Source organism: Cherax quadricarinatus, chromosome 22 (genome assembly GCF_038502225.1).
Source record: "Cherax quadricarinatus isolate ZL_2023a chromosome 22, ASM3850222v1, whole genome shotgun sequence".
NCBI classification, from domain to species: Eukaryota; Metazoa; Arthropoda; class Malacostraca; order Decapoda; family Parastacidae; genus Cherax; species Cherax quadricarinatus.
In genome coordinates, this window is record NC_091313.1 from 12,108,611 (window position 1) to 12,180,699 (window position 72,089).

Genomic DNA, 72,089 nt, shown 5'->3' on the forward strand with positions numbered 1-72,089 from the left:
GGCTTTGTACTCAGGAAGTTTAAGGAAAGGCAGGTGAAAACCACCTTGGCGTATCTAGTAGCAAGAACAGAGGAAGGTGGATTTGAGGAGGGTCAGGGCCTATCCACCATGGAAAATATTAGTTTGTATGCTGATTTTTGGTTTAGGGAGAAATGGAGAAGGCATGGGAGGGGGTGTTGGTGAGGGGAGTTTTGGGGATGAAAGGATCAATAAAGTATTAAGTGAGCAGGACAGTGAAATGCTGGAGAGTAGTATTAGTGAGGCAGAGGTGGAGGAGGCGGTTTTTGGGCGGTGCCAGGGTAAAACACCTGGGATAGACGGCATACCAAATGATTTTTATAGGTGTCATTGGGGGTGTGTAAGGCATTGCCTGATGGGGGTTCTGAATTGTATGTTAAGTAGTGGGAGGATGGGGAACTCGCAAAAAAATGGGTGTCACAGTTTTAGTGCCAAAAAAGAAGGAATGCTGAGGTTTGAATGATTATTGAGCGATTTCGTTATTGTGCTCGGATTACAAAATTTTTGCTAAGATTTTGGGCAACAGAATGAGGAAAGTGTTGGGTTGCCTGATACAAAGGGGACAGTCTGGCATTCTGGGGAGAAGGATGGTCATGGTTTCATTAGGGATTTTATTGAGAGTTGCCCAGGAGGGGGAATACTTGGTTTAGATTGGGAGAATGCATATGATTGTGTAGATAGAGATTTCTTAAGGGTTTGCTTAGAATGGTTAGGGTTTGGGGAGGGGGTGGTGAGATGGGTGAACATCCTGTATGCTGAGGCAGAGGTGAGGGTACAGGTCAATGGGAGGTTGGGTGAAAGTGTGCCGATGGAGAGAGGTTTGAGGCAGGGTTGTCCACTATTGCAGTTGCCTTTTGCTTGTGTGCAGAATCCCTTCTATGAGTCTGTTGAGGGGGTGATGGACAAACGGGAGATGGAGGGGGGTGCAGGGGGGCATTGTTGGGTATGTGGATGATACTACTGTTTTGACCTGGGGTAGTGAGGCGTTAAGGAGGGTAGGTAGAGTGATTCAGTTAATTTGTACTAATATGGGGATGCAAGTTAATATGGTGAAATCAAGGTTACTAGAGGTGGGTAATTGGATAGGTGGGGGCTTGAGGGTGGGGTCAGGATGGACAGTGGTGGATAGGATCAGGGTATGTGGGATATGGTATATGGTGGAGGTGCAGGCCTGCAGGAGGGTGAATTCGGAGACTGTCACAGGTAAGGTTTTGGGTAGACTTAGAGGCTTAAGTGCGAGGGACCTAGCTTTGCATCAGAGGGCAGTGGTGGTACATTCACTTGTCTATAGCAAGGTATGGGGGGGTGGCGGAAGTTTTTCCCTTAGAGGTACAGAACATTTTGGAAATTCAGCGGAGGGCACTAAAGTTTGTGTGGGGGTTTGGGAGGGCATGGTTAAGTAAGGAGGTAGTTATGACGGATGTTCAACGAGGGGTTTTAGGTTTGTTGCCAGTAGGAATGAGAGGTATGGCTATATATGTCAAGCAGATGTATATTAGGGAAGGGGGTGTGAGGGGCGCTAGAGTGGGAAGGGTTATGGAGGAGGCTCGTAGATGGTGGAGTGGAAAGGACTTGAGGATTTGTGAGGATATGCTTAGGTTTTTATTGACAGTGCAACAGGTGGACAGTCTAAAAGTAAAAAGGTTGGTGCGGGTAGTGGGTGGACAGGGAATCTTGCAAGGCATAGCCTTATACCCAACGTATGATTGGCGGGTCATTTGGAGGGATTTTAGTAAACTTAGGATACCGGCTAAAGTAAGGGAATTAGTGTATCGTTTCATCGTGGGGATTCTGGCCTCCAAGGAAGTGTTAAGGACAAGGATTTTTGTCAGCATTGTGGTGATGTTGAAACGGCGTTTCATGTTGTCTTTTTTTGTCCCTCCTTGAAGGGGGTGAGATCATGGATGAGTGGGGTTATCAGATTTTTTTTTTTTGGGGGGGGGGGGACGTTTGCCGCTTTTAAAGGCTTTATTGTTAGATGTACAGGGAGTGCCTAAGGATGTGGGAAGGGCTATAATGTACGTCATAGTAGACTACCTGGATATCTCATGGGGAATGAGGGATTTAAGGGAGGATTTGAGGATAAAAGCATTGGTGGCAAGGTTCTATAGGACGAAGTGTAGGAACATCCTTGTTTATGGGGCGTTCTGGGAAAAAAGTTTCCCGGAAGGTTATCAGAGCCTCACTGTGGGTACCCTTTGTCGAGGTCCCTGAGGGTGGGCAAAGGGTTAGTCTCCTTTGCTGGTGTATTTGCGGTGTGCAAGATGGGGTGTAGTAGCAGTTTTTGTCTGGGTTGTAAGCTATGTATTATGGGAATGTTTTGCCTTAGAGCGAAATGAGGGAAGCTTCCAAGGATAATATTTTTAACCTGATGGTTATGTTCACTGTGTAAGGAATTTCTCCTTATAGCCAGGATAACAAGCTCTAAGCATCTCAGTTTTAGGATACCAGTTGTGATAATTTGGTTTCAAAACATCGGTTTCTGAGGTACATGTTTTTTCTTTTGGGCTCAGCAGGATAAAGCGGCCCTTTTACTTTATACTTGGGGTGGGTTATGTAGGGTTGATGCTTTGTGCAGTGGGAAGGACTGCCCAGATGACAGGACAAATGTCTTGCATTATGTACTGGGGATTTGTGATTTTTTTTGTTTAACTTTTATTTTGACTCATTAGCGGCTACTGTTGTATCTTTGGTTGTAATTTTTTAAGTGTATGTATAGGTCTCGGGTTTATACCATGTTTTGTATTGCGGTTTTTAGTAATGGTGAGAATTTAGGGTATTGGTCTCAAACCCCTTTGATGTGTAAGAAATATCAGTAATTGCTGTGTTACGTTTTTGTTATAAGGGCATTTTTTTTTTGTATTTGTATGCTACATGTATGTACCCTTTTGTTCTGTTACATAAAACTTTTATAAAAAAATATGAGCAATGTTTCAGTTTAATGTTAGAGTTTAAGAGTTTATATATAGGTGGTGAGCGGTCAAGACTCACCAGAGTTTTGGTTTTAAATCAATGTTGAGGTAGTTATGATTATGTGTATCCTTAATAAATCTGTTTGTTATACGATGCTGTATGTAGCAATTGTATGTAAATCACAGGTGTATTGTTCTGGTTTAGGGCGTCCATAACTTTGTTATCACTAATGTTATAATTTTGTTGACTTTCCAGTAATTACACTGGATAAATAGGTTAAGATATTACAGTGTTTCGTTAGGTTTTATTTTTGGGGGTTTTTGTTTTTGGTTATATAGGTGATGAGTGCTTATGTTTCTTCCAGGGTTTTTTGGCCTTATTAAACCTTTGAATTTGTGCTCATCCTTAAAAAAATTTTGTTGTTTGTCAACCAAGTCCAGGTCCAGGTCCAGGTCCAGGTCCATGTATATTTCTAGTTGTATGAGAATCATATGCATACTGTTCATTTAAATAAAATATAAAAAAAAAATTGTGTGGTCGTGGTCATTGATAAGGTTAATGCTGAAGTTATATCTTGACATGTCACATAGGTTATTACACTGTTTGTCTCTGTATTCCTCAATAAGTGGACAATTAAGTACATAGTGTTCAAGACAGTGACCATATGCCTGATCACATAATTTGCATTTAGTTTAATCATCATCTGTGTATCTCCCAAACTGCTCGTAGTGTTTGTAAATTCAGTTAATTGTGGGGTCGTGGTCATTGATGAGGTTAATGCTGAAGTCACCTGTAAGTATCAGGTGGTGTTTATGCTTGAACTAATATACTTGCCACTCGATAAAAATTAAATTCCCCTGGGACTGAAATTTTCATAGACCTACGAAAAGCATTTGATACAGTTGACCATGACCTATTGCACCTAAAACTTAAACACTATGGGGTCAGAGGACACTCTCTTGATTACTTAAAATCTTATCTTAGCAATAGGAACCAGTATGTATACACAAATGGCACCAACTCCACTACACAACCTGTTCTTCCTGGAGTCCCACAGGGTAGTGTCCTTGGCCCACTTCTCTTTCTCATTTACATCAACGACCTCTCAAATGCATCTACACTCCTTAAACTAGTTTTATTTGCAGATGACACAACATATGTCTTCTCTTACCCAAACCTAACTAATCTAACAGACACTGTAAATAACGAACTACTAAAAATATATACTTGGATGACTACCAACAAACTAACTCTCAATATAGACAAATCCTACTTCATGCTATATGGAAGCAGAGCTTCAAATGTGCAGCTAAACATATTGATAAATGGTTCACCCATTTCAAGGCACACACACGGTAAATTTCTAGGTTTCCACCTTGACTGTAGTCTCAAATTCCAGACCCACATACAGTTAATATCCAAGAAAGTCTCCAAAACAGTTGGCATCCTTTCAAAAATACGGTACAATATACCCCAAACAACTCTTCTTGCTCTTTACCACTCTGACTCTCTCATTTACCCTTACTTCACCTATGGTATTTGTACATGGAACTCAACCACAGCAAATCACCTTGAACCTTTAATAACCCAACACAAAGCTGCTGCGTGATTGATTACCAACTACTGCACTAGACACCACACTCCACCGCTTTTTAAGAGCCTTAACTTGTTTAATATGCAAAACATCCACACTTATTGTGCTTACTACATACACAGAACATTATACTCCAACATTAACCCTCCTCTCAAGCTGCTACTTGATAATTACAACAGAACACACAGGCATAACGCAAGGCACAAATCTCTCTTCGATATCTCTCGTGTCCATCTCTCCCTCTGTAAAAATGTTATGCACATAAAGGGCTCGAAGATCTGAAATTTATTGCCAGAACACAGTAAAGGACCCCTGTCTGCAGAACAATTTAAGGCTCTACTTAGATATCACCTCATCACCCAAAATTAACCAGACAAACACTATATTTAACATCTAACAGTTATTCAAAAAACTCCTAAATAATTTATTCTTGCTCAAGTATTTGATCATTTACTTCAAACTTAAAATTGTTACAACTTCATTGTTTAAAATCGTGCTTAACTGTAATGTTGTATTATTATATACTATATCAAAACTGTAATTCTTCTCTACCTAACTTATTAAAGCCATATAGCTCAAACTAATCGAATATTCAATTTACTTGTATTCACTGTAACTCACCTAGTGACCGTATTTACAAATTATAGCAATGTATTGCCCTATTAATCTTAAGTTTGCCCGAAATACTCTGCATATAAATGGGCTTTTGGCATGTTCACCCACATGTTACACTCCTCTGTACAAACATGTATCATGATAAAATAAAATTATTATTATTATTATTATTATTATTATTATTATTATTATTATTATTATTATTATGGGTTGAGCAGCGTGGCAGGATCCTGGTGACTGTTGGCAGCCGTTTGCAATATGATTTATCTATCTATTAGGTCTATCACTTCCGTCATAATTTTCACCATAACATTTATTATGGTATCTTATCTATACACTACGGTACCATTGTGATATACACTGTACCACTATGTACCGTAGTGTATAGATAAGATACCATAATAAATGTTATGGTGAAAATTATGACGGAAGTGATAGACCTAATAGATAGATAATTCATGTTGTAAACAGCAGTCACCAGGATCCTGCCACGCTGCTCAACCCATAATAATAATAATAATAATAATAATAATAATAATAATAATAATAATAATAATAATAATAATAATTTTATTTTAACATGATACAGAGGAGTGTAACAATTATCCTCTCACAAATTTATTATATATACATATAAACATTATGCTTGTTTCCCCCACAGTATACAAAATTAACACGGTCATTAACTGCTTAATAAGTTTGCAAATACCTGTAACTGACATATTACTGTGTTTTATATTCCTGAAAGCACTATTAAACTGTTCACTCTGCTGTTACGTATTCCCGGCATGAACAAATAAATAATTTTTAATTAACTTGTTTGTATTTGATATTTCAGCTTCCTGGACATCCTTTATATATACCTTCAGTGTTATTAAGAAAGCTTCAGGGTCATATGTTTAATGATAAAATTTATAGTGAGAGGCTAGTATTAGTAGTCTCATTACAACCTGAATACAGGTCAGTTATTATGGTATCCCTTGCAAAGGCATATATATAAATTTCATAATAAGTAAACTGGAATAAATAATTGGGTTATATATAACTTATTGAAAATGCCCAACTAAGACAGGACTCGCAGCAATGGATTCAAGTAATACAAATTTATATTTAGAAAGAATATATAAGGCAATGGTTTAGCAGTAGTTGTAGATGAGGGGAACTAACCTCCAAGTAGTCATTGATGGAGAACCTTGGATAGCAGTAAGACTAGGTTGGGCAGGTGCATGAGTGGGTATACCTGTTGAGGGTTTACCTGGAGTTTACCTGGAGAGAGTTCCGGGGGTCAACGCCCCCGCGGCCCGGTCTGTGACCAGGCCTCCACCTATGGTGGGACTAGATGTGAATTGGATCGGCCTACAATGGGCCAGGAGGCCTACCGCAGCACTTACCTAATTATACTCACCTAAATGTGTTTGTAGGGATAGAGTCTCAGCCTCTCTCTTGGCCGCTACTGGTGTCACTGTTTCCTAGTGTGCCAACCTTATCATACCTATTTTTAAAGTTATTTATAGATTCCACCTCTATCACTTCGCTGTCTAGGTCGTTCTACTTCCTGATCATTCTAATGCTAATGAAGTTTTTCCTAACATCCCTGTAACTCATCTGTGCTTTCAGCTTCCAGCTGTGCCCAAGTGTACCTCAGACTCGCCTCTCAAGTATTTCGTACGTCATAATCATGTCAATTATAGTTCTTCTGTCCTCTATTGTCGCCCTCCATTCTTGTGTTCTTGTATTCAAAACAAAATAGATAAGGAACAACATAAGGAATACAAATTAGCTGAGTGTAGTTGGCTCGGCGCACCTAAACAGAGAAGTTGGCACACTGAGTGAGACGCATTTAGACATACTGGCCCGGTTCAACATTTGTGAAGCTGGGACAGTGATCACTGTCCAGGGTCAGCGTTTGTGAAGCTGGGACAGTGATCACTGTCCAGGGTCAGCGTTTGTGAAGCTGGGACAGTGATCACTGTCCAGGGTCAGCATTTGTGAGGCTGGGACAGTGATCACTGTCCAGGGTCAGCATTTGTGAAGCTAGGACAGTGATCAGTGTCCCGGTTCAGCATTTGTAAAGTTGGGACGGTGATCACTGCCTCGGTTCAGCAATTGTGAAGCTGGGACAGTAATCCTTGTCCATGTTTAGAATTTGTAAAGCTGGGGCAGTAATCCCATTCCCGGTTCAGCACCTATGAAGCTAAGACAATGATTAGTGGACAGGTCCAGCCCTTTTGGAGCTCTGACAGCCATTTCTGGTAAGATCCAGCGCTTGTGAGATTAGATCAGTGATCACTAGTCAGGTCCAGCATGTGTATCTGGCACAATGATCTTTGGTGAGGTCCAGCCCTGGTGTAACTGGTACAAGTGAACACTAGTCAGATCTAGCCCTGGTGTACCCGGTATAAATATCATTAGTCAGGTCTAACAGGTGCAGAGTGTTTACTTGATCCGTCCATGATCATGAAGTGTGTACAGTGATCACTGGTGAAGGCCCAAATATTCATGCCACTGAGTGTACATATGTAGCTGAGGCTGTACACATCGATAAGTCAGGTTTAGCACGGTTATGTCTGATCAGCAACTGGATGAGCGACCACACAAACACAGTATCGAAAAGTGATTATTATTCTGTTTTTCCTGGCTGAGAACAGAGTACAAAGGGATGCGTGGAGGGGGAAGGACTTGGAGACTTATGGGAAAGCCTAATCCTTACACCTGTTGCCGCTTTCACCTAGCAGTAAATATGTACCTCTGTGTTAGCCCGCTGTTGTGGGTGGCATGTTTGGTAAGGGTGTGGTAATATACATTCCACGGGTCTGGGTTTTGAAATAAGCTGGGGTTGAATAACAACACTTAACCTGTGTAATAAATACTATATTTTCCTAACATGGTAGCGTAGGACAAGTGGGTGTGTTGCCTCCAGGCTTGGCGGGTTAGGCTTACCTGACCCTGTATTAAGACTGCCAGGGTTACTATCGCAGAAATGCACCCGTACATTAAGATCCAGAATAATTTAATCTCTAAAATATGGATTAAAGTAAACTCTCAGGGTATACACTGAATGAGGTGGAACCAAGATCATTAATCACCCCACAATCCACACCTTCCCTCCCAGTGTCAACAATGAAAGCATGTCTACGAGATGATAATTCTCAAGCAATAATAATACCAGCTTTACTGGAAGTAGACCTTTGTGGAAAATAAACGATATCTCTTTGCCCTGTGAAGTCACTCAGCTCACGTTGACAGATTCCATTACCTGACATAAAAAAACAAACCTGTGTGATGGGATATAACAGGGAAACACAACTAGTTCTCGTTCCCACTAACTATGAATACGCTATACGACTTCAGTTGTACTTATGAATATACAGGGCCTTAGCCATCCACAAACAAAAAAATACCTTTTATCAGTGGACTTCAAGTGGAGTCAAATGCGATGTCTGCAGCCTTCACAGAGACCCACATAAAATACCACTTCGACAGCTAAATATAGATAACAGGATACAACTTACCTGGAGTTTACCTGAAGAGGGTTTAGGGGGTCAACGCCCCCTCGGCTCGGTCTGAGACCAGGCCTCATGGTGGATCAGGGTCTGATCAACCAGGCTGTTGCTGCTGGCCACACGTGAGCTGACGTACGAACCACAACCCGGTTGGTCAGATACTGACTTTACGTGCCTATCCAGTGCCTTCTTAAAGACAGCCAGGGGTCTATTGGTAATCCCCCTTATGTATGCTGGGGGGCAGTTGAACAGTCTTGGGCCCCGGACATTTATTGTGTTGTCTCTCAATGTAATCGTGGTGTCCCTGCTTTTCATTGGGGAAACGTTGCATATCCATAGGGAGTGATTTTCGTGAGCAGGTCTGGTACCAATCCTTCCAGGACCTTCCAAGTGTATATTACCATGTATATCTCTCGCCTGCGTTCCGGGGAATACAGATCAAGAACCTTCAACCGTTCCCTGTAATTTAGGTGTCTTATGGTGCTTATGTGTGCCGTGAAAATTCTTTGTACACTCTCCAGGTCTGCAATGTCGCCAGCCTTGAAGGGGGCCGTTAGTGTACAGCAGTATTACAGCCTAGAGAGCACGAACGATTTGAAGAGAATTATCATGGGCTTTGCGTCCCGAGTTTTGAAGGTTCTCATTATCCATCCTATCATTTTCGTAACAGACGAGGTAGGTACATTGCTGTGGTCTTTGAAGGCGAGATCTTCTGACATTATCACTCCCAGGTCCTTCACATTACTTTTCCGCTCTATTATATGGTTTGAATTTATCGTATACCCTGATACATTTTTAGTTTCCTCAAGTTTCCCATATCTGAGTAGTTGAGATTTCTCCTCGTTGAACTTCATATTGTTTTGAGTGGCCCATTCGAGGATTTGGTTGATGTCCGCTTGCAGTCTCGCGGTGGAGGTCACTGCCATGGTAATCCAGATGTCATCCGCAAAGGAAGACACGGAGCTATGGCTTACATCTCTGTCTATGTCAGAAATGAGGATGAGGAATAGAATGGGAGCGAGTACTGTGCCCTGTGGAAGAGCTTTTTACCGTGGCTGCCTGGGACTTGACATAGAACAGGCAACAAGAGTCGCTCATTTACACAGAGTAACTGAACACAATAAATGGCGTAGTGGTTGCATATAGACCACCACATGCAGCTTCCCAACAGTTCAAGGAACAATTACTGAAAATTAATTCTTGTCTAGAAAATCTTCAACCCCAGCCCCAAACATCTTGCTGCTTGGTGATTTCAATTTAAGACATAAAATGGAAGTTCAGTATATAGCAAATAATGTTATAGGAGGACACCCGAATTTTCATGACAGCGTCATCTATCAAAGACAATGGAAACCTCCAAGAGGACATCAACCAAATCTTTAAATGGGCTTCAGAAAATAATATGAAATTTAATGAAGAAAAATTGCAATTACTCCGCTAAGGAAAACTCGAGCAAATTAAAACTTTATCGGAGTATAAATCAAATTCCAACCACACAATAGAAAGAAAAACTAATGTGATGGACCTGGTATTGATATTTCAGAGAATCTTAGTTTCAAAGACCACAACAATATATCTACCGCATCTGCATCTGCTAGGAAAATGATAGGATGGATAATAAGAACCTTCAAAATAAGGGATGCCAAGCCCATGATGATCCTCTTCAAATCGCTTGTTCTCTCTAGGCTGGAATACTGCTGTACACTAACGGCCCCCTTCAAGGCAGGCGAAATTGCTGACCTGGAGACTATACAGAGAAGTTTCACGGCACACATAAGTATGATAGCACCTAAATTACTGGAATTAGTTGAAGTTCCTTGATTTGTACTCCTTGGAACTCAGCAAGAAAGATACATGATAATATACACTTGGAAAATCCTAGAAGGACTAGTCCCAAATCTGCACACGAATATCATTCCCTACGAAAGCAAAATAATTGGCAGGAAATTCAACATTTCCCCAATGAAAGGCAGAGCGCCACGAGTACGTTAAGAAACAACACAATAAGTCTCAGGGGGCCCAAGACTGTTCAACTGCCTCCCAGTATACACAAGGTGGATTGCCAATAGACCCTTGGCTGTCCTCAAGAAGGCTCTAAACAGGTACCTAAAGTCAGTACCTGACCAGCTGGGCCAACAGTAACAGCATGGCTGATCAGGCCCAGATCCACCGTGAGGCCTGGTCACGGACCTGGCCTTGGGCTCGTTGGCCCCCGTACCCCCTCTAGGAATACATCAAGTATCCCTAGATGCAGCTCAGATGAAAAGTCACACACACACACGAGTTGTTGAATTTCTGCAATAAAAACAACTTTAAGCCAACAGACAGTTTGAAAATAAAGTTAAGTGTGTTTTCCAAACACACTTAACTTTATTTTCACCAATAATGATAGCTTGGTGAGACACAAAACAGTATCAAAGGCAACTAATTCAGATCATAATCCAATCGAAGTCCAGACTTATATGCACAGGAGTCTTGACCAGCAAAATACATACAGTTCTGAGGGTGCTTTCACTAAATTCAATTTCAACAACAAAAACATCAGCTGAGGTCAGATAAATCCTGTCCTAAATGAAATGCGCGTGAAGATATTTTAAATAACATGGATCCAAATCAGTGCCTTGCAAGGATCAGTTTTCCGACAGCTGAAGTATGCTCAAGGTATATTTACCTTGTGAAGGTCTAAGGACTCCTTCAGACTCTCAGAGCATTTAAAGGAAACCTCTCCTTATGAAACGAAAACAGAAAAATAAATTATAAAACAAGATGCAAATCTCTCAAAATATAAAACAATTAAACATGAACTCGTTTTAACTGAAGCAAATGATGGAAAAATTTAATACATAAATCAAATGAAGCAACCCTAATACGTACAGAATGATGTTCTTCTGAGTCTGCCGCTGGTATGGCAAGACGTACAGGAATAACTGGAGTGGAACGGGAAGCTAGAGATAGTATAGTGAGGTCACAGGTGGTCGTGACTATTGTGAAGTCCAGCTCCAGAAGGTAACAATACCTATGAAGGTGCGCAGTTAGCAGCTCATCAAACTGAGTTGGCTGCTGGCAGTGGTAGACAACTGGAGATCGGCAACAGAGGTACATAAGGAAGAGGCCAACTTCCTCAGTCGTAGAATGTTGCAGAAATAGTAGCTCTGTCCTGGTGGTATAGGAAAAGCCGAGTTCTCAAGATGAGGTTTTTGATGATATCGTTGACCTGCATAGAAGTAGTATAACAGCAGAATTCTCGTAATGATGTATGAGTGTAGATCCGAAGCAAAGGTGAAGGAACAGCAGAGTTCCCAAAATGAGGCTTTTGACGAGCTAGTGGACCTGCACAGAGGTAATATAACAGCAGACTTCTCGTAATGATGTAGTATAAATATAGACAAACCAAAGAGGAAGGAACAGCAAAGTTCCCAAGGTGATGAAATATCAGGTTTCTGATATTATATCACCTTGTGAACTCTTCTCATCTCGCTTCTGTCGGGTGACCCGAAGCATCCAGCAAGGCTGAGAAGAAAATAAGAGGAAATTACGAACCGGACAAGTCATTCACATGACTCACGAAATCGTAATGACACGATTGCAAACAAACCATACCCCGACCGGGATTGAACCCGCAGTCAGAGTCTCAAAACTCCAGACCGTCGCGTTAGCCACTAGACCAGCTAGCTGGTCTAGTGGCTAACGCGACGGTCTGGAGTTTTGAGACTCTCTGACCGCGGGTTCAATCCCGGCTGGGGTATGGTAAGTCATTCACATGATAGGCTGAAGGCCTTCAAAAGAAATGGTGATGACTAAACATTACGTTATTAATGTAAACTGTGTCAGATCCGGACAAACAAACTAAAAATCTTAATAAGAGTAGAACTCTTGTCTATTTTAAATTAAGGAGAAAATCTAAACATGAAATAACTAACCAAGAGTGGAACTCCATACCTACAGACTTGATGAGAACAGGAAGCCAAGTGACGCTCCTCAGCCAGCAAGGGTCGCTTGTTGCCTCTCACCCGGTGGAGAAGGGGGGGGGGAAGGGTTGAAGGTAACTACTCACATACACCTTTCTGAACAGTCATACTACCAGTCATACTACCAGTCATACTACCTCCACCACTTATTCAGTCTTCCGCTCTTATTTTAATGTACTTTTCCCTCACACACCTGAGAAAAAGAAGAGAAGTAAACTGGAAAGAGAGAGAGATGCTCCCTCTACAAGAGAAGATGAAGAATAACTGAGCTTTTCAAAGGGGTTAGATTATCTGATATAAGGAAAGAAGCACTGACTAAGTGGAAAATATTGAACTTAAGTTAAATTATTCATACATGATCCAGGAGAGACAGGAGGTAAAAGTAATTAATGATATTGAAAGAGATACAAAATATTTCTTTTCATATACCATAAACAAAGCAACAACCGCATTTGTTCTCTCTAGGCTGGAATATTGCTGTACACTAACAGCTCCATTCCAGGCAGATATAGGAAATGTACAGATCTTCACTCTCACTTCACATCTGATTGGTCAAAAGAGAGACACATATAGGCAAATCAAAAGAGGAGAGGGGCAATTAAGAAATTAACATATTCAGTTAAAGAGAGAAATAAAAAAGGGAATAAGAAAAGTAAAAAGAGATTATGAGGTTAAAGTTGCAAGAGAATCGACGGCTAACTCAAAAGGATTCTCTCAGGTACACAGAAGTAAGATCAGGGACAAGATAGGCCCACTCAAAAGTTACTCAGGTCAGCTCACGGACAGTGATAAGGAAATGTATAGAATTTTTAACACATACTTCCTCTCAGTTTTTACACAGGAAGATACTAGCAATATGTACTGTTTAAATAAATAAACAGTTTATTTATTCAAACAGTACATGGACACAGAGAGTATATATAGGCACAGAGTGAGGTGCAATACTAGAGGTAGTAGTAGTAGTAGTAGTAGTGACATAAGTTGTAGTAGTAGTAGTAATACAATATGGTAGAGCAATTAACTCGTACATGAGTAAAAGGATATAAAAGCTATCACTTGGGTAACATAAAAACAGGTTAGACAAATATAGACTGGATAGAGAAGGCCTGTTTCAGTGTTCACTCTCTATAATGTGCTTTGTGTAGTATTAACAGGAGAGACTATGTGATGGCAGGGTTTACTGTTTTCAGGAGGATTCTTGCTAAGACTTCAGAGATGGTGAAGCTGCCTTTGTTTTGTTTAACTGTATTCGAAACAGCGATTAGTGCTGACTCAAGGCACTTGCGCCTGAGGAAGTTAGTTTCTTTGATCACTAATTGGGCATCCCTGAATTTCATGAGATGATTGGTGGAATTTCGGTGTTGTACAAAGGCGTTGTTCAAGTTATCGTTCCTACATGTGTAAATGTGTTCATTGAGGCGGGTGTCGAGGTTTCTTGCTGTTTCACCAACATAAATCTTGTTAAATTAGACACATGTGCAACTCTTCGGTATCTTTATTGAGGAAACGTTTCGCCACACAGTGGCTTCATCAGTCCTTACAAAGGATAAACTTGAAGAACAGGAGGAGAATGTGGTAATCAGTCCCTCAACCTTGAGTCGATGTGGTCAGTCCATCAATCTTGAATAGAATACGGCATATGATGTATGTATGTACAATGTTCGCCAAGACCGTAGTCCGGGCACGGGTCTCAATCTTGCGATGACCCGTGAGCCCTACGGCATATGAGCGGAGAAGCAGCATATAAACCGTATGGCAGGAGAGGTGCAGCAGTCGTAGGTGGTGTCACATTTGTCAAATGTGGAAGTAGGTCGTGGCCAAGGGTTAGGCAAGCGAAGAATTCCCAAGTATTAAGATCCCAAGAAGTTGCAGTGTCTGACAGGATTGTAGATGAATGGTTCAAAGACACATGTGCAACTCTTGGGTATCTATATTGAGGAAACGTTTCTCCACACAGTGGCTTCATCAGTCCATACAAAGGGTATAGTGTAAACCCCTGCATTGACTGGTTCGTGGTGCTTTGATTTTGTTCTGGTCAGATCCTTTATTGAAGTGCTGGAAGCGATGGCGACTCTGGTGTTAGCTTGTGAAAGTACTTTAGAAACGTTTAGTGCAACCTGGCTGTTGGGAAGAATTATAACTTTGTTAGGAGTGGTGTTGGCGCGTGGAGAATTAATGATCTGAAGAGCTCTTTTCTTGCAGTCTTTGATGAAAAAGGAAGGAAAATGTAACTCAGTGAAGGTTTGATGAATGTATGTGCATTCCTCGTCAAGAAACTCAGGACTACAAATTCGGTATGCTCTTAGGAAAAACCCGATGATGATGCCTCTTTTGGTCTTAGTATCTTGACTGGAATAGAAGTGTCCATGTACTGTTTGTAATGGCTTGACAAAGCTCCTGGAGAGCGAAACGTCAGTGGTGACGTGTACTTAGCTCTGTGAAGACCTGTTTGCGCGCTCTCTACGAATTGAAGCAAGATGCCCTCCATCGAGCAACTTTATCAACAGCTTAAGGAAGAATTAAGGATGGCGAAGATGGAGATTCGGCGACTGACCGAGGAAAACAAGAAGATTCGTAGTAGTCCTCCTGTTTTGAGTCCTCAGGTCAAGAAGGGAAACTGGTCAGTGGCTGGACAGCAGGGAACGAAGTTGACGATCAAGAAGACGAATGGAAAGGTAGAAACGATGAAGAAGAAAGAGACTGCCGTGGAAACTGTTGTGGAAACATCTAATACATTCTCAGTGCTACCCGACGAATGTGAGTCGACTACTGGGAACATCACGATGAACGACACCAAGGAAGGTAAGAATATTGTTGTTGTTGGGGATAGGCAAGTTAGGTATATGGATAGGGCGTTCTGCTTGAAGGACAGGAGTAGGAGACAGAGAGTTTGCTTTCCTGGGGCTGGGATGGAGGATATTGTTAGCCGTCTGGATGACATCATGAGAGGTAATGGGAGCAATCCTATTATCTGTCTCAGTGCTGGAGGCACCGATGTTGGCAGACGTAGGAATGAAGACCTGATTAACAGGTATAGGTCAGCAATAGAAATAATTAGAAGTAAGGGTGGGAACCCTGTCATATGTGGTGTTTTGCCAAGGAGAAGAGCTGGAAATGAATGGTTGTCCAGGGCAATTGGTGTCAATTGCTGGCTGGACAAATACTGTAAGGAAAATGCGGTAACATTCATTGACAACTGGGACCTCTTCTATGGCAGAAATGACATGTATGCCAGGGATGGAGTTCACTTATCTAGGTCTGGGGTGGTAGCACTGGCAACTGCAGTGGAGGGAGCAGTTAGGACTTTAAACTAGGAATAGTTAGTGGTATGGGTTTTGGCAGGAAAACAGTGAAGTCCCAGTGTAGTAATATTACGAGTTCTAGGGGAACTAGTAATAAGCAGAACGAGGTAGATATTGAAAAGCTAGGGACTTTGGGTGATAAGGACAGTAATAGGTTTAGTAGAAAAACAGAAATGAGCAGGAAGGGTAAAGAGAAAGGAGAGTCTTTCAATGTTTATTATGCTAATTGCCGTAGTGCTAGGAATAAGATGGACGAGTTGAGATTAGTTGCTAGTGCAGGTAACATTGATGTATTTGCCTTAACTGAGACGTGGTTTAATTAAAAAAGTCGGGACATGCCTGCGGAATGTCATATTCAGGGTTTTAAATTGTTCCAAGTAGATAGAAGTATCGGGAAGGGGGGTGGGGTGGCATTGTATGTCTGAAGTAAGTCTGAAGTAACACATACAGAGTCTGTTTGGATAGAATTTTCAGAGGGGCATGAAAAACTGATTTTAGGAGTGATATACCGTCCCCCAAACTTAGATTAAATTCAGTTGTACCATAGCTCATTCTAACTCAATACGTAGTCAATACCAAATTCACTATATTAGACCATAGTGCAATTACTAGTGAGAGACTAGTGCTATTTTTAATTTGTATTTTTATATTATTAGATTAAACCTATTGTACTATAGCTCATTCTAGCTCAAAACATAGACTCCACAAAAGTCATTATTAGACCTTAGTGCAATTACAAGTGAGAGTCTTGTTCTATTTTTAATTTGTATTTTTATATTACTAGTGTAGTAGTGACTATACCCTACATGACCAAAATACTCTAGCTATATACTTGTCCAAACTTCCTACCACTACAGATATCAGTACTAGAACTCAACACACAACTCAGGATATAAATAACCATAATTTAAACCTAGAAGATGATTGATCACGTTGACCCTGATCTAAACCTCCATAATCTGACACCCAATCAAAACCTATTGGAAAGTAACTGCCTTTATTACACAGCATCACAAGCCACCACTATCCTAAACAATGCTAAAAGTCTATCAGTACTTAACTACAACATCAGGTCCTTAAGCAAACACTATGATGACCTCCTAGCACTCCTTGAATCACTAAAGACACCCTTCTCCTGCATTATTCTTACTGAGACCTGGCTTAAGCAGGGCACAATAGATATCTACCCTCTACCAGGATACACAGCAATTCACAACTGCAGACCAAACCAAGTTGGGGGTGGTATTGCAATCTATTACTCTAACCAATTATCTTGTCTTAGCACCACTTGCTTTAGTGATGAATATGGGGAATACATTTTTGCTAATTTTACTGTAAAAAACCTTAAGACGCCTATAACAATCGGTGCCATTTACCGGATACCTCACACAAACATCCCAAATTTCAGTGAGAAATTAAAGTCACTAATAACAAACAGACAAATGAATAAGCACCACCTTCTCTTAGCTGGAGACTTCAACATCAACCTTGGCTTACTAGATGATCAGCCTGTAACTGATTTCATCAACAATATAAACAACACACTTCTCATACCAACAATAACTAAACCAACCAGGCTCACTGAGACAAGTGCAACCATAATAGACCACATATGGACCAATATACTAGCCCCCCTTAAATCAGGGATAATCACAGATAGCACTACAGACCACTACCCTACCTTCCTCCTGACAAACATTAATAAACCACCACTTGAATACAACAAAGTCTCATTTAGACTCCATGATGAGGCCTCAGTAAGGAAGTTCACAGCTGACCTAGAGACTGTTGATTGGCCTACAGAATTCTCCAAGGCCAATGGTATTGATGACTGGACAGACATTTTTCTTAACAAATTACTTAGACTATACAACAAACATTGTCCTATAAAAACAAAACAGATCACAAACAAACGGCTTGGTTGCCCATGGCTAACCAGCACCATTCTGAAATCCATTGAGAAGAAACACCAATATGAAAAGCAATATAGACAGCGCTTAATACACAAAGATATTCTTAAACACTATTCATCAGCTCTCACCAAAGTAATAAAGAAAGCCAAACAACTATACTACTCCAGCAGATTCACAGACACTAGAGGAGATATAAAAAAGACCTGGAAAACACTCTCTCAGATTCTAGGGACCCACAAACTGAGAAAAACTAAGAATATTGTCCTAACTAAACCTAATGAAACACCACTACATCCCACTGACACAGCTAACAAGATAAACGACTTCTTCTCAACCATAGGATCTAATCTCGCCAGTAAAATCCCACATACCAATGCCCATGCTGGGGACTACCTAGATGGGAATTTCCCTAATTCCTTCTATCTTGCACCAACAGAGCCCACGGAAGTCACTGAGATTATAAAGTCACTTAAAAATAACTCAGGGAATCTGTCTCATGTCCCACTATTACTGTACAAGCGAGCGGCCCATGTCCTTTCGCATGCTATTTCATTACTTTTTAACAAGTCACTAGAGACTAGCACCTTCCCGAAACTACTCAAGATGGCAAGGGTTACACCAATACATAAAGGTGGTGACCCTACAGACTTAAACAACTATAGGCCAATATCTAACTTACCATTGCTATCCAAAATCTTTGAGAAACTCGTGCACAGGAGACTGTATTCATTTATAACGGCTCAAAACATACTCAACCCCTGCCAATTTGGATTCAGGAAAAATAAAAGCACTAATGATGCAATCATAAAACTGCTAGATCTGCTTTACACAGCATTGGAAAATAAGGAATATCCACTAGGAATTTTTATTGACCTAAGAAAAGCTTTTGACATAGTAGACCACGACATCCTACTCCACAAACTTGATCATTACGGTATAAGAGGCCATGCGCTTGCTTATTTCAAATCTTACATTACTAATAGGTATCAGTACGTCAACCTTGACCTAAAACGCTTTCTTGATAGTTGTGACAGAACCCACAGGCATAACACCAGACACAAACATCTCTACGACATTCCCCGTGTCCGACTAAACCTTTACAAAAATTCAATGTATGTCAAAGGCCCTAAAATCTCGAATACCCTACCTGAGAACTCTAGAACTGCAGACACATTCATCACCTTCAAAACTACCATTAGAAAACATCTTATCTCCCTGATACACCCCGTCAACTAACTACACGAATACCACCTGGTGGTTCACACTTACACTCACTCACTCATTTGACCATAAACAGAAATATTAATCTCAATCTTAAAATAATGAATCCTGTGATACTCCAATACTGAAACTATGTACTGTGCCAAAACAAAAGCATTCACATTGCTAAACTCACAAACTAGTATTTAGTCACTTAGCCATAATATCAACTTACCTCATAATTTGTAATATTTTACAATTAAGAATAAAACTAAGTCTGCCTGAAATGCCTAGCCATGCTAAGCGTTCTAGTGGTACACTCTGTAATCACAATTTTACTACATGTAAACCACACAATAACCAAATTTCTGTAAAGTCAGCATTGTAATCCTAATAGAGAATAAACTTTGAATTTGAATTTGAATTTGAATTTGAAAAGGGAGACTACTATGGGAGGAAATTGTTAAGGCCACAAGGCACGATAACGTAGTAATTCTAGGAGACTTTAACTTTAGTCATATTGATTGGAATTTCTTGACTGGGAATTTAGAATCATACGACTTCTTAGAAGTAGTTCAGGATTGTTTTTTGAAGCAGTTTGTGACAGAACCTACAAGGGGAAATAACCTGCTTGACTTAGTTATGGCAAACAATGAATCCCTTGTTAATAATTCAGAAATTTCAGAGGAACTGGGTGCTAGCGGCCACAAATCAATTACATTTAGCATTGAATGGAAGTATGATTGTAGCGATAACTCAGTAACAGTCCCAGATTTTCGCTTAGCAGATTACGATGGGCTTAGAGAACACTTATCATCTGTTGACTGGGGTAACGAAGTGAGCTATCAATATGACAGTTTTCTGAACACTATACATGCTGCTCAAAGAACGTTTATCCCATATAAAGAAATTAGATCAAATAGAAATGACCCAAAATGGATGAATAATAGGCTGAGGTATCTACTAGGGCATAAGAAAGGAATTTATAGGCGTATCAAAAGAGGCGAGGGTCATCTTATGAATCAGTTTACCTGGAGTTTACCTGGAGAGAGTTCCGGGGGTCAACGCCCCCGCGGCCCGGTCTGAGACCAGGCCTCCTGGTGGATCAGAGCCTGATCAACCAGGCTGTTGCTGCTGGCTGCACGCAAACCAACGTACGAGCCACAGCCCGGCTGATCAGGAACTGACTTTAGGTGCTTGTCCAGTGCCAGCTTGAAGACTGCCAGGGGTCTGTTGGTAATGCCCCTTATGTGTGCTGGGAGGCAGTTGAACAGTCTCGGGCCCCTGACACTTATTGTATGGTCTCTTAACGTGCTAGTGACACCCCTGCTTTTCATTGGGGGGATGGTGCATCGTCTGCCAAGTCTTTTGCTTTCGTAGTGAGTGATTTTCGTGTGCAAGTTCGGTACTAGTCCCTCTAGGATTTTCCAGGTGTATATAATCATGTATCTCTCCCTCCTGCGTTCCAGGGAATACAGGTTTAGAAACCTCAAGCGCTCCCAGTAATTGAGGTGTTTTATCTCCGTTATGCGCGCCGTGAAAGTTCTCTGTACATTTTCTAGGTCGGCAATTTCACCTGCCTTGAAAGGTGCTGTTAGAGTGCAGCAATATTCCAGCCTAGATAGAACAAGTGACCTGAAGAGTGTCATCATGGGCTTGGCCTCCCTAGTTTTGAAGGTTCTCATTATCCATCCTGTCATTTTTCTAGCAGATGCGATTGATACAATGTTATGGTCCTTGAAGGTGAGATCCTCCGACATAATCACTCCCAGGTCTTTGACGTTGGTGTTTCGCTCTATTTCGTGGCCAGAATTTGTTTTGTACTCTGATGAAGATTTAATTTCCTCATGTTTACCATATCTGAGTAATTGAAATTTCTCATCGTTGAACTTCATATTGTTTTCTGCAGCCCACTGAAAGATTTGGTTGATGTCCGCCTGGAGCCTTGCAGTGTCTGCAATGGAAGACACTGTCATGCAGATTCGGGTGTCATCTGCAAAGGAAGACACGGTGCTGTGGTTGACATCCTTGTCTATGTCGGATATGAGGATGAGGAACAAGATGGGAGCTAGTACTGTGCCTTGTGGAACAGAGCTTTTCACCGTAGCTGCCTCGGACTTTACTCTGTTGACGACTACTCTCTGTGTTCTGTTAGTGAGGAAATTATAGATCCATCGACCGACTTTTCCTGTTATTCCTTTAGCGCGCATTTTGTGCGCTATTACGCCATGGTCACACTTGTCGAAGGCTTTTGCAAAGTCTGTATATATTACATCTGCATTCTTTTTGTCTTCTAGTGCATTTAGGACCTTGTCGTAGTGATCCAGTAGTTGAGACAGACAGGAGCGACCTGTTCTAAACCCATGTTGCCCTGGGTTGTGTAACTGATGGGTTTCTAGATGGGTGGTGATCTTGCTTCTTAGGACCCTTTCAAAGATTTTTATGATATGGGATGTTAGTGCTATTGGTCTGTAGTTCTTTGCTGTTGCTTTACTGCCCGCTTTGTGGAGTGGGGCTATGTCTGTTGTTTTTAGTAACTGAGGGACGACCCCCGTGTCCATGCTCCCTCTCCATAGGATGGAAAAGGCTCGTGATAGGGGCTTCTTGCAGTTCTTGATGAACACAGAGTTCCATGAGTCTGGCCCTGGGGCAGAGTGCATGGGCATGTCATTTATCGCCTGTTCGAAGTCATTTGGCGTCAGGATAACATCGGATAGGCTTGTGTTAATCAAATTTTGTGGCTCTCTCATAAAAAATTCATTTTGATCTTCGACTCTCAGTCTGGTTAGCGGCTTGCTAAAAACTGAGTCATATTGGGACTTGAGTAGCTCACTCATTTCCTTGCTGTCATCTGTGTAGGACCCATCTTGTTTAAGTAGGGGCCCAATACTGGGCGTTGTTCTCGATTTTGATTTGGCATAGGAGAAGAAATACTTTGGGTTTCTTTCGATTTCATTTATAGCTTTTAGTTCTTCCCGCGATTCCTGACTCCTAAAGGATTCTTTTAGCTTAAGTTCGATGCTTCCTATTTCTCTGACCAGTGTCTCCCTGCGCATTTCAGATATATTGACCTCTTTTAGCCGCTCTGTTATTCTTTTCCGTCGCCTGTAAAGGGAGCGCCTGTCTCTTTCTATTTTACATCTACTCCTCCTTTTTCTTAGAGGAATAAGCCTTGTGCATACATCGAGTGCCACCGAGTTAATCTGTTCTAGGCATAAGTTTGGGTCTGTGTTGCTTAGTATATCTTCCCAGCTTATATCGGTTAGGACTTGGTTTACTTGGTCCCACTTTATGTTTTTGTTATTGAAGTTGAATTTGGTGAATGCTCCCTCGTGACTAGTCTCATTTTGTCGGTCTGGGGCTCCTCGCATACATGTCTGAACCTCAATTATGTTGTGATCTGAGTATATTGTTTTTGATATGGTGACATTTCTTATCAGATCATCATTGTTAGTGAATATGAGGTCTAGTGTATTCTCCAGTCTAGTAGGCTCTATTATTTGCTGGTTTAAATTGAATTTTGTGCAGAGATTTAAAAGCTCGTGTGAGCGTGAGTTTTCATCAGAGCTGCCTCCTGGTGTTATTACTGCAACAATATTATTTGCTATATTTGCTATATTCAGTGTATTGACATTAAGAGGGACATTAAAAAGTGGATAAGAAAAGCTAAAAGGGACTATGAAATTAAAGTTGCTAGGGATTCTAAAACTAACCCAAAAAGTTTTTTCCAGGTCTATAGAACAAAAGTTAGAGATAAGATAGGTCCCCTTAAAAATAACTATGGGCACCTTACTGACAAAGAGAATGAAATGTGCTCGATTTTTAATAATTATTTTCTCTCAGTTTTTACACAGGAAGACACTAACAATATTCCAGTAATTAATTTTTATAGTGGGCTACAAGAAGATAAATGATGTAACATCACAGTCACTAGTGAAATGGTTGTGAAGCAGATAGTCAGACTGAAGCAAAATAAGTCGCCGGGTCCTGATGAGGTTTTTTCAAGGGTTCTTAAGGAATGCAAAATGGAACTCTGTGAACCATTAACTAATATTTTTAATTATCTCTTCAAACAGGTGTAGTGTCTGATATGTGGAAGATTGCTAATGTAATTACTATTTTTAAAACAGGGGACAAGTCGTTACCGTCAAATTACCGCCCAATAAGCCTGACCTCAATTGTAGGCAAATTACTAGAGTCAATTATAGCTGAGATTATAAGAAGCCATCTCGATAAGCATAGCTTGATTAATGATACTCAGCATGGATTCACAAGAGGCCGGTCTTGTCTAACTAATTTATTAACTTTCTTCAGTAAAGCTTTTGAGGCTGTTGACCACGATAAAGAATTTGATATTATTTACTTAGATTTTAGTAAGGCTTTTGATAGAGTTCCGCACCATAGACTGTTAAAGAAAGTGGCAGCTCATGGCATTGGGGGAAAAGTGCTCTCGTGGATCAAGTCATGGCTCACTGACAGGAAGCAGAGAGTGTCCATAAATGGGGTTAAATCCGAGTGGGGATCTGTAACAAGTGGCGTTCCACAGGGATCAGTCTTGGGCCCGTTGTTCTTTATAATATATATCAATGATCTTCATGAGGGAATTACTAGTGATATGAGCAAATTCGCCGATGACACAAAGATAGGTAGGATAATTGATTCAAACGTAGATGTTATGGAACTTCAGGAGGATTTAAACAAACTCGAACTCAAGCTAAAGGAATCTTATAGGAGTCAGGAATCGCGGGAAGAACTAAAAGCCATAAATGAAATCGAAAGAAACCCAAAGTATTTCTTCTCCTATGCCAAATCAAAGTCGAGAACAGCATCCAGAATGGGCCCCTACTTAAACAAGATGGGTCCTACACAGATGACAGCAAGGAAATGAGTGAGCTACTCAAGTCCCAATATGACTCAGTTTTTAGCAAGCCGCTAACCAGACTGAGAGTCGAAGATCAAAATGAATTTTTTATGAGAGAGCCACAAAATTTGGTTAACACAAGCCTATCCGATGTTATCCTGACGCCAAATGACTTCGAACAGGCGATAAATGACATGCCCATGCACTCTGCCCCAGGGCCAGACTCATGGAACTCCGTGTTCATCAAGAACTGCAAGAAGCCCCTATCACGAGCCTTTTCCATCCTATGGAGAGGGAGCATGGACACGGGGGTCGTCCCACAGTTACTAAAAACAACAGACATAGCCCCACTCCACAAAGGGGGCAGTAAAGCAACAGCAAAGAACTACAGACCGATAGCACTAACATCCCATATCATAAAAATCTTTGAAAGGGTCCTAAGAAGCAAGATCACCACCCATCTAGAAACCCATCAGTTACACAACCCAGGGCAACATGGGTTTAGAACAGGTCGCTCCTGTCTGTCTCAACTATTGGATCACTACGACAAGGTTCTAAATGCACTAGAAGATAAAAAGAATGCAGATGTAATATATACAGACTTTGCAAAAGCCTTCGACAAGTGTGACCATGGCGTAATAGCGCACAAAATGCGTGCTAAAGGAATAACAGGAAAAGTCGGTCGATGGATCTATAATTTCCTCACTAACAGAACACAGAGAGTAGTCGTCAACAGAGTAAAGTCCGAGGCAGCTACGGTGAAAAGCTCTGTTCCACAAGGCACAATACTCGCTCCCATCTTGTTCCTCATCCTCATATCCGACATAGACAAGGATGTCAGCCACAGCACCGTGTCTTCCTTAGCAGATGACACCCGAATCTGCATGACAGTGTCTTCCATTGCAGACACTGCAAGACTCCAGGCGGACATCAACCGAATCTTTCAGTGGGGTGCAGAAAGCAATATGAAGTTCAACGATGAGAAATTTCAATTACTCAGATATGGTAAACACGAGGAAATTAAATCTTCATCAGAGTACAAAACAAATTCTGGCCACAAAATAGAGCGAAACACCAACGTCAAGGACCTGGGAGTGATCATGTCGGAGGATCACACCTTCAAGGACCATAACATTTTATCAATCGCATCTGCTAGAAAAATGACAGGATGGATAATGAGAACCTTCAAAACTAGGGAGGCCAAGCCCATGATGACACTCTTCAGGTCACTTGTTCTATCTAGGCTGGAATATTGCTGCACACTAACAGCACCTTTCAAGGCAGGTGAAATTGCTGACCTAGAAAATGTACAGAGAACCTTCATGGCACGCATAACGGAGATAAAACACCTCAATTACTGGGAGCGCTTGAGGTTCCTGAACCTGTATTCCCTGGAACGCAGGCGGGAGAGATACATGATTATGTACACCTGGAATATCCTAGAGGGACTAGTACCGAACTTGCACACGAAAATCACTCACTACGAAAGCAAAAGACTTGGCAGACGATGCAACATCCCCCCAATGAAAAGCAGGGGTGTCACTAGCACGTTAAGAGACCATACAATAAGTGTCAGGGGCCCTAGACTGTTCAACTGCCTCCCAGCATACATAAGGGGGATTACCAACAGACCCCTGGCAGTCTTCAAGCTGGCACTGGACAAGCACCTATGGTCGGTTCCTGACCAGCCGGGCTGTGGCTCGTACGTTGGTTTGCGTGCAGCCAGCAGCAACAGCCTGGTTGATCAGGCTCTGATCCACCAGGAGGCCTGGTCACAGACCGGGCCGCGGGGGCGTTGACCCCCGGGACTCTCTCCAGGTAAACTCCAGGTATTCTTGGTCAGAAAAGTGGCAGATGCAGTTCAATGTAGATAAATGCAAGGTTCTGAAGCTTGGGTGTGCCCATAACCCTAGTACTTATAAGTTAAATGATGTAGAACTTAGCCATACAGATTGCGAAAAGGACTTGGGGGTTATGGTGAGCAGCAACCTTAAACCAAGACAGCAATGCCTAAGCGTATGTAATAAGGCAAATAGATTACTGGGATTTATATCAAGAAGTGTAAGCAACAGAAGTCCAGAGGTCATACTGCAGGTTTATACATCATTAGTAAGGCCTCACCTAGATTATGCAGCTCAATTCTGGTCTCCATATTACAGAATGGACATAAATTCGTTAGAAAACATTCAGCGTAGGATGACTAAATTAATACATAGCATTAGAAATCTTCCTTATGAAGAAAGATTGAAGACTCTTAAGTTACATTCACTTGTTAGACGAAGAATGAGGGGAGACCTGATCGAAGTGTATAAGTGGAAGATAGGTATTAATAAAGGGGATATTAACAAGGTCTTGAGGATATCTCTCCATGAGAGAACCCGCAGTAATGGATTTAAATTGGATACGTTTAGATTTAGAAAGGACATAGGAAAGTATTGGTTTGAAAATAGGGTAGTTGATGAGTGGAACAGTCTACCTAGTTGGGTTATTGAGGCTGGGACTTTGGGTAGTTTCAAATTTAGGTTGGATAAGTACATGAGTGGGAGGGGTTGGATTTGAGTGGGACTTGCACATCAGAGCTTATTTCTTGGGTGGCATTGAAAATTGAATTGGGCAAATGTTTTGTTAGTGGGATGAATTGTAAAGGACCTGCCTAGTATGGGCCAGCAGGCCTCCTGCAGTGTTCCTCCTTTCTTATGTTCTTATATAATAAAATGTCACATTAGTTGCAATTTTGTCCTTTAATAAAGGAGTCCTCAGGTTGTTCTTCAACTCTATATATCCTTGGTTAGGCCTCATTTAGACTATGCTGCTCAGTTCTGGTCACCGTATTTCAGAATGGATATAAATGCTCTGGAAAACGTACAGAGGAGGATGACAAAGATGATCCCATGTATCAGAAACCTTTCCTATGAGGATAGACTGAGGGTCCTGAATCTGCACTCTCTAGAAAGGCGTAGAATTAGGGGGGATATGGTCGAGGTGTATAAATGGAAGACAGGAATAAATAAAGGGGATGTAAATAGCGTGCTGAAAATTTCCAGCCAAGACAGGACTCGCAGCAATGGTTTTAAGTTGGAAAAAATCAGATTCAGGAAGGATATAGGAAAGCACTGGTTTGGTAATAGAGTTGTGGATGAGTGGAACAAACTCCCGAGAACAGTTATAGAGGCTAAAACGTTGTGTAGTTTTAAAAATAGGTTAGATAAATACATGGGTGAGAGCGGCTGGGTGTGAGTTGGACCTGATTAGCTTGTGCTACTAGGTCAGTTGCCGTGTTCCTTCCTTAAGTGAATGCGACCTGATCTAACTAGGTTGGGGCATTGGCTTAAGCCGGTAGGAGATTTGGACCTGCCTCGCATGGGCCAGTAGGCCTGCTGCAGTGTTCCTTCTTTCTTATGTTCTTATGTTCATATATAAGTTCAGTCGAGCACCATAATTACTGGAAATGTTTGGAGTCACTTGACCTATATTCACTGGAGTGCAGGCGAATGAGCTTCATCATAATCTACACCTGGAAAAATCCTAGAGGAACTGGTCCCAAATCTACACTCAGAAATCACTCCCTGCAACAGCAAAAGACTGGGCACAATAAGTGTCCGGGACTTAAAAGCTCGTGTGTGAGTGTGAGTGTTCATCAGAGCTGCCTCCTGGTGTTATTACTGCAACAATATTATTTGCTATATTCCTCCATTTTAGGTGCCTTAAGTTGAAATCCCCCAGGAGCAAGATGTTGGGTGCAGGAGCTGGAAGATTTTCCAGACAGTGGTCAATTTTTAACAGCTGTTCCTGGAATTGCTGGGATGTTGCATCCGGAGGCTTGTAGACTACCACAATGACTAGGTTTTGGTTCTCGACCTTTACTGCTAAAACTTCCACTACATCATTTGAGGCATTAAGCAGTTCTGTGCAAACAAGTGACTCTACAATGTACAGGCCAATCCCCCCCCCTTTTGCCTGTTCACTCTGTCACATCTGTATAGGTTGTAACCTGGGATCCATATTTCGTTGTCCAAGTGATCCTTTATGTGGGTCTCAGTGAAAGCCGCGAACATTGCCTTTGCCTCTGCAAGCAGTCCACGGATGAAAGGTATTTTGTTGCTTGTTGCTGGCTTTAGACCCTGTATATTTGCAAAGAAGAATGTTATCGGACTGGTGGTATTGTTGATACTGGGGGGGATTTTTTTTCCGGCATTAGTATCTGTATCTGTTGGTTTGGAGTGGAGGCCATCGACTGTGGTTCCACTCCAGGAATGACTGGATTTGGTGTACGATTTCTGCCATTTCCTGCCAGTTTTTTTTCCTTCCTGGCACTAAAAAACCTCTCCCTCTTGAGTGGCTGTGGCTACCCAGGTTTTTCCATGGCCTGGATGTTTTGTATCTTTTTGCCCCCTTTAGATGGTATGCCTGGCAATTTAAGTTATAGCACAGTCTTTCCTGTACTGAAGAGGTACAGAGTTCAGGGTGAAAAAGCTTACAGGAAGGGAGTTTGCATTTTCCTGTTGTCATATGGGCATGGCATTTTCTAGGGTGGTCATAGTTGCACGTCCCATCTGTTTTTCCAGATTTCCCATGCCAGCAGATACCAAGTGCATAGTATGTGCACAGGCTTGGTTTCCATTTGCCTTGGGTTTCTGTGACTGTATTCCCTGTTGGTGCATGTTTCCCTGTCTTACTTCTATCCTCCCTAGCACCAACAATGGAGCTCCCACCAGTTGTTTTTGGTAATATATCCTCACTATTGCTAGTGGAGTCCTCTTGTTTGCTATTTCCTGCGGTATTTCTAGTTTGCAATATTGGTTTTATCTTATCTTTGACTACACTTGTTTCCCTACTATGGCTCCTGTCCCCTATGAGGTCATTTATATGTATTCCTTCCTGCGTATAATTCCCGACTACCTGGACAAAATCTCCAGCTTCACCATTACTGTCTCCCAGGACAGCATCTCCAGCTTCACCATTACTGTCTCCCAGGACAGCACCTCCAGCTTCACCATTACTGTCTCCCAGGACAGCACCTCCAGCTTCACCATTACTGTCTCCCAGGACAGCACTATCAGCCCCACATTTACTGACTACCAGGACTTCATCTCCAGCCTTACAGTTTCTGACTACATGGCCAGTATCAAGGGCAGTACCATTCAGCCCAGACTTTTTATGTTCCCATCTGTTGTAGAAAGCTTCCAGGTTTTCTATGAAAGCAGCTTTGATGTTGTCCTCTTTTAATACCCTTGTGATTTTAGTCCACAGATTTATCTCATTTGGGCATACCCAAAAACATTTCCCTGTTTTAACACTGCTTGTAGCTAGATCTTGGATATCTGCACAAGGGGCGTGACACCAATTTCCACAAAAATGACAATTTACCCATGTGGAAGCCCTTTTGTTTGACTGACCACAGACTACACACAGCTTCATAATGATTTGAATGGTTGATTTACTGCAATTCTACTAGCAACCTCTTGAATATTCTATTAATAACCTCCTTAAATGAAGCTCTAGCTATTTGTATTTCTGTTTCTAACTGTTTTTGTATATTGGACAGCTTACCGTGCACGTTCCTGATATATATTTAATGTTTGTGTTTATAAGGGCGCCTACAACCCCATCCGTTTACAGTCTGCTTTATTGTCCAACGAAACCGTTTGAAACCAGTCAAGGGTTCGGACCAGTCAAGGGTTCGGACCAGTCAAGGGTTCGGACCAGTCAAGGGTTCGGACCAGTCGATCTGATCTGATCAGTGGGTCGCTTATTTAAAACATACTGGTCGGTGATTTGGGCTAACACATAAAGGATCTACTGGAAATTATCCACCCGAGTAATATGTGATTTGACTGATACAAAAGTATAACTTGCGTGTTGAAGAAACCGGTGACTGCTGGCAGCTCCTACAATGACGAACGGTCGACCTCCACCCTTGTTTATCAATCGCTGTATCTAGCTTTTCTATTCTTTTTCCGTCTCCACCACAATAAATGCTATATTATCACTATAGTTGACTGGTGGAAATTTTGGAGGAAGGACGCTTTTTCTGTAGTAATAATTGCTTCTCGTTGTGTATATTATGACCGCTGGTAACTAAAGGTTATATGAAATTCACAGTATACGTCTGGTATTTCAAGAAAAAAGAAACTAATGAAAGTCACTCCACTCCACTAAGTACCATTATAATACTGGTTAGTTGCTACTACAACACTGTATTCTGCTATTCACTGGTATCACTAGATTATATGCGAGTACACTAGCAAGCCAGGAAGATTATTAAAAACAGCTGACCTGTGGTAAGTTTCTGGCGACTTCTGGCACCTGCCTCTATAGGCTTATCACTTCATTTACAAATTCACCTGTTTTCAAATGACACTTTAGCCTTTATCATCAATATACTAGGGAGCCACTGTAGTATACACTATACACTATGTATACTCAATGTTATCAGGGAGACTTTCTTTCCTCTGACACGAAAAGTTCAATTATTATTATTTTTTTCACACGGGACACAGGCCTATGATTCCCCTCTGGCAGTAAACTCTGCTAGGTAGTGCACACTAATTCTCCTTTTTTGACTCAGTATATAATGTTTTCCGCCCAAGATTGGTTCCAGGCGCTAGAGGGATGTATCGTATAGGATTGATGACACAAATTAAAGTTCTAGCACGTAAGAGCGACCGTGAAAACACGAGAAAACCCGGAGCACAACGAGGCACGCTGACACTCTGTAATGTCAGTCTTGTGTGTTAGAGGACAGAAACATCATGACACCCCTGGGGCAGATGCTGTCCTAGTAGACAATAACTGTAAGAATACAGAAATGAAGGTTCGTGGCCCAGAGGGAGACATGACCTCTAGTGGGGAAACAGGTGTAGACAAGGACATGAAAAACCCAAAGTTACAAACTAGCAATACCACTGGAGATAGTAAACAAGGGAATGCCCCAAGAAATAATGAAGATAAAATACCAGAAATTCTGGTGAAGGCATCATTGTTGGTACTAGTGCTAAAGATAGTAAAGAGACAGAAAAACATGCATCAGTAGGGAATGCAGTCACCATAAACCAAGGCAAACAGAAATCAGACCTATGCAAATTCTATGTATTAGGTATCTGCAAGTGTGGAATATATGGAAAAACGGATGGGACGTGCAACTTTGACCACCCCAGAAAATGCCATGCCCATATTACAACAGGTTGTGCAACCTTCCTTCCTGTAAGCTTTTCCACCCTGAAATTTGTCACTCTTCAGTTCAGGAAAGACAGTGCTATAACTTATGTTGCCAAGAACACCACCTAAAGGGGACAAGAAGATACAGAACATCCAGACCATGGGAAAACCAAGGTAGCCACAACCACTCCAGAGAGAGAGAGGATTTTTAGCGCCAGGAAGAAAAAAGCTGGTAGGAAATGACAGAAATCGTACACCAACTTCTATCATTTCTGAAGAGGAATCACAGTCAATGACCTCCACTCTAAAACAACAGATATCAGTGCCAGGATAAAATGAACCTCCACCCCCATACCACCAATACGACGACATTCATCTTTGCAAATATATAGGGTCTAAAGCCAGCAACAAACAAAATACCTATCATCAGTGGACTGCCTACAGAGTCAAACACATTGTTTACAATTTTCACAGAGACCCACATAAAGGATCACTTTGACAATGAAATAGGGATCCTAGATTATAACCTATACATATGCGACAGAGTGAACAGGATAAAGGGGGGAAAGGGTTGGCCTGTATATCACAGTCACTGATATCCTCGGAACTACTAAACACCTCACATGGTGTAGTTGAAGTTTTGGCAGTAAAGATCGAGAACGAAAACCTTATCGTTGTGGTTGTATAGAAGCCTCCGGATGCAACTTTCCAACAATTCCAGGAACAGCTTTTGGAAATTGACCACTGTCTGGAAAATCTTCCAGCTCCTGCCCCAAACATCTTGCTTCTAGGAGATTTCAGCCTAAGGCACCTAAAATGGAGGAATGTGGCAAATAATGCTGTATCAGAGATAGCCCAAGGAGGCAGCTCAGATGAAAACTCACATACACGAGCTTTTAAATCTCTGCACCAAATTCACCTTAAACCAGCAAATAATAGAGCAAACAAGATTGGAGAATACACTGGACTTCATTTTCACTAACAATAATGATCTGATACGAAATATTACCATATCAAACACAATATACTCAGATCACAACATAACAGAAGTTCAGACAGGTCCCCAGACCAACAAAATGTGATCAGTCACGAGGGAGCCTTCACCAAATTCAACTTCAATAACAAAAACATAAGATGGGACCAAGTCAACCAGGTCCTCAGTGATATAAACTGGGAAGATATCCTAAGTAACACGGATCCAAACCTATGTCTAGAACAAATTAACTCTATGGCACTCGAGGTATGCTCAATGCACATTCCTTTAAGGAAAAGGAAGAGAAGATGTAACCTAGAAAGAGAAAGGTGCTCCTTATACAGATGAAGGCAAAGAATAACAGAGCAGCTAAAAGAGGCCAATATATCTGTAATACGAAGGGAGGCACTGGTTAGAGAAATAGTAAACATCGAACGTATGCTAAGAGAATCTTACATCAGTCAAAAATTGCGGGAAGAAGTAAAAGCCATAAATGAAATTGAAAGAAACCCAAAATATTTCTTTTCTTATGACAAATATAATTCGAGAACAACATCCAGTATTGGGACTCTACTTAGACGAGATGGGTCCTACACAGATGACAGCAAAGAAATGAGTGACCTACTCAAGTCCCAGTATGACTCGGTTTTTAGCGAGTCGCTAACCAGACTGAGAGTCAAAGACGTAAATGAATTTTTTATGCGCAAAACACAGAATTTGGTAGACTCATACCAATCTGATATTATTCTGATGCCAAATGATTTCGAAAAGGCGATAAATGACATGCCCTTACACTCTGCCCTAGGCCCAGATTCATTTAACTCCATGTTCATCAAGAAGTGCAAGAAACCTCTATCAAGTGCTTTTAACATCCTCTGATGAGGGAGCATGGACACAGGGGACAACAACAGCCCCACTCCAATAGTATAGAACTACAGACCGATAGCGCTAACATACCATATCATAAAAATATCTGAAAGGGTTCTAAGAAGCAAGATCGCCACTTATCTAGATACCCATCAGTTACACAGCCCAGGGCAACATGGTTTAGAGCAGGTCGCTCCTGCCTGTTCCAACTACTGGACCACTATGACAAGGTCCTGGATGCTCTAGAAGACAAACATAATACAGATGTAGTATACAGAGACTTTGCAAAAGCCTTTGACAAGTGTGACTATGGTGTAATAGCACGCAAAATGCGTGAAAAAGGAATAACAGAAAGAGCTGGTAGATGGATCTCTAATTTCCTAACAAATAGAACACAAAGAGTAGCAGTAAACAGAGTAAAGTCTGAGACGGCTTCTGTGAAAAATTCTGTTCCACAAGGCACATCACTCACTCCCATTCTGCTCCTCATCCTCATATCTGACAGACATGGATGTAAGCCACAGCACCGTGTCTTCCTTTGCTGATGACAATCGAATTTGCATGACTGTGCCCTCCCTTGAAGACACTGCAAGACTCTAGGCGGACATCAACCAAATCTTTAAATGGGCCGCAGAAAACAATATGAAGTTCAATGATGAGAAATTTCAATTACTCCGTTATGGAAAACGGTTACCTGGAGTTTACCTGGAGAGGATTTCGGGGGTCAACGCCCCCGCGGCCCGGTCTGAGACCAGGCCCCATGCTGGATCAGGATCTGATCAACCAGGCTGTTACTGCTGGCCGCACGCAAGCTGACGTACGAACCACAGCCGGTTTGTCAGGTACTGACTTTAGGTACCTGTCCAGTGCCTTCTTGAAGACAGCCAGGGGTCTATTGGTAATCCCTCTTATGTATGATGGGATGCAACTGAACAGTCTTGGGCCCCGAACACTTATTGCGTTGTCTCTCAGTGTACCCGTGGCATCCCTGCTTTTCATCGGGGGAATGTTGCATCTCCTGCCGAGTCTTTTGCTTTCATAGGTAGTAATTTTCGTGTGCAGGTTTGGTACCAATCCCTCCAGGACCTTCCAAGTGTATATGTATCATGTATCTCTCTCGCCTGCATTCGAGGAAATACAGATCAAGGACCTTCAACCCTCCCCAGTAGTTTAGGTGCTTTATCATACTTATATGTGCCGTGAAAGCTCTTTGTACACTCTCCAGGTTTGCAATGTTGCCAGCCTTGAAGGGGGCCGTTAGTGTACAGAAATATTCCAGCCTAGAGAGCACAAGTGATTTGAAGAGAATCATGATGGGCTTGGTGTCCCTAGTTTTGAAGGTTCTCATTATCCATCCTATCATTTTTCTAGCAGATGAGATAGATACATTGTTGTGGTCTTTGAAGGCGAGATCCTCTGACATTATCACTCCCAGGTCCTTTAGATTACTTTTCCTCTCTATTGTATGGTTAGAACTTGTTGTATACCCTGACACATTTCTAATTTCTTCAAGCTTTCCATATCTGAGTAGTTGAAATTTCTCCTCGTTGAAGATTTGGTTGATGTCCGCTTGGAGTCTCGCAGTGTCTTCGATGAAGGTCACTGCCATGGTAGTAGTATATGTTGGTCGATCTAGAAACACTGCCGGATAATGACCATGGAAAATGAGATAATGATGGGGTTTGCATGACAGGGTAATTATTTAATATGATTAATCATGGCCCAAGGGGATAGAGAGACTTATTCCTATGCATTAATAAGTAGGTAGATGAAGTAGAACAAAGGATTCGGGTGTGCAGGTGGGCAGATTCTGGGATAATGAGTGTGGAAAAGAATGTGATAATGGGTGGTCTGCATAAGCACAGGTGCTGTCAGGGGGTACAAGTTTAATATGTTTAATCAACCCCCAGGGGATAGAGAGATTTATTTCTGTGTAATTACTAATTATAGGAAGGTAGGTAATGATCACTTCTGACACCCCAAACTCAATCACTGTGATAGATGGGAGAGGCAGTACAAAAAAGGAATCAGGTGTGCAGGTGGGCAGATTCCCAGGATAAAGAGTGTGGAAAAAAAAGAATGAGATAATGGGTTGGTCTTCATAAGCTCAGGTGCTGTCAGGGGTACAAGATTTAATATGTTTAAACATCCCCCAAGGGGATAGAGAGAGAGAGGCTTATTTCTGTGTAATTACTAATTATAAGAAGGTAGGGTAATGATCACTTTTGACTCCCCAAACTCAATCACTCTGATAGATGGGAGAGACAGTACAAAGGATTCAGGTGACTGGGTACAAGCTTACCATCTCCGAGGGAGTCCCCCCCCCCCTTTCCCGGGGCTGCGACTCACTGACGCGACTGTTGCTACTTCACAACAACAACAACACTGCTGGGTTTAAAGAACGCGGTAATGGATGGGCAGCTGGTCGCCCGAGGGAACCGGATTCCGGGATAATGACCATGGAAAAATAATGAGATAATGGGGGGTCTGTATGACCTTAGGGCTGACAGGGTAGGAGTTTTATATGTTTAATCATCCCCCAAGGGGATAGAGAGTCTTATTACTAAGTAGGAACAGAAGTAGAGTAATGATCACTTCTGACTCCCCAAACTCTATTACACTGATAGATGGGAGAGAGAGGCAGTACAAAGGATTCAGGTGACTGGGGCTCTCTGATGGAGTGTTGCGGCGGGCCTGCTTCTTTGGAGGTCATCGGGTGTGATTATCAGCCCTGCGCCCGCTCTCCGGCTACATCGGGGGCATCTGTGTGAAAAAGGATAATAACCTAATTTTTCAAAGGGTGAAAACAAAAAAGTCTCTCTTAGCAAATATATTTATTAGTTAACATTACATTGTTTTATTCCTCCTCTCCCTCAGAACAGCTAGCTTCTAAGAGCATGAAACTACGAGCAGTGGCGGAAGATCTACCTCTCTCGCGTCGATGCTTGACCCTGGGGAAAAAATCTCTTACGGTTTTTTCTCTTCCCCGCCAAAGATTGCAACTGTCTCTCATCTCTAGTTCCTCTTCTTCTGTACTCCCTTCTTCAGTACTGCTATTAGCTTCTTCGTCTTCCTCCACTTTGTCATCTGTTTTATCTTTAAATAATTTAAACTTTGTTTCTCTGGCATCTGGATGACCATAGGATACAGAGTGATAGGCATCTAAGTAAAAGCGCTTATCATCAAATGAGCTAAGACCTCGTTTCCTAGTGGTGATAGTGGTCATCTGACCTTTTAAATTTCTAATTTGACTATATTGGAAGGTATGTTTAGAACCGTCTTCCAGCACACTTCTAAAGTTATTATGAGTTAATAATTGTTGTTCAGACTGAGGAACTCCTTTCGCAGCGATAGTGTTGTTATTATCTGCTAGCAGGATGCTATACATTTTGGGTTTAATGCAGACTATTTCTGAAATAAGGCGGTCCCCCACCTCACTTTTAAGTAAGCCTAGAGATCCCTTCCTTGAGTCATTGTAGAGAGGATGATCTGTGGGGAAATTAGATGTGTCTATCCATTTCCTCAATGGTTCCTTACCGATTTCATCAGTAAGGTTTTTGATGCCCTCTAAACAGGCGATGACACTATCGGTATCTGAATAGATTAGTTTTATTTTGTCTTGGTATGTTTTCTTAAGAATCATATACCAAAAATGGTACAGCTTAAATTTGGCAAGTTCTAGTATCTGGTAGCCTATGTAATTAGGGTAAGTGAGTTTTATGGCTGGCGTCCCCGTCGTAACCAATACTTTGTTTTCTGAAAGCTTTATGGCTTTCTTAAATAGTGGCTTACTCACCGCTCGCAAAAATGCTCCTGCTGATGTTATGAGCTTCGTTTTGTTGGCATATTTTGATGGATTAAACAATGTCTTGCCGAATACAGAATTGGTCAACAATTTAAATAATCGCTGACAGTCTTTACTAGTGCTACTATTACGTTGCCTCACGTTCGTTTCAACAAAGCCCGCCAGATATTTTCCTTGTGAGAATTCATATATGCTATGAATTTTCTCAATTTGTAGACCTATCTCCAAGAACAACTGCAATAAAGGCAATGATATTAGGTAGTTTCGTTTGGGGAGATGGTCCCCCACTAATTTAGTATTTTTACGGGGTAGTTTTTGATTACTGATAGCCAATAGCTGTTTGCTGTACTCAGATAGATCATCTAATGTTATCTGTTTGTGATAGAGACATAGTGGTAAGTCATCCGTGTAGCGAGCTAATTCTGGGGCTATTCCTAGAGTGTCTATAAGAAGCCAGTAACCTTTTATAGAGTCTTGAGGATTCTTCTGGAGAAGACTGCCATTTGCGAGAAAACTCGCCATTTCTGCGGGTGAGAGTTTTCGAATGTTTGCGTAGGGCAGCGCCTCAGTCATGCAAGAACCATAAAGAGAATTAAAATCCCAGTATAGCAAAAATTTACTTACTAAGTTTTTCTCATCAAAATTGGGATTAATGAACTGGTTATTGGCCTGAGCAAACGTCCTAACAGCAGTAGTGAAGCCGCCTCTTATATTAGACTGTATGATGTTATAAAGCTCCTGATCAGTAATTAATTCTAATTCCACTCCACTGGTTTTTAAGAAGGCATCATAGGCAAAGCCGGGGAGAGAAACATAGTGAACAACATCTAGATTATAGATGTTGTATAATAATCTCCTATGCAAGGTGAATATGTCAGCCAGAAGTCCTACATCACAGCTGAGATATACTAGGAGATAGTCTCCTAGAGTTTGACAAGCTGTTTTCTCCCAAACCAGATGAGCATGATCGAATTCTTCTTGGCTAATATGCTTCTTAGACAGAGAACTGTAGAAAGCTCTTTTTGGGGGTAAAGTCTTCTCTTCGAGCCTTTCTGGGGAGCTGCAATATTCATAAGGAAACACTTGTTTGCCGGTTAATAAGCTTCCCCAACTTTCGGGGGGTAGATGACTTATCATCGCCTCTGTGAATTTCAAGGGTGATTTTGAAGCTATGTGCGCCTGAGCCAAACTAGCCAAACCAGCGGACAAGAAGGCTAGACTATCCAGGAAACGTAGTGCTCCTATTTCTACCTTTAGAAATTTATATCCCTGTTTCATTAAAACATTGATTGGGGCTTTAACACTTAGTTCTTTAATTATCAAAGCCATATCATATGATAGGTTATGAATAATAACAGGCAAATATTTACCTGAATTTTTCTGCCTTAAATTGCAATTATTGCAGAGTGCTCCTAAATAATTAGCCTTAGGCATTAGATGGTCATGATGCCTCACCTTTGGTTTGGTAAGAGTAAAGTCCTGATGACAGAAGTTGCACTTCTTCTGTATGGCAAAATGTATATGCTGCTCCCTGGTCATATGAAGCGGATAACAGGGAGTGTTCATCTTTATCCAATCCCATAAAGACGAAAGTCTATCATACATATGATCAATACACTGTACCCCCCGATGGACATATCTATCTATTATAGTGCTATTTCTGTCTATCACTATATAGCCATAAGCTATTGCTACGTGTCTAGCTGTTATTACCCCCTCTGGCTTACGATTATCGAGATAAGCTTCTAAATCCACAAAGGCAGTATGAGAGGGCAAGTAGCCCTTGTGAGTATTTTTGAATTTACAAACGCTTCCAGCTGGGGGAAAAATCAACTTTTGTTGGTTGTCGCATGAATTGAAGTGAGTTTTTAAGTTGCAAATGTCACTATATTCACTTAAACAATTCAAGCAAAAGTGCTTATTGCGTGAATGTTTTCTGGAGAAAATTCTCATATATTTCTGGAAGTGTTTGATTAAAGCTACATGAGTCTTTCCCAACAATAACAGGGCCACTACCAGTGAATATTTATTACTACCCCTACGACATAAAGTAGCATGATAGGTCCCTTCATGAGAAGTTAAGCAATAAATAAATATTGATATTTTGTTGTCAGACTCGAGTTTGTGGATGTCACTCCACTGGACAGGGAGAGTCACTCGCGAGTAATTGACAAATTTCTGAAGGCTATCACATCTAGATAAATATCGTCTGATTTTATACCAGCCCCAGCCAAGTCTACGACAGAAAAAGGCCGCCAGACATTGAATAAAACAGCTATTTTTTACTCCTCTCGGGTTAAATATCTGATTTTTCCCTCGTAAAGATGTGGGATATTCTATATAGTCTCCTAGGTATCCACGCACTCCATTCTTGCATATTACAATATGAAAACCCTTTATATAATCTAGTATGAAGCCTGATCCCTCGCCCGATGAAATTTCAGTTTCTAATCGCATGCTAAGGTACTCCCTCCATGACCGTAAGAGCCGAGATATATCATCTCGTGTAACTAGTTGCGCGGGAAAAGTTATATAATGCTCACGACTGTCATCCTCTCCCAGTAGCGACTGTCTGCGCAAAATAAGGCTCAGTTCGGCATAAATCCTAAGAGCATTTTCATAAAGTGCTCGTCCTGATAGAACAGTGAAAAACTGTAATATGTGCCTCATAAATGTTGTTGCGAAGGACTGAAGAAATAATATGGGGTCGTGTTTATGAGAGGCAGGAATTGAATATTTTATTCGACAGAAGTGACCTTGAAAACATTCCGACCGACTCGTAATGTGTGGTTCCTCTGAAATGGAATCGTCTCCCATTTCACTCTCTTCCTCATCTGAACAAAAATTTTTTTTACCTGAAGTGAACCTTCGATTAACAGAGGAGGGGGAACCCAAGAAAGAGTAGTAATGATCCTTGGAAGAGGAGCTGTCACTTGTGGCGGCTGGTCTCCATCCACTGGGACCGGCAATCGGCTCAACTTGCTCTTGTGGGAGTGTTACGGTCGAAGATTCATCGGAGGACACAGACTGATCTGCATAATATAATTAGAGAAAGTTATTTATTATTATTTTGTTTTAGAGCCATACTAGACTAATTATAACTCTAGCAATCTTTTAAAAAAATGTTACTGTTAAAGTATAAAACTGGGAGAAGCTAAGCAATCTATGGAATATATGCGGTTCTCAAAATGATTTTTATTCTTGTTAGTGAGATACTTTATAAACATATCTTAAAAATGTTTGACTGTTAATAAAAATAATTGATTAAGAAAAGAGCGCTGACCTCTTTCTTCCTGGCCCGCCCCCCGGATCATCTGCTTGGAGTATTGCCCCGCCCCAACTGTTGGAAAAAATTATTATTAGCTCAAAGACTTATTTCATTATCTGAAAATAGCAGTTTTAAGAAAACATCAATTCAGAGCAATAACCTGGGTATCTCACCTGTCACGCATCTCCTGCGATGAGCTGTGACATTCGCCACACACACTGATAGCCCGCAGAAACTACAGGAGAAAGTGTGGTGAGCTGCATCCTGAGGGTATAATCGCCCGCATAGGTGGCATCTGCGAGCTGGGTGACGAGTCATATCTGTAAATACACACTCTCACTCTCATATTCCATAAATTATTTAAATTATGGATAATATTTTAATCTCCCATAGATAGAGAAGTTTTTACCTGCTCTAATCTAAGCTGGTAACTTTCTTGAGTGAGCGGGAAGAGCACCTTTCGCCCTAGACGAAAAGGTGAGCGTATTTATAGCACGCTTTTAGGATAGCGTGCTCATAAGATGCTTAATTTTCCCCAAAGTAGAGGTACAGTTTTTCACATCAGTCTCTCTCTATTTTCACGAGAATCTTTTAAACAAAAATCCCTGCAAGTCTATATATTATAAATATAATCTAGAAAAGATTTCTTATTGTCAATAAAGTAAGAGGGATAAAATCTGGGAAGAACTCTTTTCCCGAACGAAAAAATAAGAATTTAGACCGGGCAAGTAGGGAGGATTACGTAAATTGCCATAGTCATGTGAATTTCCCATTTGTATAAAGCCGAGGCGAGGGAAAGATTAATTAATTAATTTATAGATACTGACCATCGCCAAAACTAAATATTCTTAAAAATAATAATAATAATATATTTTTCCCCAAAATAAAAATAAATAGGCATCAGCCGGCAGAAAGTGGCGGGGCCTGCTTCTCTTTGTCTGTGACCTCCATTCGACCCACCACCACCTGGCGTAGGGAAGGTAGTGAAACTGCGTAATATCCAGACGACCTTCACTGTCGGTCGGGCTTTTTTTCTATGGTCTTCTGGCGGGAGAAGGCCATGCCGCCATTGTTATCTTCATCTCTGGGATAAACTCCCCCCTCCCTCCCCTCTGCTTTGAACTAAAAAGAAATGTTTATATATAAGATGATTCTTCCACAAAAAGGCTCATTTGAAATGGGAAGATGGACAAGGTCTGTACCTTTACAGAGGAAGAGTTGAATATTTTCAGAGAGCCTGCAAGAATACTTGTTGCTGGTTTTAGCGGGGCAGGCAAGAGCAGTCTAGTGGAGCGTTTATGTAAAAAATATGCCGGTTCTTTCGCGAGAATAATCATTTCCAGTCTGGATGATAAAACTCACCCTTTGAAACAAATCACCTCTCTTAGTGAGAAAATCATTTTAGTGAAAGGTCTCATTAACCCGGCGGATTACCAAAATCCCCTTGAGACAGACAATAGCTCTCTGTATATAATTGATGACCTTTTTAATGAAGCAGTTAAGAGTGATGTTATAGCCAATATTTTTACTAGAGGAAGACACGAGCAAATATCCGTAATTCTCATATCTCAAAATTTATTTCCACAAGGAAAATACGCTCGCACGATCACGCTTAATTGTAGTCAATATATTTTATTAAGACAACGAGATCTGTCTCAGTTGGAATGTCTCGGGCGACAAATTTATGGAAAAAATCTAGCCCCGAAATTTGTTGAGATATATCGTCACGTCACTGCGGATAAATACGGCTATCTTCTGGTTGATTTAACCGCTCCAGAGGAAATTCAATTACGAAGCTTCATTACCGGAGAGGGCAACTGTGAAACTGTATACCACTGGTAAAAACAAAAATGGCCTTAAATTCACATAAAAAGAAAATTCTAGAAAAAGTATTTAGAGACGTCAATAGCCCCGGGGGCTTTACTGGGAATGTTAACAAACTTTTTAGAGCAGCTAGGGAGAAAAACGCCTCTATTACTTATAAAGACGTAGTAGATTATCTCTCTTCTCAGAGGGCCTATACTTTGCATAAATTGCAGCCTCTGCGATTTCCCAGACGGAAAATCATAGCTGCTGCCCCTCGCATTATACTCACCTGCGACTTGGCGGACATGACTTTATTACATTCCCACAATGGCGGCATTAAATATATTTTGTTATGCATAGATGTCTTTTCAAGGTTAATGAAGGCGGTAGGACTAGTCAGAAAAAACTCAAAAAGCGTCTTGTCAGCCTTACGAAATATTATAGAAAGTCCCACCTTCCGTGGAATTTCGAGATTACACACGGACAGAGGGACCGAGTTTTATAATCGTCCTCTTCTGAATTACCTAAAAAAAAAAAATATTAAATTATACAGTACCTTCTCGGACACTAAGGCTGCAATAGCGGAACGAGCTATTCGCACGCTTAAGCATAGAATCTACCGCTATATGACTTTAACAAATTCTTTAAAATATATAGAGGTATTACCAGCCATAGTAGAAACTTACAACTCAACTCCTCACTCCTCTCTCAAGAAAGGTCAAACTCCACAACAAGTGCATTCTCTGAGTCTTCCTCGAGACATTCGTCGGCAGTTTGGGCTAATGTATTTAAATGCCCGTCCTCATCAGCCTCGTACTAGTCCACGACTGACTCCTGGAGCGCATGTGCGGATAACTAGCCACCGGGGGATATTTCACAAGAGTTATTGGCCTCAAAACACCGAAGAAATTTTTAAAATCCAATCGGTTGATAATTCGCAAGTAATCCCCTCATATTCTCTTATCGACCTGAGCGGGGAAAAAATACTCGGGCAATTTTACGCTCAGGAATTAATAGAAACATCTCTACCTGAATTTTTTCCCATTAAAATATTGAGACGGAGAAGAAAAACTGACGGCAGTAGAGAATATCTGGTGAGCTGGGTGGGTTATCCCCGAAGTGCAGATAGCTGGGTGCACGAGAAGGACATGCAAAATGTCAGACAGGGGTAAGCCCCTAGCAGTGCAACACAGAGAGTTATTAATTTTATTAAACAAACTTCCAGCTAAAGCTCGCAATCGTATTATTAAGGAATTAAAAAAAAAAGAAATTAATTGCATATCTGAGATATTTACTAATTTTCTTAAGAAAAATCTAACAGTAGAACCGACTATTTTGAGCAAATTAAAGAAGTTTAGAGGAGACATTCTCACCGTTGCCCGTAAACGAACTCCACTTTATAAAAAAAAAAATATTCTTCTTTCGAAGCGTGGAGGAGCCATCTTAACTACACTCTTACCTCTGGTCATCTCGCTGATTAGTAGTTTTATAAAGTAAAAAATAATCGAAATGGTAAAGGAATTTTGTCTCATCCCTCGGCTAACCGCCGAAAAATATATTTTTAAAAATGGAACAAATATCTTACCCACTCCTAAGCGCGAATCTCCTTTTCCCCGCCTTCGCAGAAGCACTGCAACCACCACTATGGCGCGTAGGAAGGAATCTTCCAGCCTCTCGAGAGTGAAAGTGAAACCAGCCCAAAGCAAGGATGAGAAGGTCAGCACCTGCCCCAGCGTAGCAACTCGCCCTCATAAGGGTAATTGCCGCTTCGAGCTACCACCTCCCACGAGCGGGCACCCACCCGAGCTCTTTGTTGAGACTGGCGAGTCCCCCATAAAAAAAAAAAAAACAAATAAGCTCGCTCGCTGTAATGCCGCCCGCGGCGGTGGCGGCAGTGGCGGCAGTGGCGGCGGCTGCGGCGGCTGCGGTGGCGGGCGCGCCCGCGGTAGTTGCCGCGAGGAGTCTAAGAGTAAAAAAAAAAAAAATCCGAAACTGAAAATAATAGCCAATAATAAACTCCCGCCGGAAATACTTTTATCTTTAATATCAAGAAAAAACAACAGTCTTTCTCTCTCGCCTGAGGACTCTTCCCCAAATTTAAATGAAATAATTGATCTGTATTTCACGAGAGAAGAATTGCCATACGCAAAATCTATGCTGGATCTATTCAAAAATAATTCTTTCATTCGGTGGGATAAGAGAGGTATTTTATTCCCTCCATACCATAATTTAAACATCTTACAAATCATTAAATCTTTGACAAGCAGTCGAGCGTACATCGATAAAAAACTTTTGCCCGTTGTAGGGGAATTAGTGAGCCTTATTAGATTAGAGCCAAGATTTATAAAAAATCACAAGGCGAGAAAACAATTATTAGGCGGTTTTTATGTTAAAAAGACCGCGGAAAAAAAGCCGCTCTGGCTAGCCTATTGAAATTTAAGCTTTCATAAAGTCGAGAGAAGAGCTTTGCCCGCTTTAGTAAATACCGGGACAGGATAGAGACAAGAAGTTCCTTCTCGAAGTGCTATTCATAAAAAAAAATGGACCAGCCATCAGTTGATTATCCCGAGAGAATTAATCTCCCGTTGAATGAAGAAGGAGAAAAGGACCCCAGTTTGTCGATATTATTACATCAATTAACGTCAAGACGAAAGATTTATCAGCAAGTGTGTTACAAAGCTCGTGTGATACAAAGTTTATGGCAAACCTACGAATCCTTCAAAGTCAATTGCCCCATGACCAGATTTACTAAGACTTTTGATGAAATTGAAAAATTATATGACAATTTTAATCAGAAAGAACTGACGGCTGAAATCAGACGCTTAGAATATGCTACGCATGATTTCCGGGATATGATAGAAGCTTTTGAAGGGGCGCAAAGCTTGTATAAGCATCTTAGACGAATGTCGACCTAGAGAGGTCCCCCAAACCCCTACCAAACCCACCCACAGGAGTGGGAGGCTACAGCAGCGCGGTATTTAAACCCCGTCGCCGACGTGCCGATAAACATTATCCGTCTCACTCCCTCAGCGAGGACTCTAAGGAACCCAACTGTTGACGAGAATGGAATATAAATTTCCAGTAATTGTCGGGGGAATAACGGGCGAAGAATTCCTGGAATATGGGGATTGTATCGTGTATCCCCACAACGCTACTTCTGCTCGCCCCTACGAGCCGGCTCTTTCACTCTGGGAAAAATATCCTTTTTCCAAAATTGAGCGAAAATCGCTAATCCTGGTGAACCGCGCCATAGCTGCTGATCGGGGCACACCCGGGGAAATTGTCCTAAAATCACCCCCACCATGCACCAACACCCTTGATGACAGGCCAGAGGATTTTTTAAGACCCCACCTTGCAGCACTAATATGTCAGTTCTCAGCGGGTCCTTGTCTTGAAAAGAATGAAATTGCACAACAGCAATTAGAGCGTAGTCTCGACACGCATTATGTACGCGGTTTGAGCAAGGACACGCAACAGAATCGACGAATTTGGTTTAAATTATGTCTGGTGTCCCTGGGTCGGGCAGTGATAGCCAATGGCAACATCAAACGGGTAATTTTACCCCAGTACATTGGCATGAGCAGAAAACAGGCCGATGAATGGCACACTGAATATCTCCCTCTCATTAACATATTTCAAGACATATTACTGAAACGGGAAATTCAGACATGCTTGCTCATACCGTCAGTGAGCCCATACTTGGCAGCACCTAAAATCATCCTAGATGAGGTGGAAATTGAACGCGGCGCCTCCCCCGAAGCTCTAGAACGGGAAATACTACAGCTGTCTGTGGAGAAGCAAGGCACTGCCAGCATCAGCGGTGGCGGCAGCAGCAGCAGCAGCAGCGGCAGCGGCGGTGTCAACGGTGCTGACGTCGGGCCGGCCGGTGGGATTGGAACTAAACGAGACAGTGGCATGCGTGAAATGGACATGCCTGATGGAGTCGAGGTCACTTCACGCGGAAAACGCAAACGACAGCACGATGTGGATATTTTATTCCTAAATGCTGTAACTAATAAAAAAATAAAAATGTAAAAGTCTTCAAACTAAAGTGCTGTAACTAATAAAAAATAAAAAATGTAAAGTCTTCAAACTAAAGTTTTTTTAAGCCTTTAAAAAATATATATAATGGTCTATATTTTGTATTTGCCTCATACTGTCTCTGTCCCTCAACATGGACAGAGGGGGTCCGGGGAAATATATCTATTTGAGCAGTTTAGAAAATATTGACATTTTCGACAATACAGCTTCGGCCTTTCAAAATATAATTACTGCAACGCCTTTAAATCCATCCTTGAACTACGAAATAGCATTGCTTAATGTTTTGTATCCCAAAAAATTCAATGTTCTAACAAGAGACGATGCCGAATGCGGTATTGACATTATACAAAATCACATTACTGAAACAGGAATAAGTACAGAAGAAATAGTCCATCACTTTCTACCAAAAAATGATGTGTTATCGACAGATGCCAGCCATATTATTGAAGAAATTAATCGACAGCTAACAGCAGATTTAAAAAAAGCCTTTAGAGATAATTATTCGGCACATTTCCCGAAAGGGAAAATACTCAATTATGATGTCGGAATTGGGAGGGTTTTAGTTTCGACGAGATCGCGAACCTTTACGGGAAAAAACAATGCTGCCACTTCATTTAAAGCTCAATTTAAACCGAGAATAGCTCGGGTGCTTGGGCTTAGCAGCGCTGAAAAATATTATTTATTTCGTAGTGACGCGCCCGAGGGGACCTCCTTCCCCAAGCAGATTGCCCCATTCAAGCCTGATCCCACTGCCGGAGTTGATTATGTTTTAATATATAGTGATATTGTGGAACCGCAAATATACGGTAGTCAGTTAGTCAATATTCTGGATGCTTTCGCCTTTCAGGAGAGTTATTCAAAAGGTGCTCATCCTATGATGTACAAACCTCTATGCGTAACTAAATTAGATAAAATAGCTATCAAAATGACAGATCAGTTTGGTCGTAATCTGTCTTTTGAAAGCGGTCATTCCACTACCGTAGTGTTACATGTAAGACCGATAAATAAATAGAACCAACTCTGCGTAAAAATGGTTATTGTTTCTCTAACCGCCAAACATGCGTGTACCCTTTCAAGTGCCCTCTGAGCAGGAATTTCGGAGTTTATTCTCCCTAAAACCCTCCCAGGTGGGAGGTGGCCTGGGAGATATACAGACTTTTCACGCGCCATACAGAGTCCGAGGTGGGGGATTTTTTTCGGCTTTAGCGGGCCTAGCTAAAAGAGCTTTACCTTTTCTTTTCAGAGTGGCTGCGCCAAGTGCAGTAGAATTTGGAACTAAAATGCTCGATGATTATCAGTCTGGAAAAACAGACATGAAAGCTGCTCTTAAATCTCACGGGATAGATGCTTTAAAAGGTGTTGCAAAGAAGGTTATTACGGGCGGCAGAGTGAGCAGGGTGACTAAGCGACGGCTGAATAAATGCAAGATAAATAAACGCCGACGAAGCCGAGTTGCTTATAAAACGGATGTATTCTCTCTCGTATAAACAGTTGCTTATTAGCCATGGCCGGTGTCGGGGCTGAAAACAGTGGACTCAAAGTCCCGTTAAATGATTATTCTTCCAGCGTCATTAATCAATTCCCGCGACCGCATAGACTGAGACAAGTTGAGAGTTCCATAGCTCGCACTCAGAGTTTTGATACTCTACCAGTAAACCTTCCTCTCTCTCAAAAACTAAAAGATAATTTTCTAGAATTTAGAATTCCTGGAGTTCCCGGAGCATTTCTAGATTTAGGCAAAATAGTTATAGAATTTAGAGTGACTCTAACAGAGGCTGATGGGCAAAGTCCACTAGGGGAAACAAGCAACATTGCACTGATCAATGGATTTTCCAACACGTTATTTAAAAGTGTCCAGTGTTTCCTGGGCGAGCAAATAACGGAATCAAATTCTAGTTTTAATTACTGGTCATTCATTAAACTCTGCAGCTCAGTAAAACGAAGCCAGTTGCCGAGTATCGCCCGACTGGGCTATCTCTTGCCCGACTTTAAAGGAGAAGGCATAACTAAGTTCTTCGATACAGCCTATTTCGCCCGCACATCGGCAAAAGAACCACAGATACTGACAAAGAATGATAAAGAACAGGGCATAACTCTGTGTTTTCCCTTGGCTCTGGACATATCCACTCTGGACCAATATCTGCTTGACAATATCGATTTAAAAATTAGGCTGGAATTATCCCCTCAAGCGTGGACTCTGAAAACAGATGATGATGCCAGCACATGCCAGCTCCATATTAATTATGCTAAACTTTGGCTTAATAGGGTGTACCCATATACGTCAGCTTATATGGCCTTGAACAAGTCTCTAGCCTTAGACGCAAAGCCGATAATATATACTTTTAATCGCACTCTAAGTAAAAATTATGTGCTAGGTCACAATCAAACGAGTCTCCTAATAGATCAGCCATGGGGTCATGTAATTCCTGCCAAAATTTTCATGGTAATTTTGCCCATGACAGCCTATGCAGGAAAACATAAGGAGAATGGTCTATATTTTGAGCATGGGGATCTAGCCAGTTTATCTGTATGTATTAATAATAATACAGTTTATCGCATAAGCAGTGATTTCCCCCATCATTATAGTAAATTATATTATGAGGCAATTAACTCTCTGGGCATTGAGGAAGAAAATTTAATTCTCTATGAATCATTCGCTTCCGGGCGAACCATCAATATTTTCAATTTAACAGACAGCCAAGTGGAAGACGCTCTCCCGATTGAAAAATCTGGTAACTTGAGAATTGAATTACAGTTCTCTAAGCCCGCCCCTCATAATAAGGTAGTTTTATTATTTGCTCAGACCACTGGTGTTTTATCCATCGACCAGAATAGATCTGTTCATTGTGATGTGCGAGCATAAATAAAAAATGAATTGCGCAGAAATAAATAATAGTTTAATTCCCGCCCTAGGAAATAAAGTCACATATATTGGCTGTTTCACTATAGACGCTCTACAGCAAATAAGATTAGATGACTATCCCTCAGACAGGCCCATAGTGCTTGTAAGTAATATTCTTCCTTCGTACAGCTCAAAAGTAATGGGTCATTTTTTTTCTCTTCTCTTGGACAAGAAAAATAGTCTATCCTTCTTCTTTGACAGTTACGGGAAAAAACCAGAGAATTATGGCATAAATTTAAAAAATTTTTTAAAACTAAATAAAATTAAATATTTATATCGTTTATCTGGCAGAACACAAAGTGATTTTTCACTCACTTGCGGTCTATATGTTATGATGTTTATTCATAAAGCAAGCCTTGTGGGATTAGAAAGAGCTTTATATTTTTTTAAAAAAAATTTCTCGGAAAAATCGCTTTTTATCAATGACAGATTAGTGATAGCATATGCTAGAGAGAATTTTAAAATGTTACCTCCTTGTGAAAATACTTTTTGCCTAAGTAGACAAGGTTATCTTTGTGCTTCCCTCTGTGAGGAAGGTCACCTCTGACGAGAGTATCCCCCAAATACCCCTCCTGGCTGGTAAGGCCCTCTCTGAGCTGTATATAAGAGCCCGCTGAAGCTGTCTTCCCCGCAAAAGATAGAGGCTGACCTCTCCATAGCCTTTACTCTCATCATGGCGAAGGAAGCAGGCATTCTCGATTCTGGTAAGCGAGACATTTTATTTTGCTAAAAACTTCTCTTTGAATATTAACGAAACAAAACGAGTGCAAGAGACTTATAATAATTTTTAAAGTTGAGTCTCTTTTTTCAACAGTTTTCACTGGACCAGTCAGAATTTGTAAAGTTTTTGATTTTATCGGCTGGTAGATTGGATACTTCTCTTTGAATATTAACGAAACGAGCGAAAGAGACTTATAATAATTTTAAAGTTGAGTCTCCTTTTTTTTCTTCAACAGTTTTCACTGGACCAGTCAGAATTTGTAAAGTTTTGATTTTATCGGCTGGTAGATTGGAAGGGAAGGAACACACCGGCTTCAAACTCCTAAAGCGGTGTCATTGTGATGATAGCAGGAAACGCAAACATAGGCTTCCTCAGGAAAGGGTACGTCTTTCTATGTTCCCTCCTTTGGTAGATTAGAGACGAGTCCCACTCCTTTATTTGAAAGTGATAAATATGTTCTCTTTATGACTTACAGCCTGTGGAAGATGGGATCAGTTCATCTGATATAGAGGAGCCTATGAAGAAAGAACCAGATCTCGACAACGATGAAACGCAGAGCCTTCCCTCATGTCAGTCTGATGACCTCGTTGTGGACCTCTCTACGCTCACTGCTCAATCTGATGACTCTGTTGAGGTCACTGCCGCAGCAGGTGATGAACAAACTAGCGACCTTGAAGCGCACCCTGACGGTCAGTCGGAGAAGGAAGGGAAAACCCCCGACGTGAGAGTAAAGCCAGCTGATGGAGTAAAGACGGCAGAAGGGGTAAAGGCAGATGTTGATGTACCTGAAAAGGAAATCATTTTCGAGCGGGAGGTTATCAATCTTACAGAAAGTGAACAGGAGGAGCGCAGTCATTCAGTCTAACCAGTAAAACTCACACAGTTTTCGCCCCTTTGCTCGCGCTAAAAAAAACTTTGCACAGCTTTTTTGCCCTTTTGTATGTGAATTAATAAAAATATTGACAAACTCTGATTTTTATTTACATATAACTATATATTACTATCTTCTCTAGTCTAAACATATATATAAACAATATCGCACCACTTAAGCCTCTCCCCATCTGAGAGTGGGTAAGAGGAAAATGTATATGTCAAAGTTCCTATAAGAGCTCTATCAGCACGAAGGTCTTCCCTAGATGACCTTTTTCTCACTGCTTTAAGCCTCCCCCACCTGGAAAAATCTAGCAGCTGGCAAGAATAAACACTACCGTAGTACCCGGAAGAACCTTTTTTTTTGCTGAGGTACGGACGGGCGAGCAACACCCCCTCGGGGGACCAGCTACCCATCCATTACCACGTTCTTTAAACCCAGCAGTGTTGTTGTTGTTGTGAAGTAGCAACAGTCGCGTCAGTGAGTCGCAGCCCCGGGAAAGGGGGGGGGGGGACTCTCTCCCTCATTACCCTACCTTCTTATAATTAGTAATTACACAGAAATAAGCCTCTCTCTCTCTATCCCCTTGGAGATGGTAAGCTTGTACCCAGTCACCTGAATCCTTTGTACTGTCTCTCCCATCTATCAGAGTGATTGAGTTTGGGGAGTCAAAAGTGATCATTACCCTACCTTCTTATAATTAGTAATTACACAGAAATAAGCCTCTCTCTCTCTATCCCCTTGGGGGATGTTTAAACATATTAAATCTTGTACCCCTGACAGCACCTGAGCTTATGAAGACCAACCCATTATCTCATTCTTTTTTTTCCACACTCTTTATCCTGGGAATCTGCCCACCTGCACACCTGATTCCTTTTTTGTACTGCCTCTCCCATCTATCACAGTGATTGAGTTTGGGGTGTCAGAAGTGATCATTACCTACCTTCCTATAATTAGTAATTACACAGAAATAAATCTCTCTATCCCCTGGGGGTTGATTAAACATATTAAACTTGTACCCCCTGACAGCACCTGTGCTTATGCAGACCACCCATTATCACATTCTTTTCCACACTCATTATCCCAGAATCTGCCCACCTGCACACCCGAATCCTTTGTTCTACTTCATCTACCTACTTATTAATGCATAGGAATAAGTCTCTCTATCCCCTTGGGCCATGATTAATCATATTAAATAATTACCCTGTCATGCAAACCCCATCATTATCTCATTTTCCATGGTCATTATCCGGCAGTGTTTCTAGATCGACCAACATATACTACTCATGGTAATCCAGATGTCATCCGCAGAGGAAGATACGGAGCTATTGCTTACATCTCTGTCTATGTCAGAAATGAAGATGAGGAATAGAATGGGAGCGAGTACTGTGCCTTGTGGAACAGAGCTTTTTACCATGGCTTCCTGGGGCTTTACTCTGTTTACTATTACTCTTCGTGTTCTATTTGTCAGGAAGTTGTAGATCCATCTACCAACTTTTTCCGTTATTCCTTTATTACGCATTTTGTGCTATTACACCATGGTCACACTTGTCGAAAGCTTTTTCAAAGTCTGTGTATACTACATCTGTATTTTGTTTATCCTCTAAAGCATCCAGGACCTTGTTATAGTGGTCCAGTAGCTGGGACCTGCTCTAAACCCGTGTTGCCCTGGGTTGTGTAATTGATGTGTATCTAGGTGGTTGGCGATCTTGCTTCATAGAACCCTCTCAAAGATTTTTATGATGTGGGATGTTAGTGCTATCGGTCTGTAGTTCTTTGCAATTGCTTTACTGCCACCTTCGTGGAGTGGGGCTATGTCTGACGTTTTTAGTGTGTGTGGGATGACCCCTGTGTCCATGCTCCCTCTCCATAAAATGCTGAAGGCACGTGATAGGGGCTTCTTGAAATTCTTGATGAACACGGAGTTCCACGAATCTGGGCCTGGGGCAGAGTGCATGGGCATGTCATTAATTGCCTCTTCAAAGTCTTGTGGAGTTAGGAAATTAAAACTGTACTGGAGTATAAAACAATTTCCAACCACACAATAGAGTGAAAAACAACTGTAAAAGACCTGAGAGTGATAATGTCAGATCTCACTTTCAAAGACCACAACATTGTATCAGTCGCATCTGCTAGAAAAATGACAGAATAGATAATGAGAACCTTCAAAACTAGGGATGCCAAGCCCATGATGACACTCTTCAGGTCACTTGTTCTATCTAGGTTAGAATATTGCTGCACACTAAGAGCACCTTTCAAGGCAGGTGAAATTGCTGACCTAGAAAATGTACAGAGAACCTTCACAGCACACATAACTGTGATAAAACACCTCAGTTACTGGGAACGCTTGAAGTTCCTCAACCTGTACTTCCTAGAATGCAGGTGGGAGAGATACATGATTATATACACTTGGAAAATCCTAGAGGAATTAGTACCGAACTTACACACAAAAATCACTCGCTATGAAAGCAAAAGACTCGGCAGACGATGCAACATCCTCCCAATGAAAAGCAGGGGCGCCACTAGCGTGATAAAAGACAATGCAGTAAGTGTCAGGGGTCCAAAACTATTCAACTGCCTCCCAGTATACATAAGACCTGTGGCTGTCTTCAAGAAGGCGCTGGACAGGCACCTAAAGTCAGTACCTGACCAGCTGGGCTGTGATTCATACGTTGCGTGCAGCCAATAGCAATAGCAACTGCCTGGTTGATCAGGCCCTGATTCAACATGAGGCCTGGTCACAGACCGGGCAGCGGGGGCGTTGACCCCAAAATCTTTTCCAGGTATACTCCAGGCATATAAATAATAATTCACATATCTCCACGACACCCCAAATAGCCTATCCAAGATAGATACAACGTTTAGAAACAGTAAATAACAAAAAGGCACAATACACTGGAACGATTAACCCGCACATAAAAGACAGATTACGACGAGTTTCGGTCCGAACCATTGCAATGGTCCAAGTCGGACCGAAACAAGCTGTCTTTTATGTGCGGGTTATTTGTGTATTTAGAAACAGTAGCCAACATCTTGACCAATGAGAGCAAGCATGGGAACAATGTTGTGAAACAGTTGGCAACACCTCGACCAATGAGAGCAAGCATGGAACAGGAAAATCGACCAACACCCTAAGGTGGACATTCAAGATCCTTATAACACATAGTCCCAATTACAGTGTTAGTCATTATAACTGGGACTGACCACGCTGTAGAATATCTAAAACCAAGCACTGAACAACAATGTATTATGAAAGGAACATCCTGCAGCATTTCACAAGACAGCTAAGTTCATCCTAAATACAGTCTTGTGAGATAAATGGAAAACACCAATACACACTATGACTCATCACTGAGATGTATCGGGATATAAAAAACCAAGAAAGGACACTCAAAAGTGAAAACTCAGCCTGGAGACGATAACAGCACCTCCACCCAGAATCGAAATCAAGCTTTAACTAACTATTAATCTTCTAAGAATGCTGGTGTGGGTGTGTGTAACATAATAGATATAGGCCACACATACATAAAAAGAATATATACCCTATTAACTTACAAAATTAGTAATGCCAAACAGACATGATAGGTGAGGCCTTACCCACTCCTGGGCTCCAGCCGATCAGAAAGAGCATGGGAATTCCTGGCTGCACACTACATCTCGGTGGAGGAAACCACCCATGGAGCTGGCATTTTGTCATGATACACTCCTCACTCGTCTAAACCTGCAGTTCCCTATACACACAACTCTAATATCATAAATATTAATATAGGCATTCCTGCAGAAAATAACAATAAAAGTTTACATGATATTAAGTAAATTTACATCTTGTATATAAAATAAGAGAAATATATAATAATAATAATAATAATAATAATAATAATAATAATAATAATAATAGTAATAAAAACATAATTTATATGTAAATACCAAATTGAAGTAAACCTGAATAAGTGTCCATGTGTTAATCTGGATATCACCCTTTATCATATTTAAAAAAAAAACTACTGTGCCTCTTTAGCAGGAATATGTTTGAGCTTCTGTATGTCGCTTCACAGGCCTATCACAATGTTCAGAAGACTCGTAATATCATAGGGTTCTGGGAAAGCAGACGCGTCCCCGAGAACTATGAAGTTAAGGACTTTCTCGGCAAAAACTAAGCATTTTCAGGGCAGTCAGAATTTTTCAGAGCAGATACTTGATAATTTATTGGTCTTTGCTTCCTTGATGTTCATGTTCACTGCTCTGTGGCAGCCATGTACACTTACTATTTTGCTTACCCTGCTCCTTCTGTCAAGACAATGTTCTTTTTTCTCTTTCTTCCTTCATGAGCTCCGCATCTTAATTTCTCGACTTTGAAATCTCAATTCTTTGCAGCTCCTTCTTTCGCCTTATCTATCTCCCAATTTCATAAACTTTGTCTACTCTCATACTAAACGGATTTCATTTTCTTTTACACTCGTTCCTCCTGTGAAAGATCCTGTTCTTTGTCCTCTTTATAATTCCAGTCTTCACAAATCTTAACAAAAGCCTCCGTCCTGTAGATATCAAACTTGTTTGTTGTCAGACTAATACCCATAATAGTAATCTTGTTCATACTTCTCCTGTCATTGATACTTCCAATATCTACTCCACCTCCTGCTCCTCTTGTCTTTTTTAGTTCTTTGGTGAAACTAGCCGCTTTCTGGCAGACTTACAGAGCACAAAAGAGGTATACGTCTTGCTAACACCAACAATGATCTTTTCTGTTATATCAGAAATCAAAGACATCCTATTAGCTGGTCCTCTGCTAAAACTACCTACTCCTCAAGTCTTCAAAGACGCCGTCTTGCAGAATCAACTCTTATGTACACTATACAAATAACCCGCACGTAGGTGAGAGGAGCTTACGACGACGTTTCGGTCTGACTTGGACCATTTACAGTCACACTCACATGTCCCAAGCCGGACTGAAACGTCACCGTAAGCTCCTCTCTCCTATTTGTGTATTGTTTCAGTCACGGTATTGTTCCTTTTTTGTTCCTTATGCACACCTTTTCTAACATGAATCTTAGTTTTGGCTTTGTTTCTGTAGATGCCTGCCTTTCTCAATACATTGCCATGTGCTCTAACCTTCAGAACATTAGTGACCTGACTCGAGCTTTGCCTCTTCTTCCCTACTGACTTGATTTCTACATTTCCTTTCCCATTCCTGTCTTCTGATTTCCTTGTTTTGTTTTGCCTCCTTTTTTTTCCTTACTTAGACCAGTTGGTCTAATGCAGTTCTCTGTCTCCTTAAAAACAGGTGTTAGTACTTCAATCCCCACCGCTTTGATATGTATTGCGCTCTCATTACTTTATCACTAATCTTGCCTGGCATGGGTTAGATCTCCTGCAGTTCTCTTGTGTTATTTTGCTCCTTTCTACTACTACTACTATATTCTTTATTATTACTTCTACTGCTACTACTACTAGCATTACTCCTAATGTTGCTACTTCACTACTACCACTTCTGCTAACTCTACGTCTGCCACTACTACTTCTGTTACTACCCCTTTACTACCACTACTGCTAACTCTACATCTGCCACTACTACTACTAATGCTACTACTACTAATGCTACTACTACTAATGCTACTACTACTAATGCTACTACTACTAATGCTACTACTACTAATGCTACTACTACTAATGCTACTACTACTAATGCTACTACTACTAATGCTACTACTACTAATGCTACTACTACAACTACTATCACTACTATTACTATTTCTACTACCACTCCTTCATCCTCTGCCTCCTCCTGTAGTGTCTTCTGACCTTTACTTTTCTTGCTTACTTTCTGACCTGACACCGGCCCAGGGCGTAATGAATCGTCTTCATAATGTTCCTCTCCTAAGTACGCATTATGAACTCTGTTATAACATGGAAATATAAAAAGAAAAGGAGTCTTCTATGGAAGGAAAGTTAGTAATCGTTAAAGATAATTAAAATTGATTGAAAAAGTCAAGTATAATGAAGACACAGTCACACAGAACGTGACGGAGGTTTTCTGCAGATATTCGTCAGTGGATAAATAGATCCTGAAAGTAGCGACATTGTTGGATTAACTTTTTACACAGAAGTCAGAAAGTTTAATGCAACATTTCGAAAAGTTTGTGTGTTAAGGACAGGAATTATCAGCCCAGACTGCATGAGTTATTCTTAAATTGGCTACTGAAGTAGAAGAGGATTTTTTACTTAGTTATATTTTGTGCTTCAGTGTCCGACTTACTGTCTAAATTCTAGAAATACTAGTAGTTTGTTTAGCTAACTTGTCACGTTAACCTCGTAGCGAATGAGAGTGAGAAGCTGATGAATCGGCAGGAGCACGAGACTAACAAGAAAACAAACTTCAGGTGTGGAAAACAATGCAGCAGGTTAAATGAAAATACTAATTAAAAATGTTGAGGATGAGTTAATAACAAAGGCATAAATACGTTAGGAAATAGAGCAACAATTCTAAGATTCTACATCATGTGCTTAGACAAAGACGCAATTGTACACAAATTTTATAGAAGGTATGTTTAGGAAACTATTAAGGTTACATTTTAACTGTGTTAACAATGAGAAATTTAGAAATTTTGTGCAGAACTGCTGTGTACCTCAGTATTATTACGTGACTGGGAAGACACCGGAAATATTTACGGAACATATTACTGGTGAAGCTTATAACATAGTTCATTTATCTGGTATTATCATTAGTATCACTTAGTTTTACATCTATATTAGGGTGCACATAGTATCACTCAAAGCCCTACACTATCAGGGTACTGAACTGCATGGTCACTGTAATGAACAGTACTGTAACGTTATTGCAGTACACTGTATTTAGGTGTTGCCTCTGACTTCCACGTTGATTCACTGACCGGCAGCTTCTTCACTGGTGACAGTGACCTGACTGACTGTCTGACTGCTGACTCTTCCATATTGGTTCTTCATCAATCAAGAATATTTTAGTCCCTAAAACTGAGACTAAAGTTAACTCTCAGCATACACCTCAAGGTGTATATATCCTTGTGGAATATCTCCACCCTAATATACAGTGTGATTCCTTTCGACTGTCCTGGAAAGTCCAGTCTGCGGTCGGCCTTTACTCTGCCGGAGACTGTCCAGGAGAGACATCCAGGTTCCCCAGCGCCACTCAGTTAGTTTAATATGTTTATTATGCACCCCATACCCATCCTGTGGGCGGTAGTCAAAAGATTACAGAGGTACATAATTGGTCCAGGGACTGGACTCCAAAGTTTTGATAGCTGAGCAAGTTACAGAGGTAATGAACTCACAATTTACAAAGGTAATGAACTCACAATTTACAAAGGTAATGAACTCACAATTTACAAAGGTAATGAACTCCAGGTAAGTCTGGTCACAATCATGACAAGTTACAAAGGTATTTACAGATTACAGAGGTACGTAATGGGTCCAGGGACTGGGCCCCCAAAGTTTTGATAGCTGAACTAGGTACAAAGGTAATGAGCTCAGAAGTTACAAAGGTAATGAATTCTGTAGAATGGTTACTTACGTTTATACTTTGGCTACAATCATGAACAAATTATAGAGTAATGAGCAATTCACACTTCCACACCCGGTCACAACTGTAATGAGTTATTGGTGCAAATATTGATTGTTGAGTCACACACACACCACACACACACACACACACACACACACACACACACACACACACACACACACACACACACACACACACACACAGCGATCAGTGAAGAGGCGGGGCCAGGAGCTCGGACTCGACCCCCGCAACCTCAACTAGGTGAGTACAACTAGGTGAGTACACACACACACACACACACACACTTTAGTTTAATATCTTTATGCACCCCATACCCATCCTGTGGGCGGTAGTCAAAAGATTACAAAGGTACATAATGGGTCCAGTGACTGGACCCCAAAGTTATGATAGCTGAACTAGTTACAAAGGTAATGAACTCCAGGTAGATCTGGTCACTAATCATGGCAAGTTACAGAGGTAATGAATCAGCTTCACTCCTATACATGGTTACATTCATGAACAAATTACAAAGTAATGAACCACTGATACGTCCACACCTGGTCACAATTGTAATGAGTTATAAATACAAATATTAAGTGGATCATACACCCACACTAGCGCGCGCGCGCACATACACACACGAGGGCGCACGCACGGACATGTGCACACGAGCGTACAAATATATGCATACACACAAGGACGCACACCCACACACACACACCCACACACACACACACCAACACCCACACACACACACCCTCACACACACCCACACACACACCCTCACACACACCCACACACACACACCCACACACACACACACACACACCCACACCCACACACGCACACACACACCCACACACGCACACACACACACACACACACGCACACACACACACACACACCCTCACACACACCCGCACACACACCCTCACACACACCCACACACACGCACACACACACACACACACACACACACACACACACACACACACACACACACACACACACACACACACACCCTCACACACACCCACACACACACACACACACACACACACACACACACACACACACACACACACACACACACACACACACACACACACACATGCACACATGTGGTAATGCTTTATTTACAGCTAGCAAAGTCAGGGTATTTCTCCAGAATGGTCTGCAATATACCACTGTGGATAAAATACTTTACCATTTCTTGAACATTTCTGAGTGAGTTGTTTCTAAATTCATTAATTTGATCACACTCCAGTACATAATGACGCAATGTGTGACAATAGTCCATCTGGCAAAGTTTACATTTCGTTTGGTCTACATCTGGTGGTGGTGATTTAACCTGCCAAAGATACTTGTAACCCAGCCGGAGCCGGGCAGTAGTGACATCCAAGAGTCTGCTTATCTTGTTGGATGCATCATAGACATGTGGCTCCTCCTGCATGATGGAATGATGATAGATGGACTGACTTGTGTCAATCTCCCTAAGTCTTAAGTCAATAAAGTTCATATGAAGTTCTTTTCGTATTATTGTTCTCAAACTGCTAAATGACAACCCAAGATTGTAATCTACCCCCTCTTAGAAAGCATACAGCTTAGCCAATTTATCAGTTCTATCATGCATCTGAAGACCAATGTGAGATGGAATCCACAGCATGTGCACTCTGACTCCACTGTCCACAATCTTACCATATCTATGTCTGGCTTCTGACAAAAGCATGGCACAATTTATACTTAATGAGTTGAGAGCATTTATGGATGACAGAGAATCAGTTACAATTAAAGTGTCAACCTTAGATACATGGACACATTTGAGTGCAAGGAGTATGGCAAACAGTTCTGTTTGAAGGGTAGAGGCCCAGTTATTGATGCGTGCTCCAATTTCTTTATGAGAGCCATCACTCTGTGTGACAACAGCAGCACTACCAGCTGCACCAGTGGACTGGTGAACAGAACCATCGACGTAAATAATTTGTGAAAGATTGTTCTGTGTGACTAAGTTATCAATACAGCTTAAGGCATCATGTTTGCCTTCAAGACGAAGCTTTGGTTGTGATTTAAGAAGAGTTTTGGGGGGAAATGGAGGAATGGTAGTTTGGAATGGGGTAATATCCCATGGAGCAGGGAAATGTCTCTGTTGTCCAACTTGATATAGATCATGTAGCTGGTTCATGCGGAGGTCGGTTCCAGTTTTTTCGATCCATCTGGAAGGATGTTCACCAGTGCTGAGGAAAGTTTGGAGGGCTTCTCTGCTGGGGTTTGAATGGGCTAGCCTAAGCATATTGACCCCAATAAGGATATTTCTTTCAGTAACACGATCTCTAATGCTTGGAATATTAAGTTGTTTCCGCATATTTAAAATTTTGGCAGTACGAGGGCATCCTAGGATGATCCTCATTGCTTCGTTTTGCAGTTTTTCAAGCCCTCCAAGCTTCCAGTCAGACACAAGAGCAAGTAGTGGCACTGCATAATCAACCAATGATCTAATATAAGCAAGATACATCATTTTCACAATTTTAACATTAGCACCATACCTGGGATGAAAACCTGCCACAACTCTAAGTGCTCTCAGCCTTTCTTTGTATTGGCGACAAAGTCTCGTTACAACAGGTCCAAGTAGTGGAACCTCAAAGCCTAGATACCTGTATCTGCTTACATATTCTAGAAGAGACCCATCATGCAACTGGATCTGACGAACTGTGCCTCTCTGCCGAGGAGGACGCCTGTTGAGTATCTTTGTTTTATCCCCTGAGATTATTAACCCCAGGTCCTGACACGAGGCTAGTACATGATTAAGAATGTTTTGGGTGTTGGAGAATCCGGTAGTGTGAATCATTATGTCATCAGCAAAACTAACCATATAATGATGGGGCTGGCTAGGCATGGCATTAAGTAAGGCATTAATCAAAATGTTGAAAAGGGTGGGACTAAGCACACCTCCCTGTTGGGTTCCTAATTCAAAATCTTTAGTTACACTTCTATGTCCCTGGAACAACACAGACGACTTTCTGTAGGACAGGTAACCTTTAATCCAGCGGAGAAGCCATCCTCCAACATCCATTCTGGCAAGTTCACTAATGATTACATGTCTGTTGGCTACATCAAAAGCGGATTTAAGGTCAAGGAACGTAGTGTATGAGCTGTCAGTGTGCAGAGTGAGAAAGGTGGTAATGCAATGATGCACACTCCTTCCATGCACGAAGCCATGCAACCGGGGTGACAAGAATTCCTTAATTCTGTGCATAAGACGATTAAGAATCATCATTTCAAATGTTTTACACAAGCAGCTAGTAAGGGATATTGGGCGAAATGAGTTTTGTTGATTGGGCTTTGGAATGGGAATAATGAGGCTAATGATCCATGATTTAGGGAGCTCTCCAGTGACATAACTCATGTTATATAATTCAAGTAAAGGATTAACTGGTACTCGACACAGCAATCTGAGTATGTTGTAAGTAATACCATCTTCACCAGGCGACGTGGAGTTGCCCTTAGTTAGTGCTGCATCAAGTTCATAATTAGTGAAAGGAATGTTGCAGTCATCTGCCTTGCTGAGCATAAAGCAAACAAGTCTCTCCCTTGCATCATATTTGTCCATTAATTTCGCCTGTGTGGTACTGGGAAGACTGTCATAGCTAGATGTAGCAGCCCAAGCACTGACTAACTCATTCGCCCTATGCAAGGGATGAGGGTGCGCGATCTGCCCAGTTCTGTTACCCTTAATTCTATTTATGTCCCTCCATGCCCGGCTAAGTGGGGTGTGAGCATTGAGACCATTGACAAATTGTTCCCAGTCTGTTTACCGCAGCTCTGTCATACGCTCTCTGGCAGCAGCAAGGGCAGTTTGGAAGAGGCTCAGCATTTCAGGGGTACGATGGTTTCTATAGGCTAGGCCTAGTCTGCGAGCAGTACGTTTCAATGTTCGAAGTTTAGAATCATTGTAATAGGTATGATTTTTATAAGACTTATGATTATTATGGAAGTCATTTGTATTTAGAGTAGTAGGAGGTTTCAGAGGCGGCTCTAAGAAGTTCTGAATACTGCTCACAAGGTCATTGTTAAAAGTCTCGACAGAGGTACACTCATAGGAATTATACCAGTCAGTCACATGTGCAACAAAGTCATCATGTTGATCAGGGGAAACATTAAGACGTTTCCGTTTGAATATCCCACCAGGGAGAATAGTATTACCAATATCTAGAGAGGTTAGCCTTGGGAAATGATCAGACGCTATATCTGTTACAATGGAAGACTCACAGCTGGCAGAAGTAATGTTGAAGCCAAGACACAGATCAAGGACACCTCCATAGATATGTGTGGGTTCAAGGTCACCTACAATTTGCACATTATCATGACTGTTTAAGAGTGACAACAGTTGATTGCCATTACGATTACCAAACTGAGAGTTTCCAATGCTTTTGTGTCTTGCATTATAATCACCAATAATGAGAGTAGGTTCAGACTGAGCACAAGTTGGGAGCTCCAAGTAATTAAACTTATCAGCAGGAGCGTACAAGTTAAATATGTTGAGAGCAGAGTTCCCAATATAAATCCTAACACCGTAATACTGTAACCCCTCTGTTTTCTTGTGTGCAAGAAGTTGATGGGGAAGTGATTTTTTAATATATAGAACACAAGAATTAGTAGATTTGAGGTTATATGCAACAAACGATGGCAATTTAGGGGGCTGGGATTTTTCAGGGACTCTGCACTCTTTTAGACACACAATATCAATGGATTCAGTGGTTACTTTATGATGCAGGTCAGAAAATCTTTTTCTAAGTGACGCAATATTCCAACTTAAAATGGATAGTTTATACGAGTTTGGTTTCATTATAAAAGTCCAGGGATAGTATTCAATTTCTCAGCAAAATGAAAAAACTTACTATGTGGAAAATTTTTAATTTTCCGAAACTATAGCGCCTAATAGGTGTTTTTTGTGCCGATATGAGTCAAAATGTATTTGAAAATAGAGTAGAACCGAGAGTTCCCTTGGCGCATGCGCGGATGTGCGGGGGAGGTAGGCGCGTATTGTTTTGAATGGTGGTGAGGAAGCTGGGAAAACATGGAACCACGAAATTGACGTTCACGGTGGCCTAAGGATTAATATAGGCCTCATTTCATAATAAGAAGTGTCGTAACTGTTCCTGGTGGAGAGTGAGGGAACGGGATTTACGGGACCACAGTAATAGAGTGGTAAAAGTGTGATAAGAGAAGGACCGGGGACTGACGCGTCGCAATGGACTGTGTCCTGGGGAAAATTACCCTTGGATTAATCATCACTCATCGGTCTCAGATCTTAATGGAGTGACCTCTAGTTTGTATAATAGTTATGAGACGTTAAATCGTCTTGTGAATTGTAATGTAATTAATGATAATAACGCTAAGTTAAGAGAATATGTGAAGTGAAATAAGTCGTTTGCTCCGAGTGAACACGCTAGACCTCGTTGTTAACGAGACGAGGAAAGGGAAACTCCTTGAGTCACGACGTCTAAAGCAGGACAAACCAGCGGATACCTCGTCCTGCTGGAATGAGAATCGTGTCGGTGTAGCAGGACATCGAAAATGAGATGGTGAATCAAGAAATGAGGAATATCAATCACCCACAGTTAAGTAACCCTTCTAGTTATAGCAACCTTAGACTGGCCAGTAGTGGTATGTTATAATTAGATAGGTTACGAGTGATCCAGCTACATCAAGTGACCACCAGAGAACATCTGGTAAGTAGTGGGATTATGTACAAATGTTTTTCCTTGATGGATGTATCCATGTGTATCCTACCCCCCCCCCCCCTTCATTCAGCTAAACTAATATAATCTATACAGTCCACAATTAATTAGTAGCACCGTACTTGTGGGTGCTATCCAATCTATACTGGTCTCGGATAGATATGGATAAGATTGTGAGGTCGAGGGGATCACCTGCCGCGACCAGAGGTGGTTAAGTTTTCTCACATGTCTACACGGGGTGACTACGGTAAACATATAGTCAAGCACCCTAGGAAATTTTCCATATCTGCCCGCTGGTCCTTCGTGAACCGGATGCAATCAGTGAAAAAATTAATTGAATTAATTACTTAATAATTAAGTGACTGATTGAAGGAAGTCGGTGTAGGGTGCACAAGTTTAATCGATCGTGTGATGGATGATAATTAGCCCAATAAATTGCTAGCACATGGGTGGCTAGGATTTATACAAGAGTAAAGTGCAAGAATTACTCTTATAAGGCGTCTACTTAAGTAGTATAATGGGTGATTATTAATTCCCTAACCATGGCTGGGTCTGAGGAAGTTAGTGCGACTGGCAAGTCCATGGATGCCAAAGCAAAGAAAGCGTCACTACAAGCTCGGAAGGGTCATGTTACTAAATCATACAAGAAGTGTATGGAGTTAATGAAACAAGAAACGGTAAACCCTGATGAATTAAAGCTACACCTAGATGCCTTAGGAAATAGACATGAGTCATATAGATTGTGGTTTAAAGACTATGAAAAAGAGCTGCTAGAGAATTGTGCAGATGATGCTGAAAGGGAGCGACTGCTGGATCAACATTATGAAGTGGAGGACAACATTGTGTCCTGCAAAACTAAGGCTTTGGAGAAGGTAAAGGGTGTAAACAATGTTGTTGGTCAACCTAGTAAGGAAAGTCAGAGGCATCTACCAAAACTCCCAGAATTATGTATGCCTGTGTTTAATCCGGGAGAACACTGGGAGGAGTTTTGGTCTATCTTTAAAGCAGTCGTACATGATAGGAGTGATCTTGCAAGTGTTACCAAATTATGCTATTTAAAGGGACAAGTAAGGGGAGATGCGCATGTTCTCATACAAGCATTCCCAAATGTAGATGACTCCTATAGTGAGGCAGTGGACTTGTTGGAGGTCACTTACAGTAACTTGGAGCAAAGTAGGCTGGACCTAGTAGCTAATTTGGCTAATTTGAAGACTCCAGATCACAACCGCAGCAGTTTACAGCAGTTTAGGATCAAACTAGAAAGCACTCTTAAGACCTTGAGTAATAAATATGATCTGGAGGGAGCAGAGTGGTTGTTGAGTGCCTTGATTCAGAATAAATTGAACCACAAGACCATAGAGTGGTTATCTAACAGATATCACAAGGGTTACTTCAGGTTGGAAGAAATAAGAGTGGGACTGCAAGAGCTAATTGTCCAACTGCAGACCAGCCAACCCATTACCTCTAGGAATACCACGTCTACAGACCCCAGTGCACCTGCCAAGTTCCACAAAGGGAAACCTTATCCTAATATCAATAATCCTAAGCCACCTACTACACGGGGTTACGTAGGCACGTATCAAGTGACAGGTGCCAGTTATAGTGGTTCTCCACCTCCAAGCAAGAGGAGGAAGTACCACAATAAGGGTAGCCCAGTTGATAAGAGGTCAGGCAAGGAAAGGAGAGATTGTATCTTCTGCAACGGCACTCATTTCTCTAAGAACTGTAATGCCTATAATTCATGGGATGTTAAAGTGGAAAGATTGGAAGAGCTTGCTAGATGTATCAGGTGTCTAGGAAATCATAATGTAAGGGATTGCCGTGCTAACTTGCACTATTGTTATCAGTGTAACAAGGGAAGACACCACATAGCTATGTGTAAGGGCAGATCTAATCGTAATGATGGTAACAATAGTACTGATAGTGATAATAACCCAGACACAACAGTAGCCCACGTAAAGATTGCAGCTAACGTCGGTAATGATGGCCTAGCTGAGGTAGCTTTGCCTGTGTTGGATGTGGTGATTAATGATAAACGGCGTAAATCCAAAACTGTAACAGCATTACTGGATCAGGGATCACAACGTACCTTCATAAAACGTAACTGCCTTAATGGGATGAAGGTACAAATGGGAGATCCTGCTATACTCAAGCTATCTGGCTTTCTCTCGAATAAGAAGGCCCAGTCATACGACACTGTTTATGTAACTGTCCGGCTGGGCAATGAGAGAAAACGTATTAATGCCGTAATTGTGGATAGGCTCCCAGAGAAAATATCTACAATAGGGCTTGGTAACGCTACTGAAAGGCTTTCGAGCAAGGTAGATTTGGCACCTTCCGGTATAAATAATGATTCGGTGGGGCCAATAGATATTTTGATAGGTAGTGACCATTATGCCACCTTTGTAAAGGGTATGACAAAGAAATGCGGAGTCACCCTTCTAAGGACCGCCGGAGGTCACGTGATGTATGGCAGGCTTCCTCGTACCGAAAATGAATGACTGGAGGAATCCATAAATACAGTTACGGTGTGTCTTACTCATGAAGTATCACCCCAGTATAAATATACTTCAATAGAGGATGAAGTTGAACCTGTGTATAAATTATGGGAATTGGACAGCATAGGGATCAATGTAAATGAAGAAAGTCCAGATGATTCCTTTACTCAAGAACAATACCAGAAGGATGTTAAATTTGAATCTGGACAATACTGGGTGAGACTTCCGTGGAAGCTGAACCATCCAGACCTACCAACTAATTACCGGATGGCGTATGGACAATTAAAGGCTCAGCTCCACGAATTGAGCAAGACACCAGAACTGTTGACTGCTTACGATGATATAATTAATGAGCAGTTAAATAATAAATTCATAGAGGAGGTACCTCCCGAGCAAACCCAGATTTATGGTCACTATTTGCCACACCACGGAGTGAAGAAAGATTCTAAGACCACTCCTCTGAGGATTGTGTTTAATTGTAGTGCCAGGAGTAATAAAAGTGTACCTAGTTTGAATGACTGTTTGATGACAGGTCCGTCGTTGACGGAAAAACTGGGAGACATACTATTAAACTTCAGGGTTAAGAATTATGCCTTTACGGCAGACATAAGTAAAGCTTTCCTGAGAGTGGGTCTGCAGGAGGCTGACCGGGATTGCACTAGGTTCTTATGGCCCGAGAATCCTAGTGACCCACTTAGTCCCCTGAAGACTTTTCGCTTCAGGAGTGTATTGTTTGGTGCTACCTCCAGTCCGTTCCTACTCCAGGCAACGATAAATGCACACCTTAAGCGTACGGGTGGTCCACTGAGTGGAGTAATGGGTAAACAATTTTATGTGGACAATTTCCTGGGGGTGACGTCTACTGAAGAGGAACTAATGAGCATATACGCAGGGGCTAATGAAATAATGCAAGGTGCAAATATGCCCCTGAGGGAATGGAACAGTAATTCGTCCAGTTTAAGAGTTCAAATAAATAAAGACAACCCTGGAGTTGAAGTGTCCAAATATAGTAATGTGCTGGGACTGACTTGGGACACAGAGGGAGACTTGTTATCGTTAAAGTCTAATGACTACAACATGCCCAATAAATTAACCAAGAGAGTCTTGCTTGCAGAAGTTTCAAAATGCTTCGATCCACTAGGCTTAGTGTCCCCACTTACCATAAGAGGAAAATTGTTGATACAAGAAGCATGGAAGCTTAAGTGTGCTTGGGATGAAACCCTACCTGAGGAATTTGTTGAAAGGTGGGAAGAACTAATGGGGGAATATGTAAAATTACCAATGTTGAAGTTCCCCCGTAATGTGGCCAGTCAAGAGGGAGAGAATGTACTCCACATTTTTTGCGATGCTTCGAAATTAGCCTATGGAGCAGTCGCTTACCTTCAATGTAATAGTGCTATTTCTCTTGTTATGTCTAAGGCTAAGGTGGCTCCAATCAAATCACGCACCTTACCTCAGTTGGAATTAACGGCCATTTATGTAGGTGTCAAATTAGCCAATTATATAAGAAATAAATTGCGAGAGATAAATATCAGCGACACCGTAATTTGGTCTGATAACGAGGTATCCTTACAATGGATTCGTAATGGTAACAGTAAGATTGTGTATGTACAAAACAGAGTCGCTGAAATCCATCAAATGCAGGAGAAACATAACAGTTTGGGTCAACATATGTTAACCTTTAATCACATTCCTGGTGACGAGAACCCAGCTGACTTCTTGTCTCGAGGCTTGACTTATGGAAAATTTGTGAGTGCTTTATCGTGGTTTAAAGGGCCAAGTTGGCTGGTGGACAAAATTAACTGGCCGGTGCAAAAGGCACATATTGCTCCTGTCGAAATTACGGTGAGCACCGCTCCGGTCAGTAGTCCCTCCTTAGCCATTGATATGAACAGGTATTCTTCCTTACCTAAGCTGATTAGTGTGACCAGGTTAGTGTTTAAATTTATAAGTAAGATGAATATCTCACATAATTTTCCCCATCCCCTGAAATACTGGCTACAGAGGGTACAAGAAGAAACCTACAGGGATGAGATTAAATTCATGATGGACGGAAAATTTGTGAAAGGCTCAATAATAGAAAAGCTGGGGCTGTATTTAGAGGATGATGTAATTAGGTGCAGAGGCAGGTTACAAAATGCTGAATTGGGGGAATATGCTAAGCACCCTATCTTGCTGCCCAAAACTCATCACCTGACAACCTTGATTGTCTTTAATGCCCATAATAACGTGATGCACGGTGGGGTACAGGATACCTTAAACTGTATTCGGGAAACCTTCTGGATTCCACAAGGACGGCAAAGTGTAAAGGGGGTTATCAAGTCGTGTGTAATATGTCGCCGGGTGGATGCCAGAACCTACATGTACCCAGGTCCTCCACCATTGCCCAAGGAACGCGTGCAGTTGGTAAAACCATTTGATGTGACCGGAGTGGACTATAGTGGGCCAATCATTTTGACAGGTACTTCAGATGGTGTCCCCTTGAAGGTGTATGTATGTCTATTTACTTGTACAGCTACTAGGGCTGTTCATCTAGAAGTGGCTCAGGACTTGTCTGCAGAACAGTTCATACAGCTGTTCCGGAAATTTGCAGCTAGACGATCCTGTCCAAGATTGATGATCTCAGATAATGCCACCAATTTTGTAGCGGGTGCTCAACATTTGATGAAATTAAATAAGAGTGATGATGTACAGTCTTTGTTGACCCAGCGAGGGTGTGTCTGGAAATTTATTACTCCCAGAGCCCCCTGGCAGGGAGGACTGTACGAAAGAATGATAGGTACAGTGAAAAGATGTCTTCGTAAGGTGCTACACAGGAAGAGAATTGATTTGGAGGAGTTCCGGGCAGTGTTGGTGGAGGCAGAGAATCGAGTGAACAATCGCCCTCTGTCATACATGAGCGACACTCCTGACGCGGAGATACTGACTCCCTCTCACCTAATATGTGGACAAAGGTTAGAAGCTGCGCCTATCTATAGAGATAATCCCGAGGGAAGTGATGAGGATTACAATAACGTGACGGTGTTGAGTGACAAGTTCAAAATGTTAAATAAGGTAATTATTCATTGGTCTGATGTGTGGCGTAAAGAATATCTTCTTACATTACGTGAACACTTTTATGGTGCGCCAGAGGCAGTAAACCGACAGAACATTCAACCAGGTGACATTGTGTTAATTGATACTGAACAACATCGAACACTGTGGCCTCTGGGCAAGGTAGTTACATTATACCCAGATGCACAAGGTGTTGTCAGAAACGTCAAAGTGTTGTGTCGTGGTCAGGAAAGTTTGCGTACCATTAATAAATTAATTCCCTTAGAATTAAATGATGTTCAATCCAGTGCAGATGGAAACCTAAGGGAAAGTGACACGAGTGATATTGAAGACACTGACCGGGTAATGCAAGAAGAAACTGTAGTAAGACCCACTAGGAAAACAGCAGCGCAATCTAGAGAGGGCTGGAACCGTCTCCTGGAGGAAGACGCAATTTAAGTCGTCTAACAACGACTTCCGCCCGGCCGCAGTGTGGAAAATTTTTAATTTTCCGAAACTATAGCGCCTAATAGGTTTTTGTGCCGATATGAGTCAAAATGTATTTGAAAATAGAGTAGAACCAAGAGTTCCCTTGGCGCATGCGCGGATGTGCGGGGGAGGGAGGCGCGTATTGTTTTGAATGGTGGTGAGGAAGCTGAGAAAACATGGAACCACGAAATTGACGTTCACGGTGGCCTAAGGATTAATATAGGCCTCATTTCATAATAAGAAGTGTCGTAACTGTTCCTGGTGGAGAGTGAGGGAACGGGATTTACGGGACCACAGTAATAGAGTGGTAAAAGTGTGATAAGAGAAGGACCGGGGACTGACGCGTCGCAATGGACTGTGTCCTGGGGAAAATTACCCTTGGATTAATCATCACTCATCGGTCTCAGATCTTAATGGAGTGACCTCTAGTTTGTATAATAGTTATGAGACGTTAAATCGTCTTGTGAATTGTAATGTAATTAATGATAATAACGCTAAGTTAAGAGAATATGTGAAGTGAGATAAGTCGTTTGCTCCGAGTGAACACGCTAGACCTCGTTGTTAACGAGACGAGGAAAGGGAAACTCCTTGAGTCACGACGTCTAAAAGGCAGGACAAACCAGCGGATACCTCGTCCTGCTGGAATGAGAATCGTGTCGGTGTAGCAGGACATCGAAAATGAGATGGTGAATCAAGAAATGAGGAATATCAATCACCCACAGTTAAGTAACCCTTCTAGTTATAGCAACCTTAGACTGGCCAGTAGTGGTATGTTATAATTAGATAGGTTACGAGTGATCCAGCTACATCAAGTGACCACCAGAGAACATCTGGTAAGTAGTGGGATTATGTACAAATGTTTTTCCTTGATGGATGTATCCATGTGTATCCTACCCCCCCCCCCTTCATTCAGCGAAACTAATATAATCTATACAGTCCACAATTAATTAGTAGCACCGTACTTGTGGGTGCTATCCAATCTATACTGGTCTCGGATAGATATGGATAAGATAGTGAGGTCGAGGGGACCAACTGCCGCGACCAGAGGTGGTTAAGTTTTCTCACATGTCTACACGGGGTGACTACGGTAAACATATAGTCAAGCACCCTAGGAAATTTTCCATATGCCTCATCATGGGGGGTGATGGGTGAGGCGGGAGCTCTGCGGCTGGCGATGTGGGCAGCTTTCGCTCTGCAGTCAGCATGAGCAGCTGACTCCTGGAGTCTTACAATTGATACATTCTAATGCAACGGTCTGGTGTTTCTTGATCATATCATAGCACTGGTGAGAAGGATGGGCCTTGGCACACACTGCACACCAGTGTGACTTAGATGAGCATTTCCAAGCAATGTGACCCCAGCGCTGACACTTGTAGCATCTACGGTGAGGTGCTTTGTACAAAGCTATTTTGTAACTCCTGTTAAGCGCTGCACGAGAGTAGATATATGATGGTGGAGTCCCTTGACCAATCCACTCAGCCAATATCAGATCATTTGGAAGTCGACGAGGGTTTGCAACTTGATCTGACAACAGGAATTTAGGATCCATGTACTTATTGACATTGTGGATAACAATAAGTACTTTAGGTGATCTTGGTGGGGCAGCTTGGAGTTGGATGTTAGCATATTTATGAGTAAGAAGTTTTTCTATGAATGTTGGGTCGTTAGTAACAAAAACGTAATTATCCTCGTCATGACGAAAGCGAATCCGAAGGTTTTTTTCTGGGTTGTCTAATGTAGCTTCGTAAAACCATCTAAACTTGACCTCAAACTCAGTGTTAGCAGGGAAATCAAGCCTAACCGTTCTGCAATGGTTGTTGTTGCTCTCGTTGTTTCTTGCAGCAAGTCTCCTTTGAAATCCTCTTTCTTTTTTCAAAGCTCCCTTACTTCTAAAACGTACGAATTCGCCTTCACCATCATTTACTTCGTTCACATCCATAGGTCACTTTTAGTTCAGCTGCTTGAGATGGAAGAAGCAGCGCCACTCACAAGAGCTCTGTCTGACATTCCTCCAACTCACGCTCATAGTACCTTCCTGCATGACTTTTTAAATCTAAATTACTTCATTTTATAGAAATTAATACTTGCAAGTATAACTCTGAACGTCTTTATGCATTGTTAAATGAAAGACCGTCCTAACCTTACCTTAATAATGAGATCTTTTATTGAATTATCAGTATGCAGTTAATGTATTATTTAGTAACCCCCAGGGTGAACCATTGAGAATTGATTAATAAAAACAGTAGAACCTGTAAGTAATTCAGAACTTTGCATATGAAAACTGCTGCTATTATTATAACCTTTCTATTTTCAAACACATTGGTTATACTAACTTGCTGCTATCATGATTAATCTAAAGCTCTAGCAGGAACAAAAGTAACAATATATGCATCGGCCGGGAATCGAACCCGGGCCTCCCGCGTGGCAGGAGAGAATTCTACCACTGAACCACCGATGCTATGCCGATAGGGATACTTTCAATTTATTTAATTTATCGA

The 72,089-nt window shown here is 41.5% G+C and overlaps 2 protein-coding genes and 1 non-coding gene across 3 annotated transcripts; 1 reads left to right on the top strand and 2 right to left on the bottom strand.

Moving 5' to 3' along the window:
* Positions 1-34,671: 34,671 nt before the first annotated feature.
* Positions 34,672-41,075, bottom strand: LOC138853064 (uncharacterized). The gene is made up of 3 exons (XM_070087488.1): positions 40,132-41,075; positions 39,974-40,030; positions 34,672-39,722 (listed from the first exon to the last, which is right to left on the bottom strand). Exons 1-3 carry the CDS (start codon positions 40,274-40,276, stop codon positions 35,743-35,745), a joined length of 4,182 nt encoding a protein of 1,393 aa, XP_069943589.1. The 5' UTR covers positions 40,277-41,075; the 3' UTR covers positions 34,672-35,742.
* Positions 41,076-48,552: 7,477 nt separating this feature from the next.
* Positions 48,553-50,395, top strand: LOC138853065 (uncharacterized). Its single transcript, XM_070087489.1, has 3 exons — positions 48,553-49,411; positions 49,664-49,809; positions 49,904-50,395. The coding sequence occupies exons 1-3, from the start codon at positions 49,381-49,383 to the stop codon at positions 50,291-50,293; spliced, it is 567 nt and encodes a 188-aa protein (XP_069943590.1). The 5' UTR covers positions 48,553-49,380; the 3' UTR covers positions 50,294-50,395.
* Positions 50,396-71,978: 21,583 nt separating this feature from the next.
* Positions 71,979-72,049, bottom strand: TRNAG-GCC (transfer RNA glycine (anticodon GCC)). The gene has a single exon. It is a non-coding gene; the product is annotated as a tRNA-Gly (tRNA).
* Between the last annotated feature and the right edge of the window lie 40 nt (positions 72,050-72,089).

Excerpts from the sequence above, each read along its gene's own strand:
- LOC138853064 (XM_070087488.1), bottom strand. The coding sequence starts at position 40,276 with ATGACTCGTCACCCAGCTCGCAGATGCCACCTATGCGGGCGATTATAC. Across the intron at positions 40,031-40,131 it reads TCGCAGGAGATGCGTGACAG|TTGGGGCGGGGCAATACTCC; the intron begins GTGAGATACCCA and ends TTTTTCCAACAG. Across the intron at positions 39,723-39,973 it reads GGCGGGCCAGGAAGAAAGAG|ATCAGTCTGTGTCCTCCGAT; the intron begins GTCAGCGCTCTT and ends TATATTATGCAG.
- LOC138853065 (XM_070087489.1), top strand. The coding sequence starts at position 49,381 with ATGGCGAAGGAAGCAGGCATTCTCGATTCTG. Across the intron at positions 49,412-49,663 it reads AGCAGGCATTCTCGATTCTG|TTTTCACTGGACCAGTCAGA; the intron begins GTAAGCGAGACA and ends TTTCTTCAACAG. Across the intron at positions 49,810-49,903 it reads ATAGGCTTCCTCAGGAAAGG|CCTGTGGAAGATGGGATCAG; the intron begins GTACGTCTTTCT and ends TATGACTTACAG.